This window comes from Anarhichas minor, unplaced genomic scaffold (genome assembly GCF_050575085.1).
Source record: "Anarhichas minor isolate MPS153535 unplaced genomic scaffold, ASM5057508v1 ptg000140l, whole genome shotgun sequence".
NCBI classification, from domain to species: Eukaryota; Metazoa; Chordata; class Actinopteri; order Perciformes; family Anarhichadidae; genus Anarhichas; species Anarhichas minor.
The window spans coordinates 457,003-529,091 of record NW_027466586.1 but is presented as its reverse complement, the minus strand read 5'-3'; the positions used below and the strand labels follow the sequence as shown (position 1 = coordinate 529,091).

At 39.4% G+C, this 72,089-nt stretch overlaps 3 protein-coding genes across 5 annotated transcripts in view; all 3 read right to left on the bottom strand.

Moving 5' to 3' along the window:
• The window catches only part of LOC142943591 (E3 ubiquitin-protein ligase CHIP-like), an 8,723-nt gene extending 5,944 nt beyond the window's left edge, over positions 1-2,779 (bottom strand). For 2 of the 3 annotated variants that reach the window (XR_012952096.1, XM_076085187.1), the window contains exon 1: positions 1,419-2,646. Coding sequence is in view for 2 of the 3 variants with exons in the window: in XM_076085187.1 (XP_075941302.1) it covers positions 1,419-1,709 (291 nt within the window). In the remaining variant the exon portion in view is untranslated. The other variant, XM_076085188.1, reaches the window with a different exon arrangement.
• Positions 2,780-3,960: 1,181 nt separating this feature from the next.
• Positions 3,961-19,612, bottom strand: LOC142943597 (calpain-15-like). The gene is made up of 12 exons (XM_076085194.1): positions 19,449-19,612; positions 15,480-16,506; positions 14,526-14,734; positions 13,312-13,495; positions 12,938-13,161; positions 12,735-12,860; positions 11,466-11,618; positions 10,699-10,860; positions 9,709-9,929; positions 8,935-9,080; positions 8,373-8,551; positions 3,961-4,138 (listed from the first exon to the last, which is right to left on the bottom strand). Exons 1-12 carry the CDS (start codon positions 19,610-19,612, stop codon positions 3,961-3,963), a joined length of 2,973 nt encoding a protein of 990 aa, XP_075941309.1.
• A 3,551-nt stretch (positions 19,613-23,163) lies between these two features.
• On the bottom strand, positions 23,164-59,162 carry amdhd2 (amidohydrolase domain containing 2). The gene is made up of 12 exons (XM_076085186.1): positions 58,840-59,162; positions 57,479-57,616; positions 28,629-28,765; positions 28,109-28,248; positions 27,316-27,370; positions 26,493-26,705; positions 26,329-26,417; positions 25,377-25,521; positions 25,191-25,298; positions 24,945-25,013; positions 24,408-24,509; positions 23,164-24,310 (listed from the first exon to the last, which is right to left on the bottom strand). Exons 2-12 carry the CDS (start codon positions 57,559-57,561, stop codon positions 24,219-24,221), a joined length of 1,233 nt encoding a protein of 410 aa, XP_075941301.1. The 5' UTR covers positions 57,562-57,616; positions 58,840-59,162; the 3' UTR covers positions 23,164-24,218.
• Between the last annotated feature and the right edge of the window lie 12,927 nt (positions 59,163-72,089).

The following is a 72,089-nucleotide window of genomic DNA, read 5'->3' as shown; positions in this document are numbered from 1 at the left end:
GTATCGTGTTGTAACGTATCGTGTTGTATCGTGTTGTAACGTATCGTGTTGTATCGTGTTGTAACGTATCGTGTTGTATCGTGTTGTAACGTATCGTGTTGTAACATATCGTGTTGTATCGTGTTGTATCGTGTTGTAACGTATAGTGTTGTATCGTGTTGTAACGTATCGTGTTGTATCGTGTTGTAACGTATCGTGTTGTATCGTGTTGTAACGTATTGTGTTGTATCGTGTTGTAAGATATCGTGTTGTAACATATCGTGTTGTAACATATCGTGTTGTAATGTGTTGTAACGTATCGTGTTGTAACGTATCCTGTTGTAACGTATCGTGTTGTATCGTGTTGTAACGTATTGTGTTGTATCGTGTTGTAACGTATCGTGTTGTAACATATCGTGTTGTATCGTGTTGTAACGTATCATGTTGTATCGTGTTGTAACGTATCGTGTTGTATCGTGTTGTAACATATCGTGTTGTAATGTGTTGTAACGTATCGTGTTGTAACGTATCGTGTTGTATCGTGTTGTAACGTATCGTGTTGTATCATGTTGTAACATATCGTGTTGTATCGTGTTGTAACATATCGTGTTGTATCGTTTTGTAACGTATCGTGTTGTATCGTGTTGTAACGTATTGTGTTGTATCGTGTTGTAACGTATCGTGTTGTAACATATCGTGTTGTATCGTGTTGTAACATATCGTGTTGTATCGTGTTGTATCGTGTTGTAACGTATCGTGTTGTAACGTATGGTGTTGTATCGTGTTTGTAACATATCGTGTTGTAATGTGTTGTAACGTATCGTGTTGTAACGTATAGTGTTGTATCGTGTTGTAACGTATAGTGTTGTATCGTGTTGTAACGTATCGTGTTGTATCGTGTTGTAACGTATCGTGTTGTATCGTGTTGTAACGTATCGTGCTGTATCGTGTTGTAACATATCGTGTTGTAACATATCGTGTTGTAATGTGTTGTAACGTATCGTGTTGTAACGTATCGTGTTGTATCGTGTTGTAACGTATCGTGTTGTATCGTGTTGTAACGTATCGTGTTGTAACGTATCGTGTTGTATCGTGTTTGTAACATATCGTGTTGTATCGTGTTGTAACGTATCGTGTTGTATCGTGTTGTATCGTGTTGTAACGTATCGTGTTGTATCGTGTTGTAACATATCGTGTTGTATCGTGTTGTAACATATCGTGTTGTATCGTGTTGTAACGTATCGTGTTGTAACATATCGTGTTGTATCGTGTTGTATCGTGTTGTAACGTATTGTGTTGTATCGTGTTGTAACATATCGTGTTGTATCGTAACGTAATTTCAATAGATATCTTCAGGGGAAACACGAGGGCATTGCATGTATTCAGGCTTTTTAAAAGAGTGGAACCCAGTTGTTAGAACCCGGTTCTCCATCTCTTACTATGGCTCTGCTGTAGCAGGCAGCAGCTTCCAGGTACTTGCGGCTCAGGAAGAGGCGGTTGCCCTGTTCCTTCAGCTCCTGAGCCGACACCGAGGCGCTTTTCTCCGGGCTTTCTGGCATTCTGTCCACCAGGCTCGCTGCACCGCCGGCAGCCGGCCCTTCAGTCTGCTTCCCAATCCTGACGCTCAGACCCCAACAGACCAGGACGGAAACTGAGACCAGAAGAGCAGAGACTGGAACCTTAAGCTGGTCGACATACTGACGACCGTTATTTAAGGTGTTCAACAACATGTTCCATGTCGCTTCTGGAAATCTCTGGACATTGTAATACTTGTGCTGACTTGTTTGTATATGTTGTGAATGTTAATTACATTGATTTAAATTAATAGTAAAAAAGTTGCCTGTAACAAGTCTGTTAAACTCTTTTTATTTTAGTCTGAGTTATCTTAAAAAGTCTAGAAGAAAACTTGCCTCTGGATGTTAGAATTGAAAGTATTAAAATCTTTTTAATCTGGTTTTTAATCTGGAGTAATGTTATAGCCATAGTTTATAAGCTTTAATCATTGTTTTTGTATTATTTTCATTGTTTATTTTATTTAAATTACTTTTGTTTATTTGTTTTTATTTTTACATTTTTTTGTTGTCATTTTTTGTCTTGCAAACTCATATTTACTGTTGTTGATTTCATATTTTTTAACAGCATATGAAACATGAATTAACAGTATTTCTGAGTGGCTTTATTATGTATTTGAAGGAAATTTATTTATGTGATTAGGAGCTAAAGGTGAGGGAGTGTTTAGAGGAGCTGGAGGTGGATCAGAGGGGCTCGCATTGATGATTCATGCCGACATTGGGCCGACCTGAGACCGGTACCGACACACCGCACTACGGTCTCATCAGGGCCGAATTTGAGCCGTTAAATTGGGCCGTATTTATTGTCACTGTCGGAGCGATAACTCCGCATATTTCTCTGGCTGAGTTATTGAACATCAAATACAATAAAAACCGATCGATGACGTTACTGATTACTGATCTACACGTTAACACGGTGTCGATTGTTGACGTCAGAGACAAAACAAACACTGACGTGTCATATTTTTAAGCTAAATTCAGGCTGCTGTTTTCAGGTAAATCAATGCTAACGTGTAGCTAACGTGTCGCTAGCGTTAGTAGCATGAAGCTAACAAGCTAGCATTATTTCACACCGATACATAATCGATAACATCACACTGACATACCTGCGTAGCTGCTGGTTCACCTCTCTAGTATTAAAAAGTAAAAACGTTGTGAAATGAGCTGTTTGTTGTGATGGAGCTAGCTACCTAGCTACAAGTTGTCTTGCCAACAGCTGTTTTGGTTGTGATCTGTGACGCGTCATCGGGGGACACGCCCCCACGTCAACAATGAAAATAATAGTTTTTACTTTTTATTGTGAAAAAATATATAAATAGATGTTTTCTAAATAATAAATAAAATATTATTAAATAAATTATATAAAAATAAAAAACTTCAGACTCTTTTTGAAATTCTATTGCACCAATAAAATAAATACATTAAACTCATGCATCGATATAACGATAAGATAAAGAGCTAAACATGTTTTAATTGACGAAGCATCATAACAGGTTTCAAACATTTGCATAGTTTATATGTTTCTGTCTCTAACAATAATAATGTTTTGCATTAACAAACAAATATTATTATTTAAGAATCAAGATTCATAAATAAATGTGTTTTTTTTAACGACCCTTAAAAAAGCTTCTGTTCGTAGTTCAGAGGAAAGTTAAGGGAAACCGGTTCAGTGGTCTAGATGTGAAGTAAAAACAGTGACATCTGCCCTTTATTTGGTATTTTTACAAATATTAATAATGTGATCATCTAGTCCAGATGTGAGCAGTCTAAATATGCTAGTCTTTGATCTGGACCTGGTCCAATGTGGTCTAGATGTGAAAGAATCAGCGAAATCTACCTTCTGCTTTGCATTTTCACAAATCTGAGTCTGTGATCATCTAGTCCAGATGTGAGCAGTCTAAGTAATTGTTTTTTTTGGACAATAAAGGTTTCACAAATATCAACGTGTGTTTCAGACAGCTTTACCTAAGATGTCTGACACTCTTTCACCACAAAGAGAAGGCAGATCGTTCATAAATGCACCTTGTTTCCCTTAAACTTTCCTCTTAACTGATGAATGCAAAACTCTGAATTAAAAGCAGACTTCAGCGTCGTCGGTTTATTATTACTGTGAATATTCTTGGCAGCCAGTTCAGACACAACTAACTAAAGTTAATAACTTCTATTCGTCTGTCACCGTTGCATTAAGACAGTTTGGACCTGAAGACGAGCTGTGATCTGAAATATAAAGTGCATCACTGATAAAATGTCTTTATGGAGGAATGTGTTAACTTCTGTTGGAGCTCTGACTCCTAAAGAAAAATGTCTGTCGAGCTGAAACACGACTCAGCTCACTAAACACGACGCCTCGTTTTCTACTACAAACTCCTGAAGTGTTGGACTGTTCCTTTAAAGACCTCCATGTTCTCGGTCAGAGGGGTCGAGGCTGATGCAGACCTGCCGTCTCCGGGCTCAGAGCCGGACTGTGTGTCGTCTTCGAGGGACTCCAGTTCCCCAGAGAAGCCTGGGCAGCCTTACGGTGAGCCAGCCGGTGAGTGATGGAGAAGCCGGCGTTTCCCTCCAGCTGAGACAAAACCACCAGCACCTGTCTGAGACCGAGACGGAGAGAACTTCACATCCGACATACAAAATCAGATCCATGAAGTTTACCACATTATGTTCATATTACAGTCTGGTCACTTCGACGCAACAGAAGGTAAAGAAGTAACTCTTCCAGAGCTGTAAAATCTCGTCTGCGTGTTTGAGCAGCTGAGACTCGTGGATCTTTCACGGAGTCTTTCCTTCTCCTTTGCTCTGGTGCTGCTGTGGTTGGACGTGCACACTCTCCACCTGCTTTACATTGAAAATATGATGTTAATCATATTTACATGAATAAATATTGATTACGTCTCTTTTTGTCTGAACAAATATTAAGAATAACAGTTTTTGTTTATGATATAAAACAGGAAAATATAACTTAGTCTTGTTTTTTCTCTCTCTTGTCTTAAATCATGACCTCAGTAATCTGAAACTGAGCAGAGGATGATCTTAAATCATGTCATCAGTAATCTGAACCTGTGCAGAAGATGATCTTAAATCATGTCCTCCGTAATCTGAAGCTGTGCAGAGGATGATCTTAAATCATGTCCTCAGTAATCTGAACCTCTGCAGAAGATGATCTTAAATCATGACATCAGTAATCTCCGCGAATCGCCACCTTAACGTGGTGGAGGAGTTTGAGTGGCTCAGTGATCCTGGGAGCTATGTTGTCCGGGGCATTAGCCCCTGGTAGGGTCTCCCAAGGCAAACAAGTCTCGGGGGAGAGCCCAGACTAAGAGCGGTTCAAACGACCCTAATGATAAGCAGCCCACGGACTTTAGCCACCTCGCCCGGACCAGGGAAACCGGGGCACCCTCCCGGAGCCAGACACAGGAGGGGAGCTCGTCGGCGAGCGTCTGGTGGCCGGGCCTTCGCCCATGGGGCCCGGTCGGGCTCAGCCCGAATAAACAGCATGGAGCAGCCACCCTGTGGACCCACCACCCACAGGGACAAGCATCGGGGTCGGGTGCAATGCAGACCGGGCGGCGGGTCAGGCGGGAGGCCTGGGCGAGCCGATCGCCGGCAGCATAGACTAGCTCTAGGGACATGGAACGTCACCTCGCTAGCGGGGAAAGAGCCAGAGCTGGTGCAGGAGGTGGAGCGATACCAGCTAGATATAGTTGGACTCACCTCCACACACAGCGCTGGCTCTGGAACCAAGCTCCTGGAGAGAGGTTGGACTTTGTCCTTTTCCGGAGTTGCCCAGGGTGAGAGGCGCTGGGCGGGAGTCGGGATACTCACGAGCCCCCGGCTGAGCGCCGCTGTGTTGGAGTTCTCCCCGGAGAATGAGAGGGTCGCCTCCATGCGCCTACGGGTTGCGGGGAGCAAGGCTCTGACTGTGGTTTGTGCTTACGCACCAAACAGCAGTTCAGAGTATCCGGCCTTCTTGGAGTCGGTGGGAGGGGTCCTGGAAAGGGCGCCACCTACCGACTCCATAGTTCTCCTGGGGGACTTCAATGCTCACGTGGGCAATGACGGAGAAACCTGGCGGGGGGTGATTGGGAGGAACGGCTTGCCCGATCTGAACCCGAATGGTGTCTCGTTATTGGACTTCTGTGCTTGCCACGGTTTGGCCATAACGAACACCATGTTCGAACATAAGGTGGCTCATAAGTGTACCTGGTACCAGAACACCTTAGGCCGGAGATCAATGATCGACTTTGTAATCGTATCATTTGATTTGCGGCCATATGTCTTGGACACTCGGGTGAAGAGAGGAGCAGAGCTGTCAACTGATCACCACCTGGTGGTGAGTTGGATCAGATGGCAGGGGAACCGGTTGGAAAGACCCGGCAAGCCCAAACGTGTAGTGAGGGTGAACTGTGAACGTCTGGCGGAGGACCCTGTCCGGGAGGTCTTTAACTCCCACCTCCGGAAGAACTTCTCACACATCCCGAGGGAGGTTGGGGACATGGAATCTGAATGGACCATGTTCAAAGCCTCTATTGTGGACGCGGCCGCTACGAGCTGTGGCCGGAAGGTCATCGGTGCCTGTCGTGGCGGCAACCCGAGAACCCGGTGGTGGACACCGGAGGTGAGGGAAGCCGTCAAGCTGAAGGAGACCTTCAAGGCCTGGTTGGCCCAGGGGTCTCCCGAAGCAGCTGACAGGTACCGGCAGGCCAGAAGGGCTGCAGCTGCGGTGGTCGCGAATGCTAAAACTCGGGCATGGGAGGAGTTCGGGGAGGCCATGGAGAAGGACTTTCGGTTGGCCTCAAGGAGGTTCTGGCAAACCATCCGACGGCTCAGGAAGGGAAAGCAGGGCTTACCCCAGGCTGTTCTCAGCAGGGGGGGGGGGAACTGCTGACCCGGACAGGGGACATCGTCGGGCGGTGGAAAGAGCACTTTGAGGAACTCCTAAACCCGACCAACATGTCCTCTGCAGAGGAGGCAGCGCCTGAAGATCTAGGGGGAGGCTCACCCATATCCCTGGCAGAGGCCGCTGAGGTAGTCAAAAAGCTCCTTGGTGGCAAGGCACCGGGGGTGGATGAGATCCGCCCTGAGATGCTGAAAGCGCTGGACATAGTTGGGCTGTCCTGGCTGACACGCCTCTTCAATGTCGCATGGGGGTCAGGATCAGTGCCCATGGACTGGCAGACCGGTGTGGTGGTTCCCATTTTCAAAAAGGGGGACCGGAGAGTGTGCTCGAATTACCGGGGTATCACACTACTCAGCCTCCCGGGGAAGGCTTATGCCAGGGTGCTGGAAAGGAGGCTCCGACCGTTTTTTCGAACCTCAGATTCAAGAGGAGCAATGCGGATTCCGTCCCAGCCGTGGAACAGTGGACCAGCTCTTTACCCTCGCAAGACTACTGGAGGTGTCCTGGGAGTTTGCCCAACCAGTCTACATGTGCTTTATGGACTTGGAGAAGGCTTTCGACCGGGTCCCTCGGGGGTTCTTGTGGGGGGTGCTGCGGGAGTATGGGGTGCCGGACCCATTACAACGGGCGATCCGGTCTCTGTACGACTGCAGGAGGAGCTGTGTCCACATTCTCGGCAATAAGTCAGACACGTTCCCGTTGGGTGTTGGCCTCCGCCAGGGCTGCCCTTTGTCTCCGGTCCTGTTCGTGACTTTCATGGACAGGATATCTAGGCGCAGCCTGGGGGTGGAGAACGTCAGGTTCGGGGGTCTCGGGATCGCCTCTCTGCTGTTTGCAGATGATGTGATCCTGTTAGCCTCCTCGGATCATGACCTCCAGCATTCACTGGGGCGGTTTGCAGCCGAGTGTGAAGCGGCGGGGAGTTAGCACCTCCAAATCTGAGGCCATGGTGCTCTGCCGGAAACCGGTGGATTGCTCCCTCCAGGTGGGGACGGAGTGCCTACCTCAAGCGAAGGAGTTCAAGTATCTCGGGGTCTTGTTCACGAGTGAGGGTAAGATGGAGCGGGAGATCGACAGACGGATCGGTGTGGCTGCAGCAGTAAAGCAGGCGCTGCACCGGACCGTCTTGGTGAAGAAGGAGCTGAGCCGGAAGGCAAAGCTCTCAATTTACCACTCGGTCTACGTTCCTACCCTCACCTTTGGTCACGAACTCTGGGTCGTGACCGAAAGGACAAGGTCGCGGCTACAAGCGGCCGAAATGAGCTTCCTCCGTAGGGTGGCCGGGCTCAGCCTTAGAGATAGGGTAAGGAGCTCGGTCATCAGGAGGGAGCTTGGAGTCGAGCCGCTACTCCTTCGCCTCGAAAGGAGTCAGCTGAGGTGGTTCGGGCATCTAATTAGGATGCCTCCTGGACGCCTCCCACTGGAGGTTTTCCAGGCACGTCCAACTGGGAAGAGACCCCGGGGAAGACCCAGAACATGCTGGAGGGATTACATCTCCCAGCTGGCCTGGGAACGCCTCGGGATCCCCCAGAATGAGCTGGAACATGTTGCCGGTGAGAGGGAGGTCTGGGTCAGCCTGCTTGGCCTGTTGCCACCGCGACCCGACCCCGGATAAGCGGAGGAAAATGGATGGATGGATGGATGGATGGATCAGTAATCTGAACCTGTGCAGAAGATGATATTAAATGATGTCCTCAGTAATCTGAACCTGTGCAGAAGATGATCTTAAATCATGACATCAGTAATCTGAAACTGTGCAGAGGATGATCTTAAATCATGTCCTCAGTAATCTGAACCTGTGCAGAAGATGATCTTAAATCATGTCCTCAGTAATCTGAACCTGTGCAGAAGATGATCTTAAATCATGACCTCAGTAATCTGAACCTGTGCAGAAGATGATCTTAAATCATGACATCAGTAATCTGAACCTGTGCAGAGGAGGGATGCTGTCGACGGTCTTCAGGCTGCTGCGCGTCGACACCACGTTGAAGCTGTCGCTGCAGTCACATGACACGTGGAGGTGATGCCGCGGGTGTCTGTTCTCCACCATGACGATAATCCCCGCCCAGCCGTGGGTCAGGTAGTAACAGGTCATCCCCTCTCTGCCCTAAGGAGGGGGGGAGTACACTTTACTGCCACACTGTGAAAATTCTCCATGACAAGTAAAAGTCCTGCACTGTAATCTGTACTTTCTGGATTAATATTCCTACTGCATGTGTATGTTGCTTTTTAACTCCTTTATATCCTGTTGGTTAGTTTAATCTACATTAATGATCATGTTCTATAAGATCATCAGATGTTTGTAGCGTTAGAACCACGTCTCTCTACAAAGAAAAGCTTTGTGACGATGCATTTAACATCTGATCCAAGAGGCTTTTTAAAGAGTTGATTTATCTGAAAGAGGAGCAGAATGAAGGAATTAAAGGACTCACACCTGAACACAATCAGACACGACTCGGTCACACTGATGGAGGACGGAGTGGATGTTACCTCGTGTCTCTCTCCTTTGGTTTCCGTCAGATGGATGACGGCGTCGGCGACGGTGGTGTTCGAGGCCGTGAGCTGCTCCACCATCACCAGTCTGGAGCTGTAGACCGCCAGCATGTAGCCGGGCTCCTCGGACCGGCCGCCGCTCGCTGAACGGACACAACGGGGGGGCGGTTAGATTATAATTAATCTGAAGGAAGACATGTTATCAGGGCCATTGTAGGTAAAAAAATAAAATAAATATGGAGCCGGGGGATAATAGTCTGAGAAAAAAAGTCTAAATTTCTGTGATTAAAGTCGTTTTTTTACATATAGCACGTTTCATAATAAAATGTGCAATAAATGCATTTCACAAGAGATTAAATGAACATTAAAAACAACAGAAATTATTAAAAATAGACAAATAAAAGAGAAAAAAATAAATATAACGATTTAAAACATTATATAAAAAAATAATTACATACATTTTTTTTTAATTAATGGTAAATACATTTATTTTGAGGAAAAAGCGAGTTTTGAAAGATGAGTTTTAGGTTTTCTTTCTCTTGGGAATACGTAGCTTGTTTCTTTCTATTATTTCATTATTTTTTATTAATATTAATTACTAATGATGAGTTAACTTTGCTAGCAAGGCCATTTAGGCGACAGCTTTTATTTTGATTAACAGATTGCTGTTAGAGAGTTTAGTTTAATTTAAGATGTTAGTTTAACATGTTAAATTAGACTTAAGAAACACATAAGGGGGTAAAGACGTGCAGACGATGGCGGTGCTCTTACTCGTCCCCTCCGTGGCGGCGCTGTGCCAGTGGTTGAAGGCGCAGCAGAGCACGGCGTACTCTCCCGGCTCCAGCATCACGTCGCAGCCCACGAACCTCCTCACCGAGCGGCGGCTGTGAGCCAGCAGGCGGCCGAGCGCCGGCGTCCCCGAGCCGTCGAAGGAGACCCGGAACAACAACACGCACAGATCCAACAGGTGGCTCTCCGCCGTGTCCCACCGCCTGAGGAGACAGGGTCCAGTTCATGCTTCAGGTCTTTGAGCTCATAAATGTGAGAACGATGATGTTCAACAATGAATCAGATGGGACTCTTTATCCTTTCTTTACAAAAAACGAGAAGCAAACTTCTTTAAATGCAAAGTCAATGCAAAGGAGAAGAATTCACCAATTTTGTGTTGAGATATTTAACTTGTTGTGTCGCTTCAGTCGTTCAGCGTTGAGATTCTCCTGCTGACAACAGTTGATGAAGCCATGTGTATAAATGAACCATAGACTATCTATGGGGAAACCATAACGTCGCTTTATGTGGAGATGATGTTATTTAGAGTGCTGATGGAGCAGCTACGATGTTAGCATAGCCTAGCACTGATTGATCCAAACTCCATTCAGAAAACAGCCGGTGATATTCACCGAGCACCTCCGGATTGTGTTATGAAGCCAGACTCTCGGGTTATCTGGGGCTTCCACAACACGCACAGCAGCAGCAGTGGATATTTCAGCCATAAAGGATAAAACTTCGTCGACGATGTTCCAAGATGAGGAGACGGAAAAGAGGCTAAACGCTGCAACTTCATTCTGTTTAAGATGGAGAACGTTTGAAGCTATCCGGGACTTTAAAGTCTGGATTTCTGGAAGGAGAAGTTATTTTAAGAATGAAGAATGAAGAATTCAAACTCTCTTATGGAATGTGTGTGTATTTTGGTGTGGAAGAGATCTTCAGCGATTGAATTCTTTAATAAGCAACAAGGAGGTTTTGTCAGCGTTGTCCTACCGGCTGCCCTGCTGGAACAAAGCCAGCTCCATGGCCGTTCTCTCCAGCACTGTGATGGTCGCCACCGTCACCGGGACGTCGGCTCCTCGGGGAAAAACACCCGGCGCTCGGACCTCCTGCCAGTCTGAATGAATCTTACAGATATCCACTGAGTCAAAGTACCTGTCAAAAAACACACTCACAGACATTAGTGAATGCATCAACACATTTACTTATTTCATTCATGAGATAACCAGGCAGCAAACCTCCGGATCTGAAAAGTGAAGTCAAAGCTTCAGGTGCCAACCTGCATCCTCTCTAGTGTCCACCAGGGGGCGACTCCTCTGGTCGTATAGAAGTCTATGAGAAAATGACTCTACTTCTCTCTTGATTTATTACCTCAGTAAACATTGTAAACATGAGTTTATGGTCTCAATCTCTAGTTTCAAGTCTTCTTCAATACAGCATGATGTTCATTTAGTACATTATGGTCCATTTAGAGTCACACAGACCATAAAGCAGGGGATGCTTTAGGTCCAAAAACCACAATGCTGATGGCGAAAAAAACAAGATGGCGACGACCAAAATGCTAACTCCAAGCTTCAAACTACAAACCAATAGGTGACATCACTGACTACATCCACTTCTTAGATAGTCTATAGAATTGACCCTTTTTCTGTAAGTAAGCAATCTGAACGTGACGACGTAGTTTAAGTTGGGAATGTTAAGGAATTTAAGAGATCACAACTTCTCTAAAGAAGTGCAGCCTTTGTTAACTCCTGATCTACCTGATGAAATCCCAGAAGTCCATCCAGAACAGGCCGTCCTCAGCTCGCTGGGCGCACAGCTCCCTCTTCAGGTGTGGAGGCCAGTTGGGCCAGTGGTCTGCCCAGGGTCCAGTCCAGGAGAAGCGACCCCACGGGTTCCTCAGCTGCAGTAGCCTTAAAAAACAACAACAGGAAGCGCAAGTTAGACGCCATCCATCCATCCATCCATCCTCCTCCTCTTATCCGGGGTCGGGTCACGGTGGCAGCAGGCTCAGCAGGCTGACCCAGACTTCCCTCTCAGCCGCAACATGTTCCAGCTCGTTCTGGGGGATCCCGAGGTGTTCCCAGGCCAGCTGGGAGATATAATCCCTCCAGCGTGTTCTGGGTCTTCCTCGGGGTCTCTTCCCAGTTGGGTGTGCCAGGAAAACCTCCAGTAGGAGGCGCCCAGGAGGCATCCTGATTAGATGCTGAACCACCTCAGCTGACTCCTTTCGACGCGAAGGAGGAGCGGCTCAACTCCAAGTTCCCTCCTGATGTCCGAGCTCCTCACCCTCCTCACCCTCCTCACCCTCCTCCCCCTCCTCCCCCTATCTCTAAGGCTGAGCACGGCCACCCTACGGAGGAAACTCATTTCGGCCGCTTGTAGCCGTGATCTCGTTCTTTCGGTCACGACCCAGAGTTCGTTAAAAGTTAGACGCCACTTTATAACAATTAAATCTAAACAAATACAGCATGAACAAACCTGAAAATACGAAAGGTGTACGAATGTTTCCAATAAGTTGTGTGTTACAGAATGCATTAGAATGATTCCTCTTTGCATATTTATCTGATGTAATTTATATTTCCCCAAATATAAAAAGGTAAAATCGTGTGTTTTCCCACCACGTACTTTAACACGGTGCAGAGGCAGACATGTTTCAGCCCAACAGACTGTTTCACATGCGTGACTTTAGTAAATCCAGAGGAATAATAGTCAGCTTGTCTCCTGTAATCTGCGAGCCTCACGCTGCAAACACTCGCTGCTATGACATGAAAACTGTGACTCCACTCCGTAGACTAACATTTGGGAGAAGTAGAGCACCGGTTATTGGCAGATGGCTGAGATTGTGAATCTATATCAGGAGAGGATAAGTCAGATTGTTAATACTATACCTGAAGATACTACTTCCATGTCACATTATAACCCTGTCTCTGGCTTTATAGCTTCAATGGTAACAAGCTGGACATGGACGGTGACACTCCACACTACCTGTGCATTTACTGGGAAACAAAACAGACTTGAGTCCTCACCTGTGACCGTCTACATCTCTCACATCGAGGACAGAGTAAGCGTGACGTGGACGTAAACCCACAGACTCGTACATCGCGTCATCCACCTTCATGTTACCTCCTCCACAAGACGCCCCCATTAGGAAGCTAGCAGCACGAAACATGACAGAGTTAGGACTTATTCTCAACAGATAATTAAGAACGAGCCTCCTCCTGACACTCACCCTGCTTCTTTGGAGCTCAGCATCTTGGCCCAGATGAGGTCTGTGTCGATCGGTTCCTCCTTGGGGTTGGTGGTACTGATCTGGAGAGCCAGCGACTCGCAGGGGGCCCCGGTCAGCGTGGAGAGGCCCTCGATGGCACGACCCGCCTGCAAAGCAAAGTAGGAGCCGTGGAGCTTGGCGAGCGCCTTTTCAATCAGAGCCACCCAGAGCTGCTTCCTCTGGGCCTGGAGAGGGAAGAGGACGGGACTCATTATCTCCTGTACAACAGCTTAGACATCACATCTGGTGATAAGCAGAGGAACATCAGTGCTGCCCCATCACTAAATGACTCCTCCTTGATACATGAACAGAGTGTTTAGAGTCGAGCGTTCCACCTGAGAGAAGAGCAGGTGTCCACTGTCGTCACACGGCAGCATGTCGTCTACCAGCACCGTGGTCCACGAGCCGTCTTTGCACAGACGCACCTGATAGGCTCCTTCTGCACACAGCGAGCGCGTCACCATCACCTTCTCCACCAGCTCGGGACGTTCGGCCAGAACAGCCAAGGCACTCAGGAACCTGCTCTCCAAAAAACACCCAGACACACGAGTGACTGGATCCACCTGGAGGCTAAAGGAGCTACAGAGCTCTCCGGGCGCCTGTTAGTGCGCTTCATCTCTGAGAGCGAAGTATTAAAGGAGACAGACTCATTGAAATACAGAGTGGTATTCCACAGAGCTTCTCCTGATTACTCAGCAGAGGTGGAGGAAGCACTCAGATCCTTTAATTAAGCAGAAGTAGTGTTACCAACGTGTACAAATACTGTTAATACACTGATGTTATAAGTTAAAGTATTATCAGCTAAATGTACTCAAAGGTACTTACCATTATACATTTACTGTAATACATAATGTTTTGATCTTATTGAACCTTTTTATTTGATCTTTTACATCTTTAACACGTGTCTTATGTATGTCGTATGTTTTTGTCACATAGGTTTATGATCTCTGCTTATTTTTCTATGTTTTCATTTTTTTCCCATTGAGTGAAAGCTGCTCCTCTGAAATGTTCGATATCAATAAACTTGACAAGTTTTAAATAAATGTAGAGCTGTAAAAAAATATGATATTTCCTTTTGAGATGTAAAAGTATAAAGTAGCACAAAAATGGAAATATTTCAGTACGATAAATGTATCGACCTCACTGCTCTCAGCTGGAAGCACTAAATATAAACGCAAAACAAACACTATGTCGATATGTTCCCACTTCTATAAATGTTTTTATTACATACACGTCAGAGTAACGTCCCACATCTGGGAATATATCAAGACAATTAACTTTTCTTATTAGGTTGTTATTCAAAAGTTGTCTTTTTAAATCCATGTTTGTTACAGAGAAATGGACGATGTCACTATGATGGAGTAATGTAAATAGAGCATTATAGTATTATAACCGTCTGCATCCTTAAATAACTATTATATTAAAGAAACATAACTATTTAAAACAGTATGATCTTGAACAAACACACTTAGTGAGTTAGTTCGTGCTCATTTAAAATCTAATAAGTATAGAAAGTATTAAATAAATAAAGCAGCGGCCGCGGGCTCACCAGCAGTTACCCAGAAGTCCCTGCAGGATGTCGGAGGGGCGGAGCGTGCGGAACACGCTCCACCCCTCCGCGCGCTCTCTGGAGCTGCAGCAGTTGATTTGCTGCGGGCGAAGCCACCTCCTGACGCGGTGCTGCACGCTGTCGTCCGCCGGGAAGCCCACCGACGTCGGACCGGGAGGGAAGCTGTCGTCCACAAACGTCACGGCGTTCTGGTGACGAGCCAATCAAATCACAGGAAACAACCTCAGTGAGGTGCAGGAAAAGAAATGCAACAATATTCAGATTGAAGCGTTAAAAAGGTCCAAAATCCCTTGTTTTGCATATTAGATGCCGCGTGACGTCTCATCATTTTAATAGTTTGAGGTCTTTTGTTATTTAAATATTGTATTGTTTGTTTTTTAAATTGCTGTTAACTGTATTAGAAAAGTAAATCATGATGATATGTTTGCTCTTCTGTTAACTTCTGTTAACTTCTGTTTCTGTGACATTTAGTTTGTTTTCTTTTGGACAAGTTACTGTTGAAAAAGCGACTTTTAATCTCAATGACACTTCCAATGGTTAAATAAAAGTAAAGTAGTACAGCGGTAGTAGTTCACCACAGACAAAGTGGTGAGTTTATCTCATCTGATCCACAAAGTCATGGTTTCTCTACTGTGAGGGTTCAGCACCATCATGGAACTAAACGTCTTCTCTCACTTAATCTAAAGCTCCTTCACCTCGTGTTCTGTTCTAGTATAAAGAGCAGCTCCGTGTTTCAGACATGAATGCAGACGGGTTTGCTGATGAGAATGCAACCTTCAACACACTTTTGGATCGGCTTCGCTCGGCAGAACCGGAGGTTGCCGCCTGGTTGTGATGTCTTCAGGTACGTCCATGTGTTCCAGAGAAACGCTCCTCTGTGAGTGTCAGTGAAGGAACAATCAACTCAACAACTCAACTTAAAGGTGCACAAACCTCTCTGCAGAAGCCCACGATGTTCTCCCACAGCTCCTTGGCCTCCCCCTCGTCGCTCTGCCGCAGCGCCTCCACCGGCGTGCTCTCCTTCCTCTTCGGGGTCGGTGCCGGCTGCAGCTGGGCGGCCTGCCGCTGAGGCGTGTGGCAGGCCAGGCAGTGTTTGGCTTTGACCTCGTTGATGAGAGTGCAGGCGGGACACGACCACTCCTCTGTGTCGTTGGCGAGGTTGGCGGCGGCAAGGCACGGCGGGAACGACGCAGGTGTGGGCGACAGCGGCGACATCTCCTCCTTCAGGATGCTGAGCCGTCTGCCGGGCGGCAGCTCCGGTTGTGAAACGGCGAGCGTTGACGCGGAAGGACTTAAGGTAGGAGTCTGACCGAGGCAGCCGTCTGGAGGCGGCACCTCTCTGCGGCTGCAGGGAAGAGGGTTGTGATGACCTGAGGAGTTTGTGTGTGGACGTGAAGCTTCCACCGGTAAACTCTCTCCGCCGGTCGAGATGCAAAGGGACAGCGCCCCCGCTGCAGGCTCCGGCTGTCCCGCTCCGGTTGGCTCCCCTGGCATGAGCAAGGCATCAGCAGGGATCTGGGGGAGAGACAGTTTGCGTGGTCCGCCACAAGCAGAGCAGGACATGGAGGTTGGGGTGTTCTGCAGAGTGCACCTCAAACACTCCCAGACCAGGCTCTGAATAATGGCGTCCTCCGGCCTCAGGAGTCCGGAGCAGCTGCTGGAGCGCCGAGGTCGGGGCCGGTCCCCGGACGAGCCCCCCCGGGGTCGGTCCAGGGTGCCGCCGCCGGTGGAGCACCCGCACAGCGAGCAGGCCGGGTGGTCGGCGGGGTTGGACAGCGTACAGCGTGGGCAGGACCAGCGCCCGTCCTCCCTGCCGGTCCCCTGCCACGTCCACCGGGTGTCCGGTCTCCGCCGAGGGGCTTCGCAGACGGAGCAGCGGGGGGCGCCGGCTGCGTTGAGGAAAGTGCAGCAGCCACAAGCCCACTGGCTCCTCTGCACCGGCATCGACCCCGAGGAGAAACTGGAGAGAGAACACAGCACCTCACAGTATTTATACATCACGTATACCTGCACCGAGTTTTAAACAGACTTCAAATGTCCTTCAAATTCCTTTGTGTTAAGCACATTAATGTTATTTCATAAGACGTTTATTGCGTCTACAAGTATAAAAGTGACGCAATAAAGAACACAAAATGCTCTTTATTGTCTATGATTTAAACCTGTTCTGATAATTCTGTTGAAATAGTTTTTTTTAGAAGATGCTAAACTTGGATGTGCAGAGAATCCTTCAGGGGTGTTACGGACATTATGGTCACTCAGCGTTATAATAACCACACATATCTGATGACAGCAGACATAATGTAGAGAGCATGAGCAGCGTCTTCCAACTGAACTCTGTTTCATGTAACTGTAAAAATCTGGAGTGGAGAGAAGGCTGGGGGGGGGGGGGGGGGGGTCCAAATAAAAACGGATATTAACATGTGTTTGTAGCATGACAGAAGGAGCTGTGTGACAACATCGACGCTCCCTCACAGACTGATGTATTATATGTATTATATATATTATATATATTATATGTATTATATATATTATATATATTATATGTATTATATATATTATATGTATTATATGTATTATATATATTATATGTATTATATGTATTATATATATTATATGTATTATATGTATTATATATATTATATATATTATATGTATTATATGTATTATATATATTATATATATTATATGTATTATATATATTATATATATTATATGTATTATATATATTATATGTATTATATGTATTATATATATTATATATATTATATGTATTATATGTATTATATGTATTATATGTATTATATATATTATATGTATTATATGTATTATATATATTATATGTATTATATATATTATATATATTATATGTATTATATGTATTATATGTATTATATATATTATATGTATTATATGTATTATATATATTATATATATTATATGTATTATATGTATTATATATATTATATGTATTATATGTATTATATATATTATATATATTATATGTATTATATATATTATATGTATTATATGTATTATATATATTATATATATTATATGTATTATATATATTATATGTATTATATATATTATATGTATTATATGTATTATATATATTATATGTATTATATGTATTATATATATTATATGTATTATATATATTATATATATTATATGTATTATATGTATTATATGTATTATATGTATTATATGTATTATATATATTATATATATTATATATATTATATGTATTATATGTATTATATATATTATATATATTATATGTATTATATATATTATATGTATTATATATATTATATGTATTATATATATTATATGTATTATATGTATTATATATATTATATGTATTATATGTATTATATATATTATATGTATTATATATATTATATATATTATATGTATTATATGTATTATATGTATTATATGTATTATATGTATTATATATATTATATATATTATATATATTATATGTATTATATGTATTATATATATTATATAATTAAAGTGTTAAGTTCTGCTAAATGTTCTTTGGACTCCTGTAGTTGTGTTTGTGGCTGATCAGCAGAATATTTAAAGTATTTATTGTCCTTTTTATTCTTGCTTGTACTATTGTCTTGAATTATTCTTTTCCTTCTGTAAGAACTTTGATAATTAAAAATGTTGGATGAGTTTTACATTTAAGGTTTAATCTGAATATGATACGAGATATAAAGTTAAAGTATAAACGTCTTACTTCTCATACACTTTATATTTTAGTCTTCTATTTAATCTTTAGTTTTTTATTTTAGTTGAATTTTGGACTTTATTTAAGACTTATTGCCGTTCTATTCTACTCTGCACTGGGGTCAGTATTAGCTATCTACACTTAATCATTTGTATTCTATCGCTTTCTGTTGTAATCTTTAATGAAACTCTGGCACAAGATCAGGATAATAAAGTTCTTCTCATCTGAAGTCACTTTCGGTCCGTTCTGATCTGCATTAAACCAGATGAGAGTAGATCTCTGCCAGACTCTGGTCTGCAGTCCGGTCCTCAGGGACTCCTGGTGGCGCTACTTCCTGTCAGAGTAACTGGACTCCTCATGGAGGCTTCATAAACACAGCACAGTAATAATTAATAAGAGGAAGGCTGAGGTTTACTTTATATCCAACCATTCATGAAAAATTCATGACACACATTCTGGAGCTCAGGAATCTACACAAGTGTAGAATATAAATTTGAACATTCAGCCGTCAGCTGTGAGGAGTAATAACATGAATTAATCATCACGATCACTTGTTTCCACACGTAGAGTTAAACAAACAAACAAGCCTGAATCCTGGAACACGGATCAACCAGGAGGCAACCTCCGGTTCTGTAAAGTGAAGTCAAAGCTTCAAGTGTTAAAGCTGCATTCTCTCTAGTGTCCACCAGGGGGCGACTCCTCTGGTTGTATAGAAGTCTATGAGAAAATGACTCTACTTCTCTCTTGATTTATTACCTCAGTAAACATTGTAAACATGAGTTTATGGTCTCAATCTCTAGTTTCAAGTCTTCTTCAATACAGCATGATGTTCATTTAGTACATTATGGTCCATTTAGAGTCAAACAGACCATAAAGCAGGGGATGCTTTAGGGCGGGGCTACACGGTGATTGACAGGTCTCTACCAAAGCGTTGTGCGGTCTGAGTGTTGTCCGTGTTTCTGTCTTACAACTTTCACCCTTTTAGAGTGTTTTCACTTCATGGAAGTTGATTGTAACATTTTGGTTGCATTTGGAAATTGTGAGCATTCTGTTGTACTTAGCTCCGCCCTCTAGTGTCCCTTCTGGTTGTAAATAAACAAGATGGCGACAGCCCAAAACCAAGAACCCAGAGCCCTATCCCGTTCTCAGGTATCTCTTACCTGCGCTCTCTGTGCCTGTCGGGTCGGGGAAGCTGCCGAGGGAGGGAGGCGCTCTGGCTGCTCCTCAGACATCCCATGACGGGGGAGGGGGGCAGAGCTGCACCCCGGGGTGCAGCATCATCACTCTCGGCCTCGTCAATGAGGGAGGAGGTGGAACCTCCCATGATGCAGCTGGCTCAGGAGGAGGAGGAGGCGCCCTGAAGGAGGAGGAGGAGGCAGAGGGAGAGTTGGCATCTATTCTGAGGAATCCCAAAAAAACATCAATCCCAAATATTCTGTGGTTCAACTTCTCTTTATCACATATAACCTTAAACTGAATAACTGAATTATTATTAAACTAATTGATGATTTTCTGACATTTTAAAGACAAAATGACCAATTGAGAAAACGATCTGCAGATTGTCAATAATACAAATAATCTTTACTCGAAGCTCTAATTGAAAAGATGCATGCTGACATTAGAGGTGAGCACATGAAGCTGTACGGGTCAACACTACTAGTTTGATTAAACACATCTAAATATGTGGCTCTACAAACCTTAAACTGAGGTTTTATTTTGATTTGTTTAGAAGTGCATCTTATTTATACTTCATCAGTGTCAGCAGGGACAAATAAGCATCAGTGTCCTGCAGAGAAACACATCTAAAGCTCCATTAGTGAGCGACGTGGCTCACAGTCTCACTCCAGTGTTGTCCTTGGACAAGGACTTCAGACCCGCCTGAGAACCTGAGGAGCTGCAGCTTCAGATGTGAGCGATGAAGACACACCGACCACAAAGACACTCGTCCTCGATCAAACATGCACTTCTTGTATCGTTATTAAATCACACCTCAAAAGAATGTGTCCTTTGTCTTTTATCTGTCTCTGAATGACTAAATAATCAAAGCATTAAAGACAAACTCATTGAAGAGACTCAAAACTGAGTCAAATGAATGCATTCAAAAAGAATTCCTCCGTGCCTCACTGCAGATGCTTCCCTGCTGATGGAGAAGTTCACATAGACTTTAGGTACCTGGTGCACCTGCAGCATACAGCTGCTGGCTGGAGGAGAAACTGCAGAGAGGACAGAGACAGACAGCAGCTCGGGGGACAGTCGGGACTCACCTGCTGCAGACGGGACACGCTGGACTTCAGGTGAGGAGATGGATGTTTGCTGCAGCTGTCTGAGATCTCCATGCATCCCTCTTTAATATGAGCCCGATGTGCAGAGTCACCACCACCACCTCTCTCCTCTCACCATCACCGTCAAGCTGCAGGCAACACCAGACACTTCCTGTCACAATATTTCAAAATAAAACTACATTTAACCACCGTGGGTTGCAGCATTTTGGGTTAAATCAAACTTTCATACAAAAACATGACCAGAACATTTTTAAATAAAACATATATATATATATGTTTTATATATGATATATGTACTCTATCGCAAAACAATCATCCAATGTAAAGGAAATGAGACAACTTCTTCTTTTATTTTTAAATGATCCGTCCTCAAGTGTGAAGATTTGCAGTCTTTATTTGTCATATGTGAGTAAAGTGAATATCTTTGAGTTTGGACAAAACAAGCAAACAATTCACAATTGTTCACACGTTATAGTCTTAATAAATCAATATTAGATTAATAAAGTGTATTAATCTTAGATTGCAGCCCTGAAGCAGTTTAGACACAACCTTGTAGAACTAGTGGCATATATTTCAAACATTTATTTTGTATTAATGAATACATTAATTGTATTAATAAATAAATTCAATGAATGCAAATAATCATAGTCGTAAAAATCTTCTCTGTTCTAAAATCTAATGTCTGCACAAATTAGTGCTTCAAAATAAAATACTTTTCAGATACTTCAGGTTTTGGCTTGTTGGACTTTAAACTCAAATGTTTGTTTATTCTTGTTCTTACACTATCATCATATTCGATTAATCTATTTATTTGAACTCTCTGAAACGTGTAACCACCAAAATCCTAATTAAAAATACTAAACATAACTTCCCCCGTGACATCTTCAAATTTGCTGATTTGTTGTCCGACAAATCCTCACATTTAAGAAGCTGGAATGAGAGAAAGGTTTTGCATTTTAAACAATTATCAAAATTATTGTTTATTTAATTTTCTGTGAATCTTCTAATCAATTCATATTTCAAGCACTAATTATGACCCCTCTGACCCCCATCAGCATAAACAACACGGAGGCTGATTTGTTTAGTTTTCTTGCACATATAGACGTAATTAATCAATACATTTCGACTCAGTTCTTTTTGTGGAAATTGTTGCTTGTTGCTCTTTTATTTTGAAGGTCATTTCGCTTCCGTTTCCGGTCCTCGCGGTGGCTAAGTGCGGCTAGCTTGGTGTAGCTCTCCTTCAGCTCGGTTCTCTCCAGGGACGTTTCTCGGGACAGGACACCGGGACGTATCGACCGTTATCCGGTCAAGATGAAGATCCTCTTCCTCCATTACGGTTCTGGATGATGCAAAGTTAACACCAAACATGTCGGTTCAGTTACAATTTCACCACCAAACTCCATTATAACTCCATTATAACTCCATTATAACTCAAGCAATATAATATAAACTAGCTTGATTTACAAGCACGTGCACACATTCTGAAACATGAATTTAAGTTTATTTTACAAATCATTGCTGCTTTCTGCTTAAATCGGCATAAAGATGATTCACCAAACTCCTGATAAATCTAGCAGTACAGGCATGTGTGCACCTTAGAAACCATACATTTATAATATAGTTATTATAATAAATAAAACACTAAGCAGCACTTTAATTCCAGGAGAATAAACTACATTTCTGTTTTTATCTGTTTTTAAAGGCTTTTGTTGTGTTAAAAGCTGTTCTTCTATTCCTTAACAGCAAAACTACTTAACAGCCAGCGTTAGCAAAGTTAGCTAGCAGCTAAAATGTGAAAGTCGGCATAAATTGCCCAACAAAGTTGCTTATTTATTCTGAATACTTATAGCTAGCTCACTTAGCTACTTAGCTTATCCTTGTGAGGGTTGTCGGTTATTAAGCTTGTCGGCCGATTAAAAGTAGTTTTAATTTTTAAATAAATGCTCCTTTATGTAGCGTAAACTTAATATTGTATTTTCAGATTTGATTGTCTATTAATCTAATTTAATGTTAATTACAAAATGCATATCAGAAATCTGAAAAGCTTCATTTTAATTATAAAGTAACTTTACATTTACTCAGGTATTTTTACTGTACAATTCGTCCTTCATTACGCTTTTTTTAAGTATACTTTACAACATTTCAGAGGGAAATAATGTACTTTTTACTTCACTGTATTCATTTGATCTTTAATTACTTTTTAAATTTGAAATAAAAACAAAGTGTTTGGTACTTTGCTCCATTTTTATGGCAAATTCACGGTAAAACTAAAAATATGTCAGTAGTCAAAAGTATGATTTCAGAGGGAAATATATATATTAAGATTTTGCAAAAAGAAATAAAAGTAATGCATTTAGCCGATGGTTCCCAGTGGTGGGCTTGTGTCTTTAGATGTCTCTGAGCGGTTAAACAGGAGAGTGACTTCCCCGTAAATATGACCTGTGATCTATGAACTGTAATAAAAAGCTGAATAGATCTGATAAAAACTCTATGACAGACAACAAAAATCCACTTAAACATCAGATGATAAAACAAACGTAAATGTTATTGCTTAGAAGAGGAGAAATCATCATACAGCAACTTCCACTGAAAGTTGATTTATATACTTTTATTATAAAACAGATCTATTTAGTAAAGTACTGGCTATCAGCAAAGTCAGTCCAACTAATGTGCAGCGGTCCTGTGAGGCTACAATCATCAATAAACCCCCAAAAAACAACATTCTGGATTAATGAAATATGGAGAAAGAACTTCGATATTCTTAAATTGAAAAGTCTTGAGGAAAAAAGTCAAGTTTTAATCTTTTGTAAAAGGTCTAATCTCTGTACGGTGGCCTATTTAGGACATCTGAAGCCCCATTTGGACTGGATCCATGTCTCTATGTCATCACATCAATGATGTTAATTCCATCTGGAGCTCATGCGTCCGTGATTTTTCAACCATCTTCCCAGTAAGAGTCTAATAAGTGATCAGTGAGCTAACTGAACCTCCTGTAACTCAAATCCAGTCCACCAAGACACATTTAAGAGTTTATATAGAAAGATCTGGTTACGCTACCGAGTCTGAAGTAGATGGCGACGACCATAAACCAAGATGGAAATAGCAAAAAAAACAAAGATGGCGATGGTAGAAAAACAAGATCTTATCTACGGTCAATGGATATAATATATTTATAGATAAATCACATGTTAACATCAGTCAACTCATACAAATGAAGGAAGTTCATCAAACGTGAGCTTCATGTGTTTAAACATCACGTCTCTTTCTTTCTGTAAAAGCAGCCTCATCGTTAATAATTACTGCCGTCAAGAATGACGACTTTTATTAGAGGAAGTAATATGAATTCATTAATATTAGCTCTATCTGCACAGGGCTTCAGGCTCAGCTGTACACGAGTACTTCAGTCATCGGTCGAAGTTGAACTTTCAACCTAAACTAAATATTCAAAAGTACAACTGAGACTCAAGTAAAGTCCGTAGACTTCATCCATCCAATAGTTTCCAATCAGTTAAACCGGATCGTTTTTAAATGAAAGAGCAGCTGAAGATAAAGTTCCCTGTGTTTTCTGATGAACAACAACATTCAACAGATTTGTGGTTCTGTGATTTACAGCTTCCCCCTGAAGGCACCGCGGCTCCCAGCTTCAGGCTACTTCTTCTTCTCTGGTTCTTTTCTCCAGACCTCCTCTCCAGAGATAAAGGTGGCTTTGACATTGAGGGCGTCGTCGAGCAAAACGAGGTCTGCAAACACGGACACATCAAACATGAACATATAATTATGACATAATAATAATTATTGTTTCTAACGAGAGATGGAGATTCTCCTCTGGATCCTGACCTGCGTCCGATCCGTAGTCCAGGTTCCCCTTCTTGTGGTCGACACCCAGGAGCTGAGCCGGATGGAGCGAAGCAGCTTCCAGAGCTTCTTCTACACTGCAGCCTGGTCACATAAAACCAAAATAACACATCATTTAGTGGAACTTCTCGTCAAATTCAGTCACAATTTTCCTTGAAAAGTTCCTGCAGGATTCGTGTGTGTTTGAATACTGAGGAATATTGAGTTATTTTGTGATTCATTTTCTGCATTTCTGCTTTTAAAAACATTTCTGGGGAGAAATCTCAGGACTTCCTGCTACGAAAAGGGAAACATTTCTGGTAGTAATTCTTTTAATATCCAAGTATCTGAATGTACAAACATTTTACAACATAAACTGTCTTTGAGGCGCTTCGTGTTGCTCCAGAACTCAACTCAAAGGATCAAAAAAGAACTACTATCGTAAGCATATTATTTGTTTCCAACATTTGTTTAGCTGCATTTCTGCTGGTCTTCTTAAATTATTATATAAAATCATGAAATCAAATCTCATAAGCTCACCTGCAGCCTGTTTAAAGTGACGCACACACATGTCCATGGTGGCGATGCTGCCGCAGAGCGTCGTAGTGCCTGAAACACAGAACGAGTTCACAGATTACAATTAAAACTAGTTTATCGTTCACCATCACAGTGTCAATAAAGTTTTATATCCTCCAATAATCAGTAGAACATGTGAAGAAGGAAGAGGAGGAGGAGGAGGAGGAGGAGGAGGTTGATGTATTTTGAAAGGTAGGAGGAGCTTGAGACCTGCCACGTAGGCGTGAAGACCCTGGATCTCAATGACCTGCTGGCCCAGAGTGTGACGCCCAGGAGGGAGACCCATCGCCGTGATGGCGTCCGTCACCAGAACCAGACCTGAGGGTAAAGTCACGGGTCACGACAGGAAGTGACATCAGAGCTTTGTCAACCGGGACGACGACGGCGACCTCTGACCTGAAGGGTGCGCTCTGTGAGCGATGCGCAGCGCGGCCGGGTTGGTGTGGATCCCGTCAGCTATCATGCCGTAGTAGACCGTCCGGCCTGAAGGGACCTGGTCACTGGTCAGAAGACCCACGATACCCGGGTCACGATGGTGGAACTGGACCACAGCAGAGAGAAGAGGAGGAGGACAAGATAGAAGGAGGAGGAGGAGGAGGAAGAGAAGGACAAGATAGAAGAAGGAGGGGGAGGAGGAGGAGGAGGAGGAAGAGAAGGACAAGATAGAAGGAGGGGGAGGAGGAGGAAGAGAAGGATGAGAAGAAGAGGAAGAGAAGAAGGACAAGAAGAAGAGGAAGAGAAGGAGGAGGAAAAGGACAAGATAGAAGGAGGAGGAGGAGGAGGAGGAGGAGATAGAAGAAGGAGGAGGGGGAGGAGAATCAGGAGGAGAAGTTAATGAGATCTAATCAGAGATAAACGGAGACGAGCAACTTCAGGAAGACAAGGAGGTACAGGAAGTACTCACGTCCTTTACTGCAGTAGAAGAACTACTACCACAGTGTATAAGTACTGTGGTCCAGTAGAAGTACTACTACAGTGTATAAGTACTGTGGTCCAGTAGAAGTACTACTACAGTGTATAAATACCCGGCTGGTCCAGTATAAGTACTACCACAGTGTATAAGTACCCTGGTCCAGTAGAAGTACTACTACAGTGTATAAATACCCTGGTCCAGTAGAAGTACTACCACAGTGTATAAGTACCCTGGTCCAGTAGAAGTACTACTACTACAGTGTATAAATACCCTGGTCCAGTAGAAGTACTAATACCACAGTGTATAAGTACCCTGGTCCAGTAGAAGTACTAATACCACAGTGTATAAATACTCTGGTCCAGTAGAAGTACTACTACTACAGTGTATAAATACCCTGGTCCAGTAGAAGTACTACTACAGTGTATAAGTACTCACAGGCAGCATGGCGTTGAACAGGTGCGTGATGAAGGAGGCTCCGTGATGAACAGCCTCCTCCGCCTGAGACAGGTTGGCCACAGAGTGACCTGAAGAGGAAACATCCCATCAGTAACAGGTGTGTACACACAGAAATACTACCCACAGAGTACCCCGACGCTCACCTAGAGACACGGTGATGCCCCTCCGGCAGAGCTCCCTCACCACCGATTGGCTGCCGGCCAGCTCCGGAGCCAGCGTCACCATGGCTACGCTGTCCAGGCTGCCGTAGGCGTCCATCAGGTCCTCCATCCCTCCGGAGTGGAAGGTCCTCAGAAAGCTCTCCGGGTGAGCTCCTTTCTTCTCCACGCTGATGAATGGGCCCTCCAGATGGAAGCCTAATACACACATATATATACAGTATATATACAGTATATATATATATATATATATATATACATATATATATACACATACATATACATATATATATACACATACATATACATATATATATACACATACATATACATATATATATACACATACATATACATATATATATACACATACATATACATATATATATACACATATATATATATATATATACACATATATATATATATATATATACATATATATATACACACACACACACGTATATAAATATACAGATAATAAAGCAGCCTCGAGAACACCACTTGAGGATTCATCCGCCGCTGAAAATAGTGCCCTTAAAACTTTATTTATTTATTTTGCAAAATTGAAACAATAAAATACAAATAAAGAAAGATAACAGAGATAAATAATATCACAGAGCAGGAAGAGGCAACTGGGCTTATGTGAAGCCTCCACCGATAGAATATAAACATTTTATAATATTACAGAGAACATACAAAGAATATAAGATATGACTACGTAACATGTTATATGACAAGATGTTCTCACAGGATATGAAATAAAATGCTGTTTGTTTGATAGAAACTACAGAGATCAGCATCTCACCCAGAACTCCAGCTCCTCCCCGTCCTCCATCGTGAACTTTGACCTGAGGCAGAACCTAAAACACGTTTCCATTATGAAGATTATCTCGTCATTAAAATAAAAGGACAGATCTGAATGAGCAAATAATAAAGTGAGACAAAACCAAGAACATAGACTTTAAAAAGTGAATCAACAGCAGCTGTCTGAGACACTTGAGAACATTTAAAGCTGTTCGTTTAAATCAGACCTGTCAATCACGTCTGTGTCATTCTGTGTCTAATCAACTGACTGTGTATTTAAATGTCTATATTTTATACATATTATTAGTATTAAAGAAAAGAAAAGATAGAATTGAATTAGATAAAATAAGCCTTTTTTGGTAAAAGCAGCACAAGATACAGAAAAATATGTATATAGTATATATATATATATACACATAGTATATATATATATTTGATATAATATAATAGCAGCAGAGTCAGCAGGTGGATTTGTATTTATATGCATGTTGTGTTGGTTAAATAACTCTTACAGGAGTATTTCATGTACATGTAACTCTATAAACATTTTGATTATTGCTTAGAAATAATATTTCTGATAATATTCAAACTGTCCAAGAGGACAAACCTTTATACAAATAATAAAAGTCATTAGAACGTTCAGACAATAATCTGAATAAAGATGTGAAATGAAACAGTGATGTAGAATAATTAGAAGTAGTTTGTGAGGTTTAAAATGTCCTCAAGGTTCTCATTTGGAGGATGTGCTGTGTTGTGTTTGAGGACTCAGGAGGAGTCAAGTTAAAACCAGTTACCTTGTGATAGACTGCTGGAGGAGACGTGACCAGCGTGGGGCAGAAGGACGTCACTCCGTGCTGAAGGATCTTCTTGGACACGAAGGAAAGTCCACTGCTGACGTCCTCTGAGGCCTGAGAGAAGTCAATACCGTATCCTCCTGAGGACAAGAGGACAGACAGCTGAGGACATGTCCTACAGGATCAAAGTGTCCTCCTGAGGAGAAGAGGACAGACTACTGAGGACATGTCCTACAGGATCAATGTGTCCTCCTGAGGAGAAGAGGACAGAAAGCTGAGGACATGTCCTACAGGATCAATGTGTCCTCCTGAGGACAAGAGGACAGACAGCTGAGGACATGTCCTACAGGATCAATGTGTCCTCCTGAGGACAAGAGGACAGACAGCTGAGGACATGTCCTACAGGATCAATGTGTCCTCCTGAGGACAAGAGGACAGACAGCTGAGGACATGTCCTACAGGATCAATGAGTCCTACTGAGGACAGAGGATAGACTGCTGTGTGTGTGTGTGTTTGTTACCATTGATCTGGACGTCTATGAAGCCCGGGGCGATGATGCTGCCTTCACAGTTCACATGTTCGTCTGCGTATCCTTGTTCATCAAAGAACAACTTCTCTGGATCTAAAATCCTCCCGTCACGCACCCACAGGTCCTCTCTGTACGCACGCACACGCACGCACACACACACACAGTAGAATGTTTGTGATGAACTGAAGGATGAAGTGTTCCTTTATGTGTTGATGTTGAATGTTTGTGATTAACTGAAGGATGAAGTGTTCCTTTACGTGTTGATGTTGAATGTTTGTGATAAACTGAAGGATGAAGTGTTCCTTTACGTGTTGATGTTGAATGTTTGTGATTAACTGAAGGATGAAGTGTTCCTTTACGTGTTGATGTTGAATGTTTGTGATAAACTGAAGGATGAAGTGTTCCTTTACGTGTTGATGTTGAATGTTTGTGATAAACTGAAGGATGAAGTGTTCCTTTATGTGTTGATGTTGAATGTTTGTGATAAACTGAAGGATGAAGTGTTCCTTTACGTGTTGATGTTGAATGTTTGTGATAAACTGAAGGATGAAGTGTTCCTTTACGTGTTGATGTTGAATGTTTGTGATAAACTGAAGGATGAAGTGTTCCTTTACGTGTTGATGTTGAATGTTTGTGATAAACTGAAGGATGAAGTGTTCCTTTACGTGTTGATGTTGAATGTTTGTGATTAACTGAAGGATGAAGTGTTCCTTTACGTGTTGATGTTGAATGTTTGTGATTAACTGAAGGATGAAGTGTTCCTTTATGTGTTGATGTTGAATGTTTGTGATAAACTGAAGGATGAAGTGTTCCTTTATGTGTTGATGTTGAATGTTTGTGATAAACTGAAGGATGAAGTGTTCCTTTACGTGTTGATGTTGAATGTTTGTGATAAACTGAAGGATGAAGTGTTCATTTACGTGTTGATGTTGAATGCTTGTGATAAACTGAGGGATGAAGTGTTCCTTTATGTGTTGATGATGAATGTTTGTGATTAACTGAAGGATGAAGTGTTCCTTTACGTGTTGATGTTGAATGCTTGTGATAAACTGAGGGATGAAGTGTTCCTTTATGTGTTGATGATGAATGTTTGTGATTAACTGAAGGATGAAGTGTTCCTTTACGTGTTGATGTTGAATGTTTGTGATAAACTGAAGGATGAAGTGTTCATTTACGTGTTGATGTTGAATGCTTGTGATAAACTGAGGGATGAAGTGTTTCTTTATGTGTTGGTGATGAATGTTTGTGATAAACTGAAGGATGAAGTGTTCCTTTATGTGTTGATGTTGAATGCTTGTGATAAACTGAAGGATGAAGTGTTCCTTTATGTGTTGATGATGAATGTTTGTGATAAACTGAAGGATGAAGTGTTCCTTTATGTGTTGATGTTGAATGTTTGTGATAAACTGAAGGATGAAGTGTTCCTTTATGTGTTGATGTTGAATGTTTGTGATAAACTGAAGGATGAAGTGTTCCTTTACGTGTTGATGTTGAATGCTTGTGATAAACTGAAGGATGAAGTGTTCCTTTATGTGTTGATGATGAATGTTTGTGATAAACTGAAGGATGAAGTGTTCCTTTACGTGTTGATGTTGAATGTTTGTGATTAACTGAAGGATGAAGTGTTCCTTTACGTGTTGATGTTGAATGTTTGTGATTAACTGAAGGATGAAGTGTTCCTTTATGTGTTGATGTTGAATGTTTGTGATAAACTGAAGGATGAAGTGTTCCTTTATGTGTTGATGTTGAATGTTTGTGATAAACTGAAGGATGAAGTGTTCCTTTATGTGTTGATGTTGAATGTTTGTGATAAACTGAAGGATGAAGTGTTCCTTTACGTGTTGATGATGAATGTTTGTGATTAACTGAAGGATGAAGTGTTCCTTTATGTGTTGATGTTGAATGTTTGTGATAAACTGAAGGATGAAGTGTTCATTTACGTGTTGATGTTGAATGCTTGTGATAAACTGAGGGATGAAGTGTTTCTTTATGTGTTGGTGATGAATGTTTGTGATAAACTGAAGGATGAAGTGTTCCTTTACGTGTTGATGTTGAATGTTTGTGATAAACTGAAGGATGAAGTGTTCCTTTACGTGTTGATGTTGAATGTTTGTGATAAACTGAAGGATGAAGTGTTCCTTTACGTGTTGATGTTGAATGTTTGTGATAAACTGAAGGATGAAGTGTTCCTTTACGTGTTGATGTTGAATGTTTGTGATAAACTGAAGGATGAAGTGTTCATTTACGTGTTGATGTTGAATGCTTGTGATAAACTGAGGGATGAAGTGTTTCTTTATGTGTTGGTGATGAATGTTTGTGATAAACTGAAGGATGAAGTGTTCCTTTATGTGTTGATGTTGAATGCTTGTGATAAACTGAAGGATGAAGTGTTCCTTTATGTGTTGATGATGAATGTTTGTGATAAACTGAAGGATGAAGTGTTCCTTTATGTGTTGATGTTGAATGTTTGTGATAAACTGAAGGATGAAGTGTTCCTTTACGTGTTGATGTTGAATGCTTGTGATAAACTGAAGGATGAAGTGTTCCTTTACGTGTTGATGTTGAATGTTTGTGATAAACTGAAGGATGAAGTGTTCCTTTACGTGTTGATGTTGAATGCTTGTGATAAACTGAAGGATGAAGTGTTCCTTTATGTGTTGATGATGAATGTTTGTGATAAACTGAAGGATGAAGTGTTCCTTTACGTGTTGATGTTGAATGTTTGTGATAAACTGAAGGATGAAGTGTTCCTTTACGTGTTGATGTTGAATGCTTGTGATAAACTGAAGGATGAAGTGTTCCTTTATGTGTTGATGTTGAATGTTTGTGATAAACTGAAGGATGAAGTGTTCCTTTATGTGTTGATGTTGAATGTTTGTGATAAACTGAAGGATGAAGTGTTCCTTTATGTGTTGATGTGAATGTTTGTGATGAACTGAAGGATGAAGTGTTCCTTTATGTGTTGATGTTGAATGTTTGTGATTAACTGAAGGATGAAGTGTTCCTTTACGTGTTGATGTTGAATGTTTGTGATAAACTGAAGGATGAAGTGTTCCTTTACGTGTTGATGTTGAATGTTTGTGATTAACTGAAGGATGAAGTGTTCCTTTACGTGTTGATGTTGAATGTTTGTGATTAACTGAAGGATGAAGTGTTCCTTTACGTGTTGATGTTGAATGTTTGTGATTAACTGAAGGATGAAGTGTTCCTTTATGTGTTGATGTTGAATGTTTGTGATAAACTGAAGGATGAAGTGTTCCTTTATGTGTTGATGTTGAATGTTTGTGATAAACTGAAGGATGAAGTGTTCCTTTATGTGTTGATGTTGAATGTTTGTGATAAACTGAAGGATGAAGTGTTCCTTTATGTGTTGATGTTGAATGTTTGTGATTAACTGAAGGATGAAGTGTTCCTTTATGTGTTGATGTGAATGTTTGTGATAAACTGAAGGATGAAGTGTTCCTTTATGTGTTGATGTTGAATGTTTGTGATTAACTGAAGGATGAAGTGTTCCTTTATGTGTTGATGTGAATGTTTGTGATGAACTGAAGGATGAAGTGTTCCTTTATGTGTTGATGTGAATGTTTGTGATGAACTGAAGGATGAAGTGTTCCTTTATGTGTTGATGTGAATGTTTGTGATGAACTGAAGGATGAAGTGTTCCTTTATGTGTTGATGTTGAATGTTTGTGATAAACTGAAGGATGAAGTGTTCCTTTATGTGTTGATGTTGAATGCTTGTGATAAACTGAAGGATGAAGTGTTCATTTACGTGTTGATGTTGAATGTTTGTGATAAACTGAATGATGAAGTGTTCATTTACGTGTTGATGTTGAATGTTTGTGATAAACTGAAGGATGAAGTGTTCATTTACGTGTTGATGTTGAATGTTTGTGATAAACTGAAGGATGAAGTGTTCCTTTATGTGTTGATGTTGAATGTTTGTGATAAACTGAAGGATGAAGTGTTCCTTCATGTGTTGATGTTGAATGTTTGTGATAAACTGAAGGATGAAGTGTTCCTTTATGTGTTGATGTTGAATGTTTGTGATGAACTGAAGGATGAAGTGTTCCTTTATGTGTTGATGTTGAATGTTTGTGATAAACTGAAGGATGAAGTGTTCCTTTACGTGTTGATGTTGAATGTTTGTGATAAACTGAAGGATGAAGTGTTCCTTTACGTGTTGATGTTGAATGCTTGTGATAAACTGAAGGATGAAGTGTTCATTTACGTGTTGATGTTGAATGTTTGTGATAAACTGAAGGATGAAGTGTTCCTTTACGTGTTGATGTTGAATGCTTGTGATAAACTGAAGGATGAAGTGTTCCTTTACGTGTTGATGTTGAATGTTTGTGATAAACTGAAGGATGAAGTGTTTCTTTACGTGTTGATGTTGAATGTTTGTGATAAACTGAAGGATGAAGTGTTCCTTTACGTGTTGATGTTGAATGTTTGTGATAAACTGAAGGATGAAGTGTTCCTTTATGTGTTGATGTTGAATGTTTGTGATAAACTGAAGGATGAAGTGTTCCTTTACGTGTTGATGTTGAATGTTTGTGATAAACTGAAGGATGAAGTGTTCCTTTACGTGTTGATGTTGAATGTTTGTGATAAACTGAAGGATGAAGTGTTCCTTTATGTGTTGATGTTGAATGTTTGTGATTAACTGAAGGATGAAGTGTTCCTTTATGTGTTGATGTGAATGTTTGTGATGAACTGAAGGATGAAGTGTTCCTTTATGTGTTGATGTGAATGTTTGTGATAAACTGAAGGATGAAGTGTTCATTTACGTGTTGATGTTGAATGTTTGTGATAAACTGAAGGATGAAGTGTTCCTTTACGTGTTGATGTTGAATGCTTGTGATGAACTGAAGGATGAAGTGTTCATTTACGTGTTGATGTTGAATGTTTGTGATGAACTGAATGATGAAGTGTTCATTTACGTGTTGATGTTGAATGTTTGTGATAAACTGAAGGATGAAGTGTTCATTTACGTGTTGATGTTGAATGTTTGTGATAAACTGAAGGATGAAGTGTTCCTTTATGTGTTGATGTTGAATGTTTGTGATAAACTGAAGGATGAAGTGTTCCTTTATGTGTTGATGTTGAATGTTTGTGATAAACTGAAGGATGAAGTGTTCCTTTATGTGTTGATGTTGAATGTTTGTGATAAACTGAAGGATGAAGTGTTCCTTTACGTGTTGATGTTGAATGTTTGTGATAAACTGAAGGATGAAGTGTTCCTTTACGTGTTGATGTTGAATGCTTGTGATAAACTGAAGGATGAAGTGTTCCTTTACGTGTTGATGTTGAATGTTTGTGATAAACTGAAGGATGAAGTGTTCCTTTACGTGTTGATGTTGAATGCTTGTGATAAACTGAAGGATGAAGTGTTCCTTTACGTGTTGATGTTGAATGTTTGTGATAAACTGAAGGATGAAGTGTTTCTTTACGTGTTGATGTTGAATGTTTGTGATAAACTGAAGGATGAAGTGTTCCTTTACGTGTTGATGTTGAATGTTTGTGATAAACTGAAGGATGAAGTGTTCCTTTACGTGTTGATGTTGAATGTTTGTGATAAACTGAAGGATGAAGTGTTCCTTTATGTGTTGATGTTGAATGTTTGTGATTAACTGAAGGATGAAGTGTTCCTTTATGTGTTGATGTGAATGTTTGTGATGAACTGAAGGATGAAGTGTTCCTTTATGTGTTGATGTGAATGTTTGTGATGAACTGAAGGATGAAGTGTTCCTTTATGTGTTGATGTGAATGTTTGTGATGAACTGAAGGATGAAGTGTTCCTTTATGTGTTGATGTTGAATGTTTGTGATAAACTGAAGGATGAAGTGTTCCTTTATGTGTTGATGTTGAATGTTTGTGATAAACTGAAGGATGAAGTGTTCCTTTATGTGTTGATGTTGAATGTTTGTGATAAACTGAAGGATGAAGTGTTCCTTTATGTGTTGATGTTGAATGTTTGTGATAAACTGAAGGATGAAGTGTTCCTTTATGTGTTGATGTTGAATGTTTGTGATAAACTGAAGGATGAAGTGTTCCTTTACGTGTTGATGTTGAATGTTTGTGATAAACTGAATGATGAAGTGTTCATTTACGTGTTGATGTTGAATGTTTGTGATAAACTGAAGGATGAAGTGTTCATTTACGTGTTGATGTTGAATGTTTGTGATAAACTGAAGGATGAAGTGTTCCTTTACGTGTTGATGTTGAATGCTTGTGATAAACTGAAGGATGAAGTGTTCATTTACGTGTTGATGTTGAATGTTTGTGATAAACTGAATGATGAAGTGTTCATTTACGTGTTGATGTTGAATGTTTGTGATAAACTGAAGGATGAAGTGTTCATTTACGTGTTGATGTTGAATGTTTGTGATAAACTGAAGGATGAAGTGTTCCTTTATGTGTTGATGTTGAATGTTTGTGATAAACTGAAGGATGAAGTGTTCCTTCATGTGTTGATGTTGAATGTTTGTGATAAACTGAAGGATGAAGTGTTCCTTTATGTGTTGATGTTGAATGTTTGTGATGAACTGAAGGATGAAGTGTTCCTTTATGTGTTGATGTTGAATGTTTGTGATAAACTGAAGGATGAAGTGTTCCTTTACGTGTTGATGTTGAATGTTTGTGATAAACTGAAGGATGAAGTGTTCCTTTACGTGTTGATGTTGAATGCTTGTGATAAACTGAAGGATGAAGTGTTCCTTTACGTGTTGATGTTGAATGTTTGTGATAAACTGAAGGATGAAGTGTTCCTTTACGTGTTGATGTTGAATGCTTGTGATAAACTGAAGGATGAAGTGTTCCTTTACGTGTTGATGTTGAATGTTTGTGATAAACTGAAGGATGAAGTGTTTCTTTACGTGTTGATGTTGAATGTTTGTGATAAACTGAAGGATGAAGTGTTCCTTTACGTGTTGATGTTGAATGTTTGTGATAAACTGAAGGATGAAGTGTTCCTTTATGTGTTGATGTTGAATGTTTGTGATAAACTGAAGGATGAAGTGTTCCTTTACGTGTTGATGTTGAATGTTTGTGATAAACTGAAGGATGAAGTGTTCCTTTACGTGTTGATGTTGAATGTTTGTGATAAACTGAAGGATGAAGTGTTCCTTTACGTGTTGATGTTGAATGCTTGTGATAAACTGAAGGATGAAGTGTTCCTTTACGTGTTGATGTTGAATGTTTGTGATAAACTGAAGGATGAAGTGTTCCTTTACGTGTTGATGTTGAATGCTTGTGATAAACTGAAGGATGAAGTGTTCCTTTACGTGTTGATGTTGAATGTTTGTGATGAACTGAAGGATGAAGTGTTTCTTTACGTGTTGATGTTGAATGTTTGTGATAAACTGAAGGATGAAGTGTTCCTTTACGTGTTGATGTTGAATGTTTGTGATAAACTGAAGGATGAAGTGTTCCTTTACGTGTTGATGTTGAATGTTTGTGATAAACTGAAGGATGAAGTGTTCCTTTACGTGTTGATGTTGAATGTTTGTGATTAACTGAAGGATGAAGTGTTCCTTTATGTGTTGATGTGAATGTTTGTGATGAACTGAAGGATGAAGTGTTCCTTTATGTGTTGATGTGAATGTTTGTGATGAACTGAAGGATGAAGTGTTCCTTTATGTGTTGATGTGAATGTTTGTGATAAACTGAAGGATGAAGTGTTCCTTTACGTGTTGATGTTGAATGTTTGTGATAAACTGAAGGATGAAGTGTTCCTTTACGTGTTGATGTTGAATGCTTGTGATAAACTGAAGGATGAAGTGTTCCTTTACGTGTTGATGTTGAATGTTTGTGATAAACTGAAGGATGAAGTGTTTCTTTACGTGTTGATGTTGAATGTTTGTGATAAACTGAAGGATGAAGTGTTCCTTTACGTGTTGATGTTGAATGTTTGTGATAAACTGAAGGATGAAGTGTTCCTTTATGTGTTGATGTTGAATGTTTGTGATAAACTGAAGGATGAAGTGTTCCTTTACGTGTTGATGTTGAATGTTTGTGATAAACTGAAGGATGAAGTGTTCCTTTACGTGTTGATGTTGAATGTTTGTGATAAACTGAAGGATGAAGTGTTCCTTTATGTGTTGATGTTGAATGTTTGTGATTAACTGAAGGATGAAGTGTTCCTTTATGTGTTGATGTGAATGTTTGTGATGAACTGAAGGATGAAGTGTTCCTTTATGTGTTGATGTGAATGTTTGTGATAAACTGAAGGATGAAGTGTTCATTTACGTGTTGATGTTGAATGTTTGTGATAAACTGAAGGATGAAGTGTTCCTTTACGTGTTGATGTTGAATGCTTGTGATGAACTGAAGGATGAAGTGTTCATTTACGTGTTGATGTTGAATGTTTGTGATGAACTGAATGATGAAGTGTTCATTTACGTGTTGATGTTGAATGTTTGTGATAAACTGAAGGATGAAGTGTTCATTTACGTGTTGATGTTGAATGTTTGTGATAAACTGAAGGATGAAGTGTTCCTTTATGTGTTGATGTTGAATGTTTGTGATAAACTGAAGGATGAAGTGTTCCTTTATGTGTTGATGTTGAATGTTTGTGATAAACTGAAGGATGAAGTGTTCCTTTATGTGTTGATGTTGAATGTTTGTGATAAACTGAAGGATGAAGTGTTCCTTTACGTGTTGATGTTGAATGTTTGTGATAAACTGAAGGATGAAGTGTTCCTTTACATGTTGATGTTGAATGCTTGTGATAAACTGAAGGATGAAGTGTTCCTTTACGTGTTGATGTTGAATGTTTGTGATAAACTGAAGGATGAAGTGTTCCTTTACGTGTTGATGTTGAATGCTTGTGATAAACTGAAGGATGAAGTGTTCCTTTACGTGTTGATGTTGAATGTTTGTGATAAACTGAAGGATGAAGTGTTTCTTTACGTGTTGATGTTGAATGTTTGTGATAAACTGAAGGATGAAGTGTTCCTTTACGTGTTGATGTTGAATGTTTGTGATAAACTGAAGGATGAAGTGTTCCTTTACGTGTTGATGTTGAATGTTTGTGATAAACTGAAGGATGAAGTGTTCCTTTATGTGTTGATGTTGAATGTTTGTGATTAACTGAAGGATGAAGTGTTCCTTTATGTGTTGATGTGAATGTTTGTGATGAACTGAAGGATGAAGTGTTCCTTTATGTGTTGATGTGAATGTTTGTGATGAACTGAAGGATGAAGTGTTCCTTTATGTGTTGATGTGAATGTTTGTGATGAACTGAAGGATGAAGTGTTCCTTTATGTGTTGATGTTGAATGTTTGTGATAAACTGAAGGATGAAGTGTTCCTTTATGTGTTGATGTTGAATGTTTGTGATAAACTGAAGGATGAAGTGTTCCTTTATGTGTTGATGTTGAATGTTTGTGATAAACTGAAGGATGAAGTGTTCCTTTATGTGTTGATGTTGAATGTTTGTGATAAACTGAAGGATGAAGTGTTCCTTTATGTGTTGATGTTGAATGTTTGTGATAAACTGAAGGATGAAGTGTTCCTTTATGTGTTGATGTTGAATGTTTGTGATAAACTGAATGATGAAGTGTTCATTTACGTGTTGATGTTGAATGTTTGTGATAAACTGAAGGATGAAGTGTTCATTTACGTGTTGATGTTGAATGTTTGTGATAAACTGAAGGATGAAGTGTTCCTTTACGTGTTGATGTTGAATGCTTGTGATAAACTGAAGGATGAAGTGTACATTTACGTGTTGATGTTGAATGTTTGTGATAAACTGAATGATGAAGTGTTCATTTACGTGTTGATGTTGAATGTTTGTGATAAACTGAAGGATGAAGTGTTCATTTACGTGTTGATGTTGAATGTTTGTGATAAACTGAAGGATGAAGTGTTCCTTTATGTGTTGATGTTGAATGTTTGTGATAAACTGAAGGATGAAGTGTTCCTTCATGTGTTGATGTTGAATGTTTGTGATAAACTGAAGGATGAAGTGTTCCTTTATGTGTTGATGTTGAATGTTTGTGATGAACTGAAGGATGAAGTGTTCCTTTATATGTTGATGTTGAATGTTTGTGATAAACTGAAGGATGAAGTGTTCCTTTATGTGTTGATGTTGAATGTTTGTGATAAACTGAAGGATGAAGTGTTCCTTTACGTGTTGATGTTGAATGTTTGTGATAAACTGAAGGATGAAGTGTTCCTTTACGTGTTGATGTTGAATGTTTGTGATAAACTGAAGGATGAAGTGTTCATTTAAGTGTTGATGTTGAATGTTTGTGATAAACTGAAGGATGAAGTGTTCCTTTACGTGTTGATGTTGAATGTTTGTGATAAACTGAAGGATGAAGTGTTCCTTTACGTGTTGATGTTGAATGTTTGTGATAAACTGAAGGATGAAGTGTTCCTTTACGTGTTGATGTTGAATGTTTGTGATAAACTGAAGGATGAAGTGTTCCTTTACGTGTTGATGTGAATGTTTGTGATGAACTGAAGGATGAAGTGTTCCTTTATGTGTTGATGTGAATGTTTGTGATGAACTGAAGGATGAAGTGTTCCTTTATGTGTTGATGTTGAATGTTTGTGATAAACTGAAGGATGAAGTGTTCCTTTATGTGTTGATGTTGAATGTTTGTGATAAACTGAAGGATGAAGTGTTCCTTTATGTGTTGATGTTGAATGTTTGTGATAAACTGAAGGATGAAGTGTTCCTTTATGTGTTGATGTTGAATGTTTGTGATAAACTGAAGGATGAAGTGTTCCTTTATGTGTTGATGTTGAATGTTTGTGATAAACTGAAGGATGAAGTGTTCCTTTATGTGTTGATGTTGAATGTTTGTGATAAACTGAAGGATGAAGTGTTCCTTTATGTGTTGATGTTGAATGTTTGTGATAAACTGAAGGATGAAGTGTTCCTTTATGTGTTGATGTTGAATGTTTGTGATAAACTGAAGGATGAAGTGTTCCTTTATGTGTTGATGTTGAATGTTTGTGATAAACTGAAGGATGAAGTGTTCCTTTACGTGTTGATGTTGAATGTTTGTGATAAACTGAAGGATGAAGTGTTCCTTTACGTGTTGATGTTGAATGTTTGTGATAAACTGAAGGATGAAGTGTTCATTTAAGTGTTGATGTTGAATGTTTGTGATAAACTGAAGGATGAAGTGTTCCTTTACGTGTTGATGTTGAATGTTTGTGATAAACTGAATGATGAAGTGTTCATTTACGTGTTGATGTTGAATGTTTGTGATAAACTGAAGGATGAAGTGTTCATTTACGTGTTGATGTTGAATGTTTGTGATAAACTGAAGGATGAAGTGTTCCTTTACGTGTTGATGTTGAATGCTTGTGATAAACTGAAGGATGAAGTGTTCATTTACGTGTTGATGTTGAATGTTTGTGATAAACTGAATGATGAAGTGTTCATTTACGTGTTGATGTTGAATGTTTGTGATAAACTGAAGGATGAAGTGTTCATTTACGTGTTGATGTTGAATGTTTGTGATAAACTGAAGGATGAAGTGTTCCTTTATGTGTTGATGTTGAATGTTTGTGATAAACTGAAGGATGAAGTGTTCCTTCATGTGTTGATGTTGAATGTTTGTGATAAACTGAAGGATGAAGTGTTCCTTTATGTGTTGATGTTGAATGTTTGTGATGAACTGAAGGATGAAGTGTTCCTTTATGTGTTGATGTTGAATGTTTGTGATAAACTGAAGGATGAAGTGTTCCTTTACGTGTTGATGTTGAATGTTTGTGATAAACTGAAGGATGAAGTGTTCCTTTACGTGTTGATGTTGAATGTTTGTGATAAACTGAAGGATGAAGTGTTCCTTTACGTGTTGATGTTGAATGCTTGTGATAAACTGAAGGATGAAGTGTTCCTTTACGTGTTGATGTTGAATGTTTGTGATAAACTGAAGGATGAAGTGTTTCTTTACGTGTTGATGTTGAATGTTTGTGATAAACTGAAGGATGAAGTGTTCCTTTACGTGTTGATGTTGAATGTTTGTGATAAACTGAAGGATGAAGTGTTCCTTTATGTGTTGATGTTGAATGTTTGTGATAAACTGAAGGATGAAGTGTTCCTTTACGTGTTGATGTTGAATGCTTGTGATAAACTGAAGGATGAAGTGTTCCTTTACGTGTTGATGTTGAATGTTTGTGATAAACTGAAGGATGAAGTGTTCCTTTACGTGTTGATGTTGAATGCTTGTGATAAACTGAAGGATGAAGTGTTCCTTTACGTGTTGATGTTGAATGTTTGTGATAAACTGAAGGATGAAGTGTTTCTTTACGTGTTGATGTTGAATGTTTGTGATAAACTGAAGGATGAAGTGTTCCTTTACGTGTTGATGTTGAATGTTTGTGATAAACTGAAGGATGAAGTGTTCCTTTACGTGTTGATGTTGAATGTTTGTGATAAACTGAAGGATGAAGTGTTCCTTTACGTGTTGATGTTGAATGTTTGTGATTAACTGAAGGATGAAGTGTTCCTTTATGTGTTGATGTGAATGTTTGTGATGAACTGAAGGATGAAGTGTTCCTTTATGTGTTGATGTGAATGTTTGTGATGAACTGAAGGATGAAGTGTTCCTTTATGTGTTGATGTGAATGTTTGTGATGAACTGAAGGATGAAGTGGTCCTTTATGTGTTGATGTTGAATGTTTGTGATAAACTGAAGGATGAAGTGTTCCTTTATGTGTTGATGTTGAATGTTTGTGATAAACTGAAGGATGAAGTGTTCCTTTATGTGTTGATGTTGAATGTTTGTGATAAACTGAAGGATGAAGTGTTCCTTTATGTGTTGATGTTGAATGTTTGTGATAAACTGAAGGATGAAGTGTTCCTTTATGTGTTGATGTTGAATGTTTGTGATAAACTGAAGGATGAAGTGTTCCTTTATGTGTTGATGTTGAATGTTTGTGATAAACTGAAGGATGAAGTGTTCCTTTATGTGTTGATGTTGAATGTTTGTGATAAACTGAAGGATGAAGTGTTCCTTTACGTGTTGATGTTGAATGTTTGTGATAAACTGAAGGATGAAGTGTTCCTTTACGTGTTGATGTTGAATGTTTGTGATAAACTGAAGGATGAAGTGTTCATTTGCGTGTTGATGTTGAATGTTTGTGATTAACTGAATGATGAAGTGTTCATTTACGTGTTGATGTTGAATGCTTGTGATAAACTGAAGGATGAAGTGTTCCTTTACGTGTTGATGTTGAATGCTTGTGATAAACTGAAGGATGAAGTGTTCCTTTACGTGTTGATGTTGAATGCTTGTGATAAACTGAATGATGAAGTGTTCCTTTACGTGTTGATGTTGAATGTTTGTGATAAACTGAATGATGAAGTGTTCATTTACGTGTTGATGTTGAATGTTTGTGATAAACTGAAGGATGAAGTGTTCATTTGCGTGTTGATGTTGAATGTTTGTGATTAACTGAATGATGAAGTGTTCCTTTACGTGTTGATGTTGAATGTTTGTGATAAACTGAAGGATGAAGTGTTCATTTGCGTGTTGATGTTGAATGTTTGTGATTAACTGAATGATGAAGTGTTCATTTACGTGTTGATGTTGAATGCTTGTGATAAACTGAAGGATGAAGTGTTCCTTTACGTGTTGATGTTGAATGCTTGTGATAAACTGAAGGATGAAGTGTTCCTTTACGTGTTGATGTTGAATGCTTGTGATAAACTGAAGGATGAAGTGTTCCTTTACGTGTTGATGTTGAATGCTTGTGATAAACTGAAGGATGAAGTGTTCATTTACGTGTTGATGTTGAATGTTTGTGATAAACTGAAGGATGAAGTGTTCCTTTACGTGTTGATGTTGAATGTTTGTGATAAACTGAATGATGAAGTGTTCATTTACGTGTTGATGTTGAATGTTTGTGATAAACTGAAGGATGAAGTGTTCATTTGCGTGTTGATGTTGAATGTTTGTGATTAACTGAATGATGAAGTGTTCATTTACGTGTTGATGTTGAATGCTTGTGATAAACTGAAGGATGAAGTGTTCCTTTACGTGTTGATGTTGAATGCTTGTGATAAACTGAAGGATGAAGTGTTCCTTTACGTGTTGATGTTGAATGCTTGTGATAAACTGAATGATGAAGTGTTCCTTTACGTGTTGATGTTGAATGTTTGTGATAAACTGAATGATGAAGTGTTCATTTACGTGTTGATGTTGAATGTTTGTGATAAACTGAAGGATGAAGTGTTCCTTCATGTGTTGATGTTGAATGTTTGTGATAAACTGAAGGATGAAGTGTTCCTTTACGTGTTGATGTTGAATGCTTGTGATAAACTGAAGGATGAAGTGTTCCTTTACGTGTTGATGTTGAATGCTTGTGATAAACTGAATGATGAAGTGTTCCTTTACGTGTTGATGTTGAATGTTTGTGATAAACTGAATGATGAAGTGTTCATTTACGTGTTGATGTTGAATGTTTGTGATAAACTGAAGGATGAAGTGTTCATTTGCGTGTTGATGTTGAATGTTTGTGATTAACTGAATGATGAAGTGTTCATTTACGTGTTGATGTTGAATGCTTGTGATAAACTGAAGGATGAAGTGTTCCTTTACGTGTTGATGTTGAATGCTTGTGATAAACTGAAGGATGAAGTGTTCCTTTACGTGTTGATGTTGAATGCTTGTGATAAACTGAATGATGAAGTGTTCCTTTACGTGTTGATGTTGAATGTTTGTGATAAACTGAATGATGAAGTGTTCATTTACGTGTTGATGTTGAATGTTTGTGATAAACTGAAGGATGAAGTGTTCCTTCATGTGTTGATGTTGAATGTTTGTGATAAACTGAAGGATGAAGTGTTCCTTTATGTGTTGATGTTGAATGTTTGTGATAAACTGAAGGATGAAGTGTTCCTTTATGTGTTGATGTTGAATGTTTGTGATAAACTGAAGGATGAAGTGTTCCTTTACGTGTTGATGTTGAATGTTTGTGATAAACTGAAGGATGAAGTATTCCTTTACGTGTTGATGTTGAATGTTTGTGATAAACTGAAGGATGAAGTGTTCATTTACGTGTTGATGTTGAATGTTTGTGATAAACTGAAGGATGAAGTGTTCATTTACGTGTTGATGTTGAATGTTTGTGATGAACTGAAGGATGAAGTGTTCATTTGCGTGTTGATGTTGAATGTTTGTGATTAACTGAATGATGAAGTGTTCATTTACGTGTTGATGTTGAATGTTTGTGATAAACTGAAGGATGAAGTGTTCCTTTACGTGTTGATGTTGAATGCTTGTGATAAACTGAATGATGAAGTGTTCATTTACTTGTTGATGTTGAATGTTTGTGATAAACTGAAGGATGAAGTGTTCCTTTACGTGTTGATGTTGAATGCTTGTGATAAACTGAAGGATGAAGTGTTCCTTTACGTGTTGATGTTGAATGCTTGTGATAAACTGAATGATGAAGTGTTCCTTTACGTGTTGATGTTGAATGTTTGTGATAAACTGAATGATGAAGTGTTCATTTACGTGTTGATGTTGAATGTTTGTGATAAACTGAAGGATGAAGTGTTCCTTTACGTGTTGATGTTGAATGCTTGTGATAAACTGAATGATGAAGTGTTCATTTACGTGTTGATGTTGAATGTTTGTGATAAACTGAAGGATGAAGTGTTCCTTTACGTGTTGATGTTGAATGCTTGTGATAAACTGAATGATGAAGTGTTCATTTACGTGTTGATGTTGAATGTTTGTGATAAACTGAAGGATGAAGTGTTCCTTTACGTGTTGATGTTGAATGTTTGTGATAAACTGAATGATGAAGTGTTCATTTACGTGTTGATGTTGAATGTTTGTGATTAACTGAATGATGAAGTGTTCATTTACGTGTTGATGTTGAATGTTTGTGATAAACTGAAGGATAAAGTGTTCATTTACGTGTTGATGTTGAATGTTTGTGATAAACTGAAGGATGAAGTGTTCATTTGCGTGTTGATGTTGAATGTTTGTGATTAACTGAATGATGAAGTGTTCATTTACGTGTTGATGTTGAATGTTTGTGATAAACTGAAGGATGAAGTGTTCCTTTACGTGTTGATGTTGAATGCTTGTGATAAACTGAATGATGAAGTGTTCATTTACGTGTTGATGTTGAATGTTTGTGATAAACTGAAGGATGAAGTGTTCCTTTACGTGTTGATGTTGAATGCTTGTGATAAACTGAAGGATGAAGTGTTCCTTTACGTGTTGATGTTGAATGCTTGTGATAAACTGAATGATGAAGTGTTCCTTTACGTGTTGATGTTGAATGTTTGTGATAAACTGAATGATGAAGTGTTCATTTACGTGTTGATGTTGAATGTTTGTGATAAACTGAAGGATGAAGTGTTCCTTTACGTGTTGATGTTGAATGCTTGTGATAAACTGAATGATGAAGTGTTCATTTACGTGTTGATGTTGAATGTTTGTGATAAACTGAAGGATGAAGTGTTCCTTTACGTGTTGATGTTGAATGCTTGTGATGAACTGAATGATGAAGTGTTCATTTACGTGTTGATGTTGAATGTTTGTGATAAACTGAATGATGAAGTGTTCATTTACGTGTTGATGTTGAATGTTTGTGATAAACTGAAGGATGAAGTGTTCATTTGCGTGTTGATGTTGAATGTTTGTGATTAACTGAAGGATGAAGTGTTCATTTACGTGTTGATGTTGAATGTTTGTGATAAACTGAAGGATGAAGTGTTCCTTTACGTGTTGATGTTGAATGCTTGTGATAAACTGAATGATGAAGTGTTCATTTACGTGTTGATGTTGAATGTTTGTGATAAACTGAAGGATGAAGTGTTCCTTTACGTGTTGATGTTGAATGCTTGTGATAAACTGAAGGATGAAGTGTTCCTTTACGTGTTGATGTTGAATGTTTGTGATAAACTGAATGATGAAGTGTTCATTTACGTGTTGATGTTGAATGCTTGTGATAAACTGAATGATGAAGTGTTCATTTACGTGTTGATGTTGAATGTTTGTGATAAACTGAATGATGAAGTGTTCATTTACGTGTTGATGTTGAATGCTTGTGATAAACTGAAGGATGAAGTGTTCCTTTACGTGTTGATGTTGAATGTTTGTGATTAACTGAATGATGAAGTGTTCCTTTACGTGTTGATGTTGAATGCTTGTGATAAACTGAAGGATGAAGTGTTCCTTTACGTGTTGATGTTGAATGTTTGTGATTAACTGAATGATGAAGTGTTCATTTACGTGTTGATGTTGAATGTTTGTGATTAACTGAATGATGAAGTGTTCATTTACGTGTTGATGTTGAATGCTTGTGATAAACTGAAGGATGAAGTGTTCCTTTACGTGTTGATGTTGAATGCTTGTGATAAACTGAAGGATGAAGTGTTCCTTTACGTGTTGATGTTGAATGTTTGTGATTAACTGAATGATGAAGTGTTCATTTACGTGTTGATGTTGAATGTTTGTGATTAACTGAATGATGAAGTGTTCATTTACGTGTTGATGTTGAATGTTTGTGATAAACTGAAGGATGAAGTGTTCCTTTACGTGTTGATGTTGAATGTTTGTGATTAACTGAATGATGAAGTGTTCATTTACGTGTTGATGTTGAATGCTTGTGATGAACTGAAGGATGAAGTGTTCCTTTACGTGTTGATGTTGAATGTTTGTGATTAACTGAATGATGAAGTGTTCATTTACGTGTTGATGTTGAATGTTTGTGATTAACTGAATGATGAAGTGTTCATTTACGTGTTGATGTTGAATGTTTGTGATTAACTGAATGATGAAGTGTTCATTTACGTGTTGATGTTGAATGTTTGTGATTAACTGAATGATGAAGTGTTCATTTACGTGTTGATGTTGAATGCTTGTGATAAACTGAAGGATGAAGTGTTCCTTTACGTGTTGATGTTGAATGTTTGTGATAAACTGAAGGATGAAGTGTTCATTTACGTGTTGATGTTGAATGTTTGTGATAAACTGAAGGATGAAGTGTTCATTTACGTGTTGATGTTGAATGTTTGTGATTAACTGAATGATGAAGTGTTCATTTACGTGTTGATGTTGAATGTTTGTGATTAACTGAATGATGAAGTGTTCATTTACGTGTTGATGTTGAATGTTTGTGATTAACTGAATGATGAAGTGTTCATTTATGTGTTGATGTTGAATGTTTGTGATTAACTGAATGATGAAGTGTTCATTTATGTGTTGATGTTGAATGTTTGTGATTAACTGAATGATGAAGTGTTCATTTACGTGTTGATGTTGAATGTTTGTGATTAACTGAATGATGAAGTGTTCATTTACGTGTTGATGTTGAATGTTTGTGATTAACTGAATGATGAAGTGTTCATTTACGTGTTGATGTTGAATGTTTGTGATTAACTGAATGATGAAGTGTTCATTTACGTGTTGATGTTGAATGCTTGTGATAAACTGAAGGATGAAGTGTTCCTTTACGTGTTGATGTTGAATGTTTGTGATAAACTGAAGGATGAAGTGTTCATTTACGTGTTGATGTTGAATGTTTGTGATAAACTGAAGGATGAAGTGTTCATTTACGTGTTGATGTTGAATGTTTGTGATAAACTGAAGGATGAAGTGTTCATTTAAGTGTTGATGTTGAATGTTTGTGATAAACTGAAGGATGAAGTGTTCATTTACGTGTTGATGTTGAATGTTTGTGATAAACTGAAGGATGAAGTGTTCCTTTACGTGTTGATGTTGAATGCTTGTGATAAACTGAATGATGAAGTGTTCATTTACGTGTTGATGTTGAATGCTTGTGATAAACTGAAGGATGAAGTGTTCATTTACGTGTTGATGTTGAATGTTTGTGATAAACTGAAGGATGAAGTGTTCATTTGCGTGTTGATGTTGAATGTTTGTGATTAACTGAATGATGAAGTGTTCATTTACGTGTTGATGTTGAATGTTTGTGATAAACTGAAGGATGAAGTGTTCCTTTACGTGTTGATGTTGAATGCTTGTGATAAACTGAAGGATGAAGTGTTCATTTACGTGTTGATGTTGAATGTTTGTGATAAACTGAAGGATGAAGTGTTCATTTACGTGTTGATGTTGAATGTTTGTGATAAACTGAAGGATGAAGTGTTCATTTGCGTGTTGATGTTGAATGTTTGTGATTAACTGAATGATGAAGTGTTCATTTACGTGTTGATGTTGAATGTTTGTGATAAACTGAAGGATGAAGTGTTCATTTGCGTGTTGATGTTGAATGTTTGTGATTAACTGAATGATGAAGTGTTCATTTACGTGTTGATGTTGAATGTTTGTGATTAACTGAAGGATGAAGTGTTCATTTACGTGTTGATGTTGAATGTTTGTGATAAACTGAAGGATGAAGTGTTCATTTGCGTGTTGATGTTGAATGTTTGTGATAAACTGAATGATGAAGTGTTCATTTACGTGTTGATGTTGAATGTTTGTGATAAACTGAAGGATGAAGTGTTCCTTTACGTGTTGATGTTGAATGCTTGTGATAAACTGAAGGATGAAGTGTTTCCTTTACGTGTTGATGTTGAATGCTTGTGATAAACTGAATGATGAAGTGTTCATTTACGTGTTGATGTTGAATGTTTGTGATAAACTGAAGGATGAAGTGTTCCTTTACGTGTTGATGTTGAATGCTTGTGATAAACTGAAGGATGAAGTGTTCCTTTACGTGTTGATGTTGAATGCTTGTGATAAACTGAATGATGAAGTGTTCCTTTACGTGTTGATGTTGAATGTTTGTGATAAACTGAATGATGAAGTGTTCCTTTATGTGTTGATGTTGAATGTTTGTGATAAACTGAAGGATGAAGTGTTCATTTACGTGTTGATGTTGAATGTTTGTGATTAACTGAAGGATGAAGTGTTCCTTTATGTGTTGATGTTGAATGTTTGTGATAAACTGAAGGATGAAGTGTTCATTTACGTGTTGATGTTGAATGTTTGTGATAAACTGAAGGATGAAGTGTTCATTTACGTGTTGATGTTGAATGTTTGTGATTAACTGAAGGATGAAGTGTTCCTTTATGTGTTGATGTTGAATGTTTGTGATAAACTGAATGATGAAGTGTTCATTTACGTGTTGATGTTGAATGTTTGTGATAAACTGAAGGATGAAGTGTTCCTTTATGTGTTGAATGTTTGTGATAAACTGAATGATGAAGTGTTCATTTACGTGTTGATGTTGAATGTTTGTGATAAACTGAAGGATGAAGTGTTCATTTACGTGTTGATGTTGAATGTTTGTGATAAACTGAAGGATGAAGTGTTCATTTACGTGTTGATGTTGAATGTTTGTGATAAACTGAAGGATGAAGTGTTCATTTACGTGTTGATGTTGAATGTTTGTGATTAACTGAAGGATGAAGTGTTCCTTTATGTGTTGATGTTGAATGTTTGTGATAAACTGAAGGATGAAGTGTTCCTTTATGTGTTGATGTTGAATGTTTGTGATAAACTGAAGGATGAAGTGTTCATTTACGTGTTGATGTTGAATGTTTGTGATTAACTGAAGGATGAAGTGTTCCTTTATGTGTTGATGTTGAATGTTTGTGATAAACTGAAGGATGAAGTGTTCATTTACGTGTTGATGTTGAATGTTTGTGATAAACTGAAGGATGAAGTGTTCATTTACGTGTTGATGTTGAATGTTTGTGATTAACTGAAGGATGAAGTGTTCCTTTATGTGTTGATGTTGAATGTTTGTGATAAACTGAAGGATGAAGTGTTCATTTACGTGTTGATGTTGAATGTTTGTGATTAACTGAAGGATGAAGTGTTCCTTTATGTGTTGATGTTGAATGTTTGTGATAAACTGAAGGATGAAGTGTTCATTTATGTGTTGATGTTGAATGTTTGTGATAAACTGAAGGATGAAGTGTTCATTTACGTGTTGATGTTGAATGTTTGTGATAAACTGAAGGATGAAGTGTTCATTTACGTGTTGATGTTGAATGTTTGTGATTAACTGAAGGATGAAGTGTTCCTTTATGTGTTGATGTTGAATGTTTGTGATAAACTGAAGGATGAAGTGTTCATTTACGTGTTGATGTTGAATGTTTGTGATAAACTGAAGGATGAAGTGTTCATTTACGTGTTGATGTTGAATGTTTGTGATAAACTGAAGGATGAAGTGTTCATTTACGTGTTGATGTTGAATGTTTGTGATAAACTGAAGGATGAAGTGTTCCTTTATGTGTTGATGTTGAATGTTTGTGATAAACTGAAGGATGAAGTGTTCATTTACGTGTTGATGTTGAATGTTTGTGATAAACTGAAGGATGAAGTGTTCATTTACGTGTTGATGTTGAATGTTTGTGATAAACTGAAGGATGAAGTGTTCATTTGCGTGTTGATGTTGAATGTTTGTGATTAACTGAATGATGAAGTGTTCATTTATGTGTTGATGTTGAATGTTTGTGATAAACTGAAGGATGAAGTGTTCCTTTATGTGTTGATGTTGAATGTTTGTGATAAACTGAAGGATGAAGTGTTCATTTACGTGTTGATGTTGAATGTTTGTGATAAACTGAAGGATGAAGTGTTCATTTACGTGTTGATGTTGAATGTTTGTGATAAACTGAAGGATGAAGTGTTCATTTGCGTGTTGATGTTGAATGTTTGTGATTAACTGAATGATGAAGTGTTCATTTACGTGTTGATGTTGAATGTTTGTGATGAACTGAAGGATGAAGTGTTCATTTGCGTGTTGATGTTGAATGTTTGTGATTAACTGAATGATGAAGTGTTCATTTACGTGTTGATGTTGAATGTTTGTGATAAACTGAAGGATGAAGTGTTCATTTACGTGTTGATGTTGAATGTTTGTGATAAACTGAAGGATGAAGTGTTCATTTGCGTGTTGATGTTGAATGTTTGTGATAAACTGAATGATGAAGTGTTCATTTACGTGTTGATGTTGAATGTTTGTGATAAACTGAAGGATGAAGTGTTCCTTTACGTGTTGATGTTGAATGCTTGTGATAAACTGAAGGATGAAGTGTTTCCTTTACGTGTTGATGTTGAATGCTTGTGATAAACTGAATGATGAAGTGTTCATTTACGTGTTGATGTTGAATGTTTGTGATAAACTGAAGGATGAAGTGTTCCTTTACGTGTTGATGTTGAATGCTTGTGATAAACTGAAGGATGAAGTGTTCCTTTACGTGTTGATGTTGAATGCTTGTGATAAACTGAATGATGAAGTGTTCCTTTACGTGTTGATGTTGAATGTTTGTGATAAACTGAATGATGAAGTGTTCCTTTATGTGTTGATGTTGAATGTTTGTGATAAACTGAAGGATGAAGTGTTCATTTACGTGTTGATGTTGAATGTTTGTGATTAACTGAAGGATGAAGTGTTCCTTTATGTGTTGATGTTGAATGTTTGTGATAAACTGAAGGATGAAGTGTTCATTTACGTGTTGATGTTGAATGTTTGTGATAAACTGAAGGATGAAGTGTTCATTTACGTGTTGATGTTGAATGTTTGTGATTAACTGAAGGATGAAGTGTTCCTTTATGTGTTGATGTTGAATGTTTGTGATAAACTGAATGATGAAGTGTTCATTTACGTGTTGATGTTGAATGTTTGTGATAAACTGAAGGATGAAGTGTTCCTTTATGTGTTGAATGTTTGTGATAAACTGAATGATGAAGTGTTCATTTACGTGTTGATGTTGAATGTTTGTGATAAACTGAAGGATGAAGTGTTCATTTACGTGTTGATGTTGAATGTTTGTGATAAACTGAAGGATGAAGTGTTCATTTACGTGTTGATGTTGAATGTTTGTGATAAACTGAAGGATGAAGTGTTCATTTACGTGTTGATGTTGAATGTTTGTGATTAACTGAAGGATGAAGTGTTCCTTTATGTGTTGATGTTGAATGTTTGTGATAAACTGAAGGATGAAGTGTTCCTTTATGTGTTGATGTTGAATGTTTGTGATAAACTGAAGGATGAAGTGTTCATTTACGTGTTGATGTTGAATGTTTGTGATTAACTGAAGGATGAAGTGTTCCTTTATGTGTTGATGTTGAATGTTTGTGATAAACTGAAGGATGAAGTGTTCATTTAAGTGTTGATGTTGAATGTTTGTGATAAACTGAAGGATGAAGTGTTCATTTACGTGTTGATGTTGAATGTTTGTGATAAACTGAAGGATGAAGTGTTCATTTACGTGTTGATGTTGAATGTTTGTGATAAACTGAAGGATGAAGTGTTCATTTACGTGTTGATGTTGAATGTTTGTGATTAACTGAAGGATGAAGTGTTCCTTTATGTGTTGATGTTGAATGTTTGTGATAAACTGAAGGATGAAGTGTTCCTTTATGTGTTGATGTTGAATGTTTGTGATAAACTGAAGGATGAAGTGTTCATTTACGTGTTGATGTTGAATGTTTGTGATTAACTGAAGGATGAAGTGTTCCTTTATGTGTTGATGTTGAATGTTTGTGATAAACTGAAGGATGAAGTGTTCATTTACGTGTTGATGTTGAATGTTTGTGATAAACTGAAGGATGAAGTGTTCATTTACGTGTTGATGTTGAATGTTTGTGATTAACTGAAGGATGAAGTGTTCCTTTATGTGTTGATGTTGAATGTTTGTGATAAACTGAAGGATGAAGTGTTCATTTACGTGTTGATGTTGAATGTTTGTGATTAACTGAAGGATGAAGTGTTCCTTTATGTGTTGATGTTGAATGTTTGTGATAAACTGAAGGATGAAGTGTTCATTTATGTGTTGATGTTGAATGTTTGTGATAAACTGAAGGATGAAGTGTTCATTTACGTGTTGATGTTGAATGTTTGTGATAAACTGAAGGATGAAGTGTTCATTTACGTGTTGATGTTGAATGTTTGTGATTAACTGAAGGATGAAGTGTTCCTTTATGTGTTGATGTTGAATGTTTGTGATAAACTGAAGGATGAAGTGTTCATTTACGTGTTGATGTTGAATGTTTGTGATAAACTGAAGGATGAAGTGTTCATTTACGTGTTGATGTTGAATGTTTGTGATAAACTGAAGGATGAAGTGTTCATTTACGTGTTGATGTTGAATGTTTGTGATAAACTGAAGGATGAAGTGTTCCTTTATGTGTTGATGTTGAATGTTTGTGATAAACTGAAGGATGAAGTGTTCATTTACGTGTTGATGTTGAATGTTTGTGATAAACTGAAGGATGAAGTGTTCATTTACGTGTTGATGTTGAATGTTTGTGATAAACTGAAGGATGAAGTGTTCATTTGCGTGTTGATGTTGAATGTTTGTGATTAACTGAATGATGAAGTGTTCATTTATGTGTTGATGTTGAATGTTTGTGATAAACTGAAGGATGAAGTGTTCCTTTATGTGTTGATGTTGAATGTTTGTGATAAACTGAAGGATGAAGTGTTCATTTACGTGTTGATGTTGAATGTTTGTGATAAACTGAAGGATGAAGTGTTCATTTACGTGTTGATGTTGAATGTTTGTGATAAACTGAAGGATGAAGTGTTCATTTGCGTGTTGATGTTGAATGTTTGTGATTAACTGAATGATGAAGTGTTCATTTACGTGTTGATGTTGAATGTTTGTGATAAACTGAAGGATGAAGTGTTCATTTGCGTGTTGATGTTGAATGTTTGTGATTAACTGAATGATGAAGTGTTCATTTACGTGTTGATGTTGAATGTTTGTGATAAACTGAAGGATGAAGTGTTCATTTACGTGTTGATGTTGAATGTTTGTGATAAACTGAAGGATGAAGTGTTCATTTGCGTGTTGATGTTGAATGTTTGTGATAAACTGAATGATGAAGTGTTCATTTACGTGTTGATGTTGAATGTTTGTGATAAACTGAAGGATGAAGTGTTCCTTTACGTGTTGATGTTGAATGCTTGTGATAAACTGAAGGATGAAGTGTTTCCTTTACGTGTTGATGTTGAATGCTTGTGATAAACTGAATGATGAAGTGTTCATTTACGTGTTGATGTTGAATGTTTGTGATAAACTGAAGGATGAAGTGTTCCTTTACGTGTTGATGTTGAATGCTTGTGATAAACTGAAGGATGAAGTGTTCCTTTACGTGTTGATGTTGAATGCTTGTGATAAACTGAATGATGAAGTGTTCCTTTACGTGTTGATGTTGAATGTTTGTGATAAACTGAATGATGAAGTGTTCCTTTATGTGTTGATGTTGAATGTTTGTGATAAACTGAAGGATGAAGTGTTCATTTACGTGTTGATGTTGAATGTTTGTGATTAACTGAAGGATGAAGTGTTCCTTTATGTGTTGATGTTGAATGTTTGTGATAAACTGAAGGATGAAGTGTTCATTTACGTGTTGATGTTGAATGTTTGTGATAAACTGAAGGATGAAGTGTTCATTTACGTGTTGATGTTGAATGTTTGTGATTAACTGAAGGATGAAGTGTTCCTTTATGTGTTGATGTTGAATGTTTGTGATAAACTGAATGATGAAGTGTTCATTTACGTGTTGATGTTGAATGTTTGTGATAAACTGAAGGATGAAGTGTTCCTTTATGTGTTGAATGTTTGTGATAAACTGAATGATGAAGTGTTCATTTACGTGTTGATGTTGAATGTTTGTGATAAACTGAAGGATGAAGTGTTCATTTACGTGTTGATGTTGAATGTTTGTGATAAACTGAAGGATGAAGTGTTCCTTTATGTGTTGATGTTGAATGTTTGTGATAAACTGAAGGATGAAGTGTTCATTTACGTGTTGATGTTGAATGTTTGTGATTAACTGAAGGATGAAGTGTTCCTTTATGTGTTGATGTTGAATGTTTGTGATAAACTGAAGGATGAAGTGTTCATTTACGTGTTGATGTTGAATGTTTGTGATAAACTGAAGGATGAAGTGTTCATTTACGTGTTGATGTTGAATGTTTGTGATTAACTGAAGGATGAAGTGTTCCTTTATGTGTTGATGTTGAATGTTTGTGATAAACTGAAGGATGAAGTGTTCATTTACGTGTTGATGTTGAATGTTTGTGATTAACTGAAGGATGAAGTGTTCCTTTATGTGTTGATGTTGAATGTTTGTGATAAACTGAAGGATGAAGTGTTCATTTATGTGTTGATGTTGAATGTTTGTGATAAACTGAAGGATGAAGTGTTCATTTACGTGTTGATGTTGAATGTTTGTGATAAACTGAAGGATGAAGTGTTCATTTACGTGTTGATGTTGAATGTTTGTGATTAACTGAAGGATGAAGTGTTCATTTACGTGTTGATGTTGAATGTTTGTGATAAACTGAAGGATGAAGTGTTCATTTACGTGTTGATGTTGAATGTTTGTGATAAACTGAAGGATGAAGTGTTCCTTTATGTGTTGATGTTGAATGTTTGTGATAAACTGAAGGATGAAGTGTTCATTTACGTGTTGATGTTGAATGTTTGTGATAAACTGAAGGATGAAGTGTTCATTTATGTGTTGATGTTGAATGTTTGTGATTAACTGAAGGATGAAGTGTTCATTTACGTGTTGATGTTGAATGTTTGTGATAAACTGAAGGATGAAGTGTTCATTTACGTGTTGATGTTGAATGTTTGTGATAAACTGAAGGATGAAGTGTTCATTTACGTGTTGATGTTGAATGTTTGTGATAAACTGAAGGATGAAGTGTTCCTTTATGTGTTGATGTTGAATGTTTGTGATAAACTGAAGGATGAAGTGTTCATTTACGTGTTGATGTTGAATGTTTGTGATAAACTGAAGGATGAAGTGTTCCTTTATGTGTTGATGTTGAATGTTTGTGATAAACTGAATGATGAAGTGTTCATTTACGTGTTGATGTTGAATGTTTGTGATTAACTGAAGGATGAAGTGTTCCTTTATGTGTTGATGTTGAATGTTTGTGATAAACTGAAGGATGAAGTGTTCATTTATTTGTTGATGTTGAATGTTTGTGATAAACTGAATGATGAAGTGTTCATTTATGTGTTGATGTTGAATGTTTGTGATAAACTGAAGGATGAAGTGTTCCTTTATGTGTTGATGTTGAATGTTTGTGATAAACTGAATGATGAAGTGTTCATTTATGTGTTGATGTTGAATGTTTGTGATAAACTGAAGGATGAAGTGTTCCTTTATGTGTTGATGTTGAATGTTTGTGATAAACTGAAGGATGAAGTGTTCATTTACGTGTTGATGTTGAATGTTTGTGATAAACTGAAGGATGAAGTGTTCATTTACGTGTTGATGTTGAATGTTTGTGATTAACTGAAGGATGAAGTGTTCCTTTATGTGTTGATGTTGAATGTTTGTGATAAACTGAAGGATGAAGTGTTCATTTACGTGTTGATGTTGAATGTTTGTGATAAACTGAAGGATGAAGTGTTCATTTACGTGTTGATGTTGAATGTTTGTGATTAACTGAAGGATGAAGTGTTCCTTTATGTGTTGATGTTGAATGTTTGTGATAAACTGAAGGATGAAGTGTTCATTTATGTGTTGATGTTGAATGTTTGTGATAAACTGAATGATGAAGTGTTCATTTATGTGTTGATGATGAATGTTTGTGATAAACTGAAGGATGAAGTGTTCCTTTACGTGTTGATGTTGAATGTTTGTGATAAACTGAAGGATGAAGTGTTCCTTTATGTGTTGATGATGAATGTTTGTGATAAACTGAATGATGAAGTGTTCCTTTATGTGTTGATGAATGTTTGTGATAAACTGAAGGATGAAGTGTTCCTTTATGTGTTGATGATGAATGTTTGTGATAAACTGAATGATGAAGTGTTCCTTTATGTGTTGATGAATGTTTGTGATAAACTGAATGATGAAGTGTTCCTTTATGTGTTGATGAATGTTTGTGATAAACTGAAGGATGAAGTGTTCCTTTACGTGTTGATGTTGAATGTTTGTGATAAACTGAATGATGAAGTGTTCCTTTACGTGTTGATGTTGAATGTTTGTGATAAACTGAAGGATGAAGTGTTCCTTTACGTGTTGATGATGAATGTTTGTGATAAACTGAAGGATGAAGTGTTCCTTTATGTGTTGATGTTGAATGTTTGTGATAAACTGAAGGATGAAGTGTTCCTTTACGTGTTGATGTTGAATGTTTGTGATAAACTGAAGGATGAAGTGTTCCTTTACGTGTTGATGATGAATGTTTGTGATAAACTGAATGATGAAGTGTTCCTTTATGTGTTGATGATGAATGTTTGTGATAAACTGAAGGATGAAGTGTTCCTTTATGTGTTGATGTTGAATGTTTGTGATAAACTGAAGGATGAAGTGTTTCTTTATGTGTTGATGTTGAATGTTTGTGATAAACTGAAGGATGAAGTGTTTCTTTATGTGTTGATGTTGAATGTTTGTGATAAACTGAAGGATGAAGTGTTCCTTTATGTGTTGATGTTGAATGTTTGTGATAAACTGAAGGATGAAGTGTTCCTTTATGTGTTGATGTTGAATGTTTGTGATAAACTGAAGGATGAAGTGTTTCTTTATGTGTTGATGTTGAATGTTTGTGATAAACTGAAGGATGAAGTGTTTCTTTATGTGTTGATGTTGAATGTTTGTGATAAACTGAAGGATGAAGTGTTTCTTTATGTGTTGATGTTGAATGTTTGTGATAAACTGAAGGATGAAGTGTTCCTTTATGTGTTGATGTTGAATGTTTGTGATAAACTGAAGGATGAAGTGTTCCTTTATGTGTTGATGTTGAATGTTTGTGATAAACTGAAGGATGAAGTGTTCCTTTATGTGTTGATGTTGAATGTTTGTGATAAACTGAAGGATGAAGTGTTCCTTTATGTGTTGATGTTGAATGTTTGTGATAAACTGAAGGATGAAGTGTTCCTTTATGTGTTGATGTTGAATGTTACCTCTGCAGCTGGTGCTCTCTCAGTATTCTACAGTTGATAAACTGGGTGATTGAAGCGTCAGACACCGACTTGTTGGACGGCATGTTTATCTCTCAGCAGACGGGTGGAGACAAACTCCGTCCACTCAGCGTCAGAGGACTGAAAGATGCAGCAGAACAAATGAAACGCTGTTGTTAAACATTTTAATACTTTGTTGCCGTGGGCTGCAACTCCACAGATTTTATAGATTGATTAATTTCATCACCATCAATTAATCGTTTTAGGAATGTTTCAAGTAAATTCCTTTAATTGTTTTTTCTTTCTCTCAAACTGAATATCTTTGGACAGAATCACACTGGGACATTTTAACAAGCATTTTTAAAAACATGTCAGAAAATGTGTCTGGTGGAAGAAGTACGGTACTCCGATCTTTTACTTCAGTAGAAGTACTAATACTACAGTGTAGAAATACTCTGTTACATTCAGAATCTTACTTCAGCAAAAGTATATGCATTGAAATAAAGTACCAAAATGAAAAGTACTCACTATGCAGCATAATGTATATTTTATAGTGTTATAACTATTGATGGATTATTGTGTTCAACACTTTAAAGATGGAGCTAATTTGATTGACTTTATATACTGCTGGTAGTTTAATCTGTAGTAATACTTCATTTATTAGTTGGTTAATACTCTGAATCTGTAAAGTAACTAAAGCTTTCAGATAAATGTAGTGCAGTAACAATATATGCCTCAAGTAAAGTACAAGTAAATTGTACTTAAATACAGTATTTCTGGGTAAATTAAAGTAAAACATTTCCATCATTATTTCCTAAAATCCAAGGTTTTTTTTTTGTACAAACAAACAAATATATTCAGTTTACTGTCACATGAGACTAATAGAAGCAGCCAATCATCACACAGGAAATGTTTCTTAACTTTTCAGATATGTTGAGTCCAATTATTCTCAACAAACACTTCCTTCATTTGCACATATGAGCAGCTTTTACTCCCCTAAACTGAGTCTGCAGACCATATCTTTCCTGAACGTGTCTGGTTTCCTTTATACATTTAAAAACCATAATCACGAGCATGATTCACCAGGATTAGATGAGATCTGATATCTGATCCGTGGAGGTGCAGCAGCTGACTTTGACCCCTGATCATCTTTATGCTCTCAATGTTGCAACGAGCAGAATACCCATGAATCTACTTTACTGTCGTCCTTCAGGTCTCATTACATGTGTACTATTACATGGCTGTCTCTAGGAAACTACTACTTGTGGCTCTGGTCTGTTATCTGCGTGAAGAGCACAAATCCAAACTCCATTCTGAAAACAGCCAATTGAAGGTGTCGTTAGCTCGGAGAACACTTCACGTACCTTGAGAGGGAAAGAGGGAAGTAGTCCGAAGATCGGTACAGTCCAGTCCTCAATTCGGCGTACACCAAATACACAATACTACACTTATTCCAGTAGAATTTAAACTTGTTCAACCGTCACGTCGCTCTTCTTCCACACAAATACAGGAGCGAGCTACATTAAACTAGCATATTAATAACCCAGTTCAGCGACCGTCCATTCCGTGTTTTCATTCAACTCTCTTGTCATTAGCAGGTAAAGAAATAACCCAACTAGTGTTCCGAAGTATCAAAGTACTCGTCTGGTGTTGGACCTGAAGCTGAAGAGTCCGTCGAATAGAAACGAGGGAAACGGATGTCATGTGACTGCTGCAGGTCAGCTGATCACAACACGAGAACCAACTGTCCCTGAAGTACACTGATGATGAGCACTGTACACAACTCACTTCTGACCCTTTATTCTGGAGAAAGTACAAAGTCAATAAAGTTTAATACAAACCAGAGGGCGCTAACGCTCCCATCATTTCTGTATTTGAGATATAAACCTTTGTTTGAGAAGCCTTTGGAAATGATGGGAGCGTTACAAACCTCATTCTGAGCTTCATGTTAAGATACAGTTACTCTATGGGGCTTTTATTTTGAAAGGGTGGGACTGGGTGGGGGAGAGAGGGGGAGAGGAGACATATTCATAATGTTTGACACACAAACACAGAGGTTATTAAATGACAGGCTTCATCACAAGCATTCCAGTTAGAATTCACTCTCTGGAGCTTTTATTTTGAAATGGGAGGGGGGGTTCTCTAAATATATCTAAAATCTGAATGACTGTATGATAGAGAGAGAGAGAGAGAGAGAGAGAGAGAGAGAGACAGAGAGAGAGAGAGAGAGAGAGAGAGAGAGAGAGAGAGAGAGAGAGACAGAGAGAGAGAGAGAGAGAGACAGAGAGAGAGAGAGAGAGAGAGAGAGAGAGCGAGAGAGAGAGAGAGACAGAGAGAGAGAGACAGAGAGAGAGAGAGAGAGAGAGAGAGAGAGCGAGAGAGAGAGAGAGAGAGAGAGAGAGAGAGAGAGCCTGCGTGTGTGTAACTGGTTGCCATGGTGAGGACGCACCTGGTGTTAGAGGCAGACTGATTAAGAAACATTACAGTAATCAGTGATTTTGAACAAAACCTCCTTTTAACAAATTAGCAGGAGTCTGAGTGCCAAAATATGGATACCGTGAGAAAGATAAGACTCTGCCGAACGCACTGATGTGTTTTTTATGTTTGTGGTGTTAATAATGTGAGCTCCAGAGCAATAGACAAAACTGGTACCGTCTGCTTTCTTTGAGAAATGAGTGGTCAGATTTAACATGGAGTCTAATGGAGCAGTTGGTTGGAGTTCATGTCGCTCTGTGGCTCTTTGAGCCAAATGTGTAAGTCCGTTGGATTCCACAGACACTTTACTGCGACCAGCACATTTCCAAGCTTTTTGGCCAAAATCGTGTTTCAAGAGTAAAAATTGTGGGAGCTGGAGCAATTTGTTTGGAAAAATCACAGAATATTTTCCTGCTCCGCTTCACTCTGACAGTTATGCTCTCACTCTAGCTCTTAACGAGCCGTGCAATACACACCCATTATAAAATCTGAAACAGACCCAAACTTTTCCTGAAACTTAATCTGTGACTTCATGAAAACTGTGCTAGCTATCAAAATGTCCCTTTGGCTCAATAAAGTGCAGCGTTCTGTCTACGTTTTAAACTTTGAATCATGTTTCTACGTTAATGTACGGCTAGTCAATATGGGCCCAAAGTTAAGTGTTTTTTTAAGCTCTCTTCACGTCGGAACCCCATTCAAGTGAATGGGGAAATTTTGCTGGAAAACCGCTGGGTGAATCTCTCCGAACAATAGATAGCACACTATTCCCGATCAGGCCGCACGTTTTGATGTATTTTTCACGGCGCTGTTGGCAACGCTGTGTGAGGAGAAGCGCGCCAAACATTTGGATAAAGATTATTAGTATGATTAAGCCCGATGGATAATATACAGTGTGGCTTTGTAGCACAAAGACAGTTTTACATAAATATATGCTTTTCCTGCACGTCCTCTCGGCGCGTGCACGTCTCAGCAGCTCTGGGGCGCTGGAGAAACTGTCCAAAAGAGGCGGGTCTATGAAGCAGTTTAGCCAATTGCTGGTTAAAGATGTGACATAAATGTGTGACATACAATTTAGAATAGAAATAGAAACCCTTTTTATTGTCATATACATATACACGAAATTTGACCTCTGCATTTGACCCATCCCTGTATATAGGGAGCAGTGGGCTGCCAATGACAGGCGCCCGGGGAGCCGGGGGTTCAGTGTCTTGCTCAGGGACACTACCCTGCGGTTACCAGACAACCCTCTTAAGACAGTGAGCCACGGTCGCCCCCAATTTAGCCAATCAGTGTCCTCAAATAGATTCAGCTTGGGGCAGAATCGATTCTGATTCTTCTAATAAATGTAGAAAGTTGTTTGTGGTCCTTTTGTTGTTCAGTCTACAATGAACATTTATTTAAACCAGATGTTGAATCAGAAAACTAATCAAATATAAAGTTTAATCTTGAGTTTAATCTGTGATCCGTCTTCACTGTTTACATGTTGAAAAAAATCTCATCAGTCCGATCGGCTGCAGCGTCCAATCACATGACTGATGAACAATGAGGGGGCGTGTCGGCCGTTAAAAGACTTCCTGGAAGTCTGTTCTCGTGGGTCCTCGCTCATGGCTCCTCAGAGGTCCATCCTCCATCCTCCATCCTCGCTCCTCAGAGCAGGAATTAGAGCTTTGGGACGGCCGTCAATATAGCGGCGCAGAACAACTTCCGGTTCAAGCGAGGATCGAGGATCGAGGAAATGACATCCCAAGTCTCTTATTTGTCATTTCCTCGATTCCGGTTGAACCGGTTTCAACCGGAAGTGATCCTCGCATGAACCGGAAGTTAAAACCGGAAGCAATCCCCGGTTCGAAAGTTGGAAATGACAAATAAGAGACTTGGGATGTACCCCAAGACCCGTTTGAGAGGAGAACTTTGAGGAGAAACTTCAGGCCAAAGAGCTGATATCAGATCAGCCTGACCTCACAACCAGACAGCAGACTAGCGGGAAAAGTACAGCAGTATTCTCACCTTCATGCAGTAAAAGTACAGCAGTATTCTCACCTTCATGCAGTAAAAGTACAGCAGTATTCTCAGCTTAATTTAATTTAATGTATTTCACGTGTATGCATGTGTGTGTGTGTGTGTGTGTGAGTATTCAGTACTTAAAGCTACAGAGCAGGAGAGGGAGCTAAAGCACAACATTTAAACACAAACCTCTCTTGAGTTCTGGATACTTCTGTTCTGGCTTTGTGTGCCTAAGTACTTTCATAAGTACACGTATTAAACAGCATGTAGATATCTTTATAACTTCCATTATAATTCATGTTGTAAAGTCTGGAGGTCTTTTAATCTGAGAATGTTTCTTTATCGTCTGAAGTTATAAAGTGTTAGTTTAGGAAGTACTTTAGGGAGTACTTGTACCTTTGATACTTCAACCACAGTACTTTAACTTGCAGTATTTCTCCATAAATGTACGGCAGTATAAGCTGGTGACCTGTAAGGTGAGCAGGACGAAGTAGAAACCAAAAAGAACCAGGAAGTGCAGCAACCCCCCCCCCCACACACACACACACAAACCCTGCTTCAGTTACCCCCCCCCCTCCCCCATTCCTGAAAGTCAACAATAAACCACGTTTCCAGTAAGCCGGATACCTCCCCAGGTCCTGCTCATCCCCATGGAGACCACTACGAGAGTCCTCCGGCCAAACCAGGCCACCCATGAGGAGGCCATGAGGAGGCCGTGAGGAGACCATGAGAGACCATGAGGAGGCCATGAGAGACCCCCCCAATATGGATCAGAGAGTCCATCTCCACCGGGACACAGTGCAAACGCTCCTGTGTGGACACAAACAGAAGAAGACTTGGCAGCAGCTCTGGTGCATATTTGAGAGGAGAACCAGGACGTCCTGCTGGATTTTACAGACTGCCCCCCCCCTCTCACCCTGGTCCTTTGTGAGTCGTGACGTCAGCGTTCCCCCTCTGAGTGACACAGTAGCTTTGTTTTGGAGTCGCCACATCTCATTCACGGACGCTTAACTCCAGAGTCTGCGTGGTGGCCTTTCAGCACCCCGACTCCTTTAATCCCGCCGGTTTGTTGGTGGAGCTCAATGAGCAGCCAAGTTTGTGTGTGCTGAGTTCAGGGGCGCCGCGTCCGCTTTATGGGGGGGGGGGGGGGGGGGGGTCGAGCTGGAGGCTGCAGAAGAAACACGTTTCTTTACGACATTAAACTGAACATCTTTGAGAAATCAAACAAGACATTTGAATATGTTTCTTTCAGCGTTTAAACGTTTTACAGTAAACATTTAACTTTTCAGGACGTTTATTAGGTTCTTTAAGTTTCCTAAATAAATAAAAATTTCATGAAATACAAAAATATTCTGATGTTTTGAGACGAGTCATGTTTTAAAATAAAATCTCTCTTCTTGTATTCAGAACAAACAGAATCTGAGACATTAAGTCTCATATTTAGTTTTATATAAACGTCATTTAAACATATAATTGTCCGAAATGTTCCATGTCTGGAACTGATGGTGCCAATGTTTCTTCTTTTACTAATATCAGCTGATTATATCGATAATATAATATTTATCAGATGGTTCTAGTTTTAACTTAACTTAACTTAACTTAACTTATCTTATCTTATCTTAACTTAACTTAACTTAACTTAACTTAACTTAACTAATCTTAACTAACACTAAATCTTTGGGCTTTGCATCGCTGCATCTTCTGCTTGCATCTTTTTTTCCGACCCTTTGGACATCACATATCACATCAAACACATTTCCCTTCAGTCCGTGTTCCAGATGTTCTGTTCTCTCTTCATCGTCACTCTGAGGAGGAGGAAGTTCAACCCCCTGACGTCCTCTGATGTGACGTGAGAGCTTTGGATCGTTTGCAAACAGTTGGGGTAAAAACGTCAAAGCCATTAGCAAACAAAGGTTCAACACGTCCTCATGATGTGTCCTCTCTTTCCTCCACTCACTTCACTAATCTGCTGAATCTGTAGTCATTTGTCCTCATTGACAGCCGACACTCCCTCTGCAGCCTCCCACTGCTCCTCTGGACCAACCAATAGTCTCCAACAGCTGGTAGCTGAGATAAACAGGAAGCTGAATCCAAACACAGAAGAGAGTCCATCACAAGATATTCAGGTCACGATCACATGACACTTTCTGATCAATCTCTGTTGATTGACTCTACAGGTAAAAGCCTCATTATGCATGCACGGCTCATTAAGAGTTTGACTTAACTTCTCTTATCTAAACTTGACTTGACATATCTTAACATAACTTATCTTATCTTAATTTAGCTTGACTTATCTTAACTTAAAAAAACAACTGGGTAATGAATGTTAAAGAATAGAATAATGGAATAAGTTGAAATCAAGTGTGATGTCACTTCCTGTCCTTCATGAACACCGTGTTCATCACGGCCGTCTGCAGCCTCAGCAGCTTCTTTGTTCATGATCAATCTCCTGGGAGGGGAGTTTACAAGAAGTAAAGGGAGGAGAAAGACGGGGGGGGGGGGGTTCTCCTCTTTCTCCTTTCTCTTTCTTCAAGCCCCCACCCCCACCCCCCACCTCCACCCTATGCTGTCCTGCCTCTCAGCTCCAGCCTGTTTGCATTCCTCTCAGTTAATAAGTGTTTGTCTGATCCCTGGCGGGGGGTGTAAAGATCACCCCCCGCACACACACACACACACACACACACACACACACACACACACACACACACACACACACACACACACACACCTCCCCCTCTGACTCACCCAGCTGTGAAGAGGACAGGAGTGATGCTGAGGAACAGACGAGGAGAAGGTGTCATAAACTTCATAGACACACTGCTCAGCCATTAACTTATATAATAACCAGCAGAATGCAACACACACACACACACACACATACACACACGCACACACACACACGCACCCCCACACACACACGCACCCCCACACACACACGCACCCCCCCACACACACACACACACACGCACCCCCCCACACACACACACACACACACATGCACCCCCCCCCACACACACACACACGCACCCCCACACACACACACAGCTGAAATCTGAATTTGAATCTGAAGGTGGATCCATATCTGGACAGTGAATAAATAATAACGTCTCCTTGTGTGACGTTAAAAGTCTGAAGAGTTCAAATGTTGGAAGCTGACTTTTAAAGTGCCGGTTGGCGGCGGCGTCACTTTCCTCTTGTGAAGTCAATCATTCCTCGACTCTACAGGTTATTAGATCACATATTAAACCCAAACTGAGAGCTGCAGTGTTTTCATCCTTATTTTAGGGGGGGGAAAGAACAGAGACTACAGTCTGAGAGGCTGTACTGTAAGCTAAATGCTAACGTCAGCTTAGCACGGTATAAATATTAGCATTAGCATGTTGCTAATTATCAGTAAACACAGAGTTCATGTCATTAATTCTGCAGGTCTTTGGTCATACAGTATTGGACTCTTTAATGGGATGGCTTGGACCGGACCTGACCGGGTGTTGTGTGGACGAGGCCCTTTTATTCACTGCCGTCGCCACGGCAGCTCACCTATTGAGGGCGTCGAGTCTAAGATATGTAAAGCAGCAGCTTTTTAAAAAAGCTTTCACCCTCCACTGTGAAAACAGACAAAGAACATAAAGAAATCAAATTAAAGTTTTGGAAAAGGGAGCAGGAGAGGAAAGAGAGAGAAAGTATCCTCTGTGGTGAACGGAGGCCAAAGCCGTGTGCTGGAATCTGACGAGTGTTTGAGAGAATGGAAAAAAAGAAAGGGGTCATTAAGAGACGCAGCGAGGTGGAGGAGGCTACTACGATGCTGCGTGTTTATGCTCTTCCTGGTCCAAGTCCTGCAAGCGGCTCGGTGAGTCTCCTGCCCAGCATTGTGGGTAGAGGCAGGTCTGTGCATGCCCGGGCCAAGGTCCAACTGTGGCCGCCAAGAAGAACACATGCAGGGCTCAGCCTGCCCCCCCCCCCCGCCACAACGTCTCTGTTTATGTTTGCTTGTTCAGTCCGTTTCCCTCCACAGGGACCAGCCTCTGCCGCCTCAGCAGCACACGCAGGTATCAGGGGACTCTTCCTCCATCAGGTCACTCTTCCTCCATCGGGTGACTCTACCTCCATCAGGTGACTCTTCCTCCATTAGGTGACTCTTCCTCCATCAGGTGACTCTTCCTCCATCGGGTGACTCTTCCTCCATTAGGTGACTCTTCCTCCATCAGGTGACTCTTCCTCCATTAGGTGACTCTTCCTCCATCGGGTGTCTCTTCCTCCATCAGGTGACTCTTCCTCCATCAGGTGACTCTTCCTCCATTAGGTGACTCTTCCTCCATCGGGTGACTCTTCCTCCATCGGGTGACTCTTCCTCCATCGGGTGACTCTACCTCCATCAGGTGACCCTTCCTCCATGAGGTGACTCTTCCTCCATTGGGTGACTCTTCCTCCATCAGGTGACTCTTCCTCCATTAGGTGACTCTTCCTCCATCAGGTGACTCTTCCTCCATTAGGTGACTCTTCCTCCATCGGGTGACTCTTCCTCCATTAGGTGACTCTTCCTCCATCAGGTGACTCTTCCTCCATTAGGTGACTCTTCCTCCATTGGGTGACTCTTCCTCCATCGGGTGACTCTTCCTCCATCGGGTGACTCTACCTCCATCAGGTGACCCTTCCTCCATTAGGTGACTCTTCCTCCATCGGGTGACTCTTCCTCCATCAGGTGACTCTACCTCCATCGGGTGACTCTTCCTCCATTAGGTGACTCTTCCTCCATCGGGTGACTCTTCCTCCATCGGGTGACTCTACCTCCATCAGGTGACTCTTCCTCCATCAGGTGACTCTTCCTCCATTAGGTGACTCTTCCTCCATCAGGTGACTCTTCCTCCAGGACCGTGAGGACGAGTTAAGCTGCTGCATATCTTCCCTCAGCATCAGCGCCACTCTCTGTAGTATGGAAGCCCATTTCCAGCACTGTGAGGAAAAAATAAAGATCCTGTAAGTCATTATAATGAGATATTATCTCATAATTATGAGAATTATGAGATAGTAAGTCATAATTATGAGATCTTTATTTTTTTCCTCACAGTGGTGGAGATGGGCTTCCATACTACAGAGGCCATCAGTATATTTTAACAAAACGTATACAGACATGTTTCTGCAGGAACATTTCTTTCCTCCCAGACCGTATATATCTGGAGGAAACAATGCACAAAGCTGGTGTGAAATGTCGCAGACGGGAGTGTAAACTGAGAATATGTTTGGTAACTGACTCTGGTGTTTAGAGACCATTGTTCTGTCACTGCAGTGAGTCACTCACCTTCATGTTACCTGGACAGCAGAACACTGCAGAACCCCGGAGGACAACAAGAACACACGTTTGATGTTTGACGTTTAACGAGGGCCTCGTTTCTTCATATATGTAACAGCAAAGGCATTTAGAAAGATATACATGAGTAATAATGGAGATTATTTGATCAACTGTGAGGAAACATTATCATTAACATATGAAACATGTTTACTATATATTGGCTCTCAAAGCTCTTGGTTAACATCAGGGAAAGATGGTTAGATTCAAACACTGGTGTTATCGCCAGCAAACACTTGATCAATAAACATCTGTATAACCTCTACGTAGACCACTTTAACATGGAGCCAGTCTCTGCTGTTAGTAAATCAGCCCCCCGTTAATGGGGGACGTTTCAGCTTAAACAAGGGGTTTGGGGGGTTTAGTTACTTTTAAGATAACAAATATAAACATCTCTGAGAGTAGTTCTTATTGTGCCATGACGGTCGTGTTCAGCTCACAGATTAGCACAATAACTACTTGGTGTAGTGGTGCTTTGGGTTTTGGGAAAGTAAAAGGCCAACTTCAGTCTGGTAAATACAGCAACTCAGCAGTAAAATAGAATTAAACTCTTTGTTTTCCTACATTTCAATTATCCTGTAAACAGTTGAGCTGGGAGCCATTAGAGGAAGTGGTCGAATCTCAAGTTGAATTGAACTTTTGTCCCGGCTTATCAATAAAAGAATCTCAATAGTGTAAATACCTGATACAAGTTTCATGATACGTGAGTTTACAGTATAAATTGTCCCATTGCATTTGAACACAGCGTAATGAACCCCAGAAGGAGTTGATATTTTAACGCTACAGAAGTCGGTTTGAATCGATGTTTTGATGTTCTTTTCTGTAGAACTGGTTGGTATCCACGGTAACCACCATGAATCCTACCGTAGCTGCTGTCCTCCGGCACAGACACCAGCAGCCGCCCGACAAGAGTGGAGCTGGAGGAGGAGCCTCTCTGGTGAACTCCCACAGCTCTTCTGGAAGTTTCCCAGGTTTACTGCTCACCCCAGAACTGGCTTTGTCATGCCGGTCTTCTGCCGCCTCATTCAGTCCCCCCTGAAACCCTGAAACACCTACAAAAGAGCCCCCCCCCCCCCCCCCTTAGCCTTGTGTAATGAATAAAGAGGCCCTCCCACTGTTTCCCTGGGCATTGTCTCCATGTTGTTACACAGAGTGTGTATTGCTCGCTAAAGCCTGTGATGGATGTCGGATTACCCCCCTCAGCACAAAGAGGCATCAGCCTGCGCTGCAACAGAGGCAAACATGCAAACACACACTCCCCAAACAAGACACCCACCGCCAGCCTTAAGATGCTGCATACAAAGATCTACAAATCCTGGTCCTGACCCCGACACCCCGGATTCATCAGCACCCATGTGGCTATGACAGGACGCTCATGTTTTTACAGCCAACAGTGGTGTTTTAGTGCATTTTGATAGATATTCATACAATATCTTAAATAAAAACATCAGTTCTCATCAAACACACAACCCTCTAAAAACAGTGAATGGCTGTGAGTGCAGGAGAGGAAACGAAACAGAAGTTAATGTTTAAATCAAGCGGTTGATTTGATCTTTAAGTGTTTAGAAACCTGTTGAACTCTTTTTAAAGTGTCTCCTCGTATCAAAAGGTCATTTCAGAGCAAACAGACGCGCAGCTATAAAAACCTCTGATGTATTTTATGGCGTTTGATTTTTCATGTGAGATTAGTTACCGTCCACACGTGTGAGTCTGGTTTCCCTTCATTTTGTGTCTGATTCACATTCATGAAACAATAAGTTTGGTTTCCTTCATATCCAACAGATCCTTCATTATTTCAGTCAACTTGTCTTCATCATCATGTTCTGTGGAGTCCCACAGGGTTCTATACCGGGCCCGGTGCTTTTCTCTATTGATATCTCTCTTTCTATTGTTATAGAACAACAACAACAACAACAACAACAACAACAACAACAACAACAACAACACTCCCATCTGCCATCTGAGGAAGTATTTAGATCCTTCAAAACAGTAAAAGTACTAATACCATACAGTAGAAATATTTTGTTAAAATAAAAGTACTAATACAGCACAGTAAAAATACTCTGTTACAGTAAAAGTACTAATACCACACAGTTAAAGTACTTTGTTACAGTAAAAGTACTAATACCACACAGTTAAAGTACTCTGTTATAGTACAAGTACTAATACCACACAGTTAAAGTACTCTGTTATAGTAAAAGTACTAATACCACACAGTTAAAGTACTCTGTTATAGTACAAGTACTAACACACTAAAGAATAGTTTCACATTCATTTGACCGACTTAACAACTGATTTATAGACAGATGTTTTCATCTGTATTTGTATAAACTGTTGGAGAGTTTAACTTATAATTAGTGCTGGGCAAGTTAACGTGTTATTATCGCGTTAACGCATTCATTAATTAACGCCGACAATTATTTTATAGCACGTTAACGCATTTTTTTTATTTTGAAAGTCTGTTGCTCACTGGCAGCGGTGGAGGAATGGAGACTACTGGACATCGCTGCGGTAAAGTCAGCAGACACTCAGATCTCCGTGGTCAACTCAGCAGACACTTACATGTTAGTGTACCTATATGCTGACATTCACAGTAAACGCATTTAAACGGCACAGATCGGGAGCGAGCGAAGGACTTTGAAAGTTAGCAGAAAGATTAACGTGAGACAACATCCGGTTTCTTTAGACGAACATCCGGTTTTCAGAATAAGATGCCAACAAAGTATGAATTATATTCACATTAAGTATAAAACATGCTGCATCTCGTGAGTTAAAGGGAAAATACACCTAAATTGTGGGTAAAGTGTCTTTATTCTTTGATCGCTGGGTCACCTTCATCACCTCTGAGTTACAGCATCATAGTGATGAAGAGTAGAGCTGCATCACATGCTCTGACTGTCATGAAGACACAACACACACATGTAGATGAAAGGTGTGAAACATGTTGTTCCTGTTGCACAGCAGTGGAACGTTTCACACACAGTCACACACTGAGCACAGATAGTGAAGAGATAGAACTGCTGCTGTGTGAAGAGAACACTGCTGCTAACAACAACCTGATGTGTTTAAAGTGTTTACGCACAATGTTATTCACCTTTAGTTCATAGAGCAGTACTTTAAAATAAAAGTGCACAATACACTACTTTTGAATTCATTATTGAACTTTGCCATAACAATGAGATTAATTGCGATTAATCGCAAAAAATCCATGCGATTAATCGCGATTAAATATTGTAATCGTTGCCCAGCACTACTAATAATTAAACATAATATTTTATAAACTATTGACGTTTATACAGTTCATGTCGCATGAGGTACAAGTACCTCAAATATGTACTTAAGTAAAGTACATGTAGCGGGTACATTCCAGCACTGACAGCTTAATAATAATAAGTTTAAAAACCCTGGTCTTTGTGTGTTTGGACTGAAACATTCCTGCCTCAGAACAATGTGTCGGTGGTGTTTCGGGTAAACAGGTGAGATGGTGAAACGTGAACCTCTGACCTGGAGAAAGTCTTAAAGTCCTTCATCCTTCATTGCTTCTCTTCATATTTGACTGGTTGTCCCTTAACTAACCAGCTTCTAGGCGTTTATTATCTCTATGGGTGACTTTATTTGATGTTTTTCTTCTTTCTTTGGTTCTGTAAAGCGCTCTATAGATCGACTGTGTCGAGAGTAAAGTGACGTATAAAGAAAGAGAAGAACAGAAAAACAGACACTATTATTTAAAGTGAAACATCTGTCAGAAGGAGCTTCACTTTAAGGTAAGTGAACTTTCACAAAACCCTCCTCTGTAATAAATCTGGGGCTCCACCATCAACACCACAGCCTCAGTAAGAGACCCCCCCCCCACACACACACACACACACACACTCCTACATGACAATGGTACCAGCAGTCACCCAGGAAACAGGCTTTTCATTAGCTGTGTGATAAAAAAGACGTATTCCCTTCGTCTCTTCTCCGTCTACTATCTTTTTTTACTACTTTTTATAGGGACGGGTTGTGGTCCAACGGCTGTTTGTTTGAGTGCAAAATCAATTTAAAAGTCAATTTCTACTTATAATAATAATAAATAAGTCTTTAATTATGTTAGAAGAGAGCTGGATCCATAAAACCCACCTTTTACTCAAATGTCTGCTACAGTCTTGACTATGTGGTCTGGTCTAGTGCTACCACCACACTGTCTTAGTATCTAGCCTTGAGCCAACATGGACGAGATGGAAATAGATTTCTTACGATGTGAGATCACGTGATCAAAAGCTCAAATATGGGCACAAGATGTCGAACCATTAATCTCATCCTTAGTCACTTCGGCTGAACCCGACTGTAAACGGCCACAGCGGGTGTTGGCGTTTAGCACTTTCAGTTAGCAGCGTCTCTGGGTTTTGGAACAAGCGTCTCTGGGTTAGCGTTTCACCGGGGAGGCTCCTCTTACCTGCAGCCGTCAGCAGGGCCCGCGGATAATACCTGCATCGGGTTACCACGGGGCCTCTCATCTAACCAGCATGCCACACATTACAATTATGAGAGCCCTGCACCATCCAGCTGGAGAGCCAAGTCCAGCATGCGATAGCTGTCCAGGGGGGGCTGCAGGGAGCACAGGGTTTGGAGGGAGGGTGGGGGAGGAAGGGGAAATGTTAGCTCCCCTTTCCAGGAAAAAAAGCTCTTTGGCTTGGGCATGAAGATGGAGCATCCTGCTCCTCCAGCAGAGTGTTGGGTGTCCATCACACAGAGGTGTAGCGTTACAGCCGTCATTACCTCATCATCAGTGACCACAGACAGGCACGC

Bases quoted from the DNA above. Each gene is read 5' to 3' on its own strand.
- LOC142943597 (XM_076085194.1), bottom strand. From the start codon at position 19,612: ATGGGAGGTTCCACCTCCTCCCTCATTGACGAGGCCGAGAGTGATGAT. The intron at 11,619-12,734 runs GTGAGGACTCAA...TTGTTTTTTAAG, and splicing joins AGAGATGTAGACGGTCACAG to GCTACTGCAGCTGAGGAACC. The intron at 8,552-8,934 runs GTAACATCCACT...CCCCCTCCTTAG, and splicing joins CCAAAGGAGAGAGACACGAG to GGCAGAGAGGGGATGACCTG.
- amdhd2 (XM_076085186.1), bottom strand. From the start codon at position 57,561: ATGCCGTCCAACAAGTCGGTGTCTGACGCTTCAATCACCCAGTTTATC. The intron at 28,249-28,628 runs GTAACAAACACA...TCTTGTCCTCAG, and splicing joins CATAGACGTCCAGATCAATG to GAGGATACGGTATTGACTTC. The intron at 26,706-27,315 runs GTGAGATGCTGA...TGTGTGTATTAG, and splicing joins GGGAGGAGCTGGAGTTCTGG to GCTTCCATCTGGAGGGCCCA.